At 33.7% G+C, this 70,737-nt stretch overlaps 5 protein-coding genes, 2 long non-coding RNA genes and 1 pseudogene across 8 annotated transcripts; 5 read left to right on the top strand and 3 right to left on the bottom strand.

Annotated features, from left to right (window-relative positions):
- Positions 1-3,090: 3,090 nt before the first annotated feature.
- On the top strand, positions 3,091-11,692 carry LOC107929224 (phosphatidylserine decarboxylase proenzyme 3). The gene is made up of 21 exons (XM_016860604.2): positions 3,091-3,524; positions 3,631-3,710; positions 3,989-4,013; positions 4,276-4,335; positions 4,439-4,507; positions 4,588-4,680; positions 4,764-4,814; positions 5,441-5,524; positions 5,789-5,880; positions 6,853-7,008; positions 7,127-7,211; positions 7,361-7,472; positions 8,655-8,755; positions 8,974-9,021; positions 9,906-10,052; positions 10,354-10,449; positions 10,558-10,632; positions 10,827-10,919; positions 11,070-11,156; positions 11,247-11,297; positions 11,379-11,692. Exons 1-21 carry the CDS (start codon positions 3,330-3,332, stop codon positions 11,526-11,528), a joined length of 1,950 nt encoding a protein of 649 aa, XP_016716093.1. The 5' UTR covers positions 3,091-3,329; the 3' UTR covers positions 11,529-11,692.
- A 2,525-nt stretch (positions 11,693-14,217) lies between these two features.
- Positions 14,218-16,596, top strand: LOC107929236 (putative clathrin assembly protein At1g03050). Its single transcript, XM_016860614.2, has 3 exons — positions 14,218-14,466; positions 14,551-15,216; positions 15,324-16,596. Exons 2-3 carry the CDS (start codon positions 14,571-14,573, stop codon positions 16,415-16,417), a joined length of 1,740 nt encoding a protein of 579 aa, XP_016716103.1. The 5' UTR covers positions 14,218-14,466; positions 14,551-14,570; the 3' UTR covers positions 16,418-16,596.
- Positions 16,597-21,874: 5,278 nt separating this feature from the next.
- Positions 21,875-24,206, top strand: LOC107939263 (uncharacterized). The gene is made up of 4 exons (XR_001695092.2): positions 21,875-22,071; positions 22,542-22,728; positions 22,814-22,918; positions 23,887-24,206. It is a non-coding gene; the product is annotated as an uncharacterized lncRNA (long non-coding RNA).
- A 3,205-nt stretch (positions 24,207-27,411) lies between these two features.
- Positions 27,412-30,466, bottom strand: LOC107929247 (pentatricopeptide repeat-containing protein At2g17210-like; annotated as a pseudogene).
- Positions 30,467-31,734: 1,268 nt separating this feature from the next.
- Positions 31,735-34,370, bottom strand: LOC107929258 (probable serine/threonine-protein kinase PIX13). The gene is made up of 6 exons (XM_016860631.2): positions 34,014-34,370; positions 33,320-33,654; positions 33,084-33,219; positions 32,832-32,974; positions 32,544-32,667; positions 31,735-32,435 (listed from the first exon to the last, which is right to left on the bottom strand). The coding sequence occupies exons 1-6, from the start codon at positions 34,066-34,068 to the stop codon at positions 32,029-32,031; spliced, it is 1,200 nt and encodes a 399-aa protein (XP_016716120.1). The 5' UTR covers positions 34,069-34,370; the 3' UTR covers positions 31,735-32,028.
- A 3,106-nt stretch (positions 34,371-37,476) lies between these two features.
- On the bottom strand, positions 37,477-42,833 carry LOC107929268 (uncharacterized). The gene is made up of 9 exons (XM_016860649.2): positions 42,285-42,833; positions 41,661-41,706; positions 41,480-41,558; positions 41,326-41,371; positions 41,155-41,253; positions 39,964-40,032; positions 39,537-39,885; positions 39,270-39,418; positions 37,477-38,833 (listed from the first exon to the last, which is right to left on the bottom strand). The coding sequence occupies exons 1-9, from the start codon at positions 42,729-42,731 to the stop codon at positions 37,826-37,828; spliced, it is 2,292 nt and encodes a 763-aa protein (XP_016716138.1). The 5' UTR covers positions 42,732-42,833; the 3' UTR covers positions 37,477-37,825.
- A 5,226-nt stretch (positions 42,834-48,059) lies between these two features.
- On the top strand, positions 48,060-49,927 carry LOC107929284 (uncharacterized). The gene is made up of 2 exons (XR_001692774.2): positions 48,060-48,563; positions 49,705-49,927. It is a non-coding gene; the product is annotated as an uncharacterized lncRNA (long non-coding RNA).
- A 1,361-nt stretch (positions 49,928-51,288) lies between these two features.
- On the top strand, positions 51,289-57,005 carry LOC107929289 (alpha-1,3-mannosyl-glycoprotein 2-beta-N-acetylglucosaminyltransferase). 2 transcript variants are annotated; one of them, XM_016860667.2, is made up of 19 exons: positions 51,289-51,615; positions 51,711-51,761; positions 51,892-51,979; positions 52,097-52,159; positions 52,876-52,910; positions 52,991-53,067; positions 53,167-53,212; positions 53,368-53,430; positions 53,584-53,650; positions 53,730-53,798; positions 53,902-53,971; positions 54,098-54,159; positions 54,468-54,558; positions 54,646-54,739; positions 55,259-55,321; positions 55,417-55,455; positions 55,540-55,710; positions 56,392-56,517; positions 56,710-57,005. In XM_016860667.2, the coding sequence occupies exons 1-18, from the start codon at positions 51,547-51,549 to the stop codon at positions 56,506-56,508; spliced, it is 1,335 nt and encodes a 444-aa protein (XP_016716156.1). In that variant the 5' UTR covers positions 51,289-51,546; the 3' UTR covers positions 56,509-56,517; positions 56,710-57,005. The 2 variants fall into 2 exon arrangements, with proteins under 2 accessions (XP_016716156.1, XP_016716166.1); XM_016860677.2 differs by lacking the exon at positions 51,289-51,615 and having other exon boundaries at positions 51,711-51,775.
- Positions 57,006-70,737: the final 13,732 nt, after the last annotated feature.

Genomic DNA, 70,737 nt, shown 5'->3' with positions numbered 1-70,737 from the left:
CTTGAAATTCTTTAGGCTTGGAAACATCCACGTTGGGCTTGAATGTTGTAACAAACCCTCAATTGTCCAAAGCAACTTTGCAGATTTTGAGTTCACCCTTAAACTTCGCAATCTCCTCTTTCAAGGTCATCATCATAGCCTCAATGGCATTATCTCTTCCCGTCTGCTTGTTCTCAACAGAACTAAGAGACTCTCATACATAGTCCCTGAGTTACTCATTCATTGATTGCAACCCATCTGTGAGTCCCTCCTCAACTTCCTTGAGCCTCTCCTTGACGTCCCCCATGGACTCTTCGAGAGTGACTACCCATCCTTCCAAAACCGATAGTATGTCCCTCGATCGACTAGCTTTTCTAGCCCTCTCACGGGTCTCTTTTGACTCACTCCAATCAACAATTTCTTTAGACATCTTTCAATAGTGCCTTCGAAACTTTAGCTCGGTACCAACTGTCACAGAGCTAGAACTTTAGTCTCGCAATTCATGCGGCCTTAAGCAAATTCTTCTCTATAAAAAAGCTTAGGTCAACCTAACTCCCAACAATTGAGGATTCAAATGGAATTCCTCCAAGGCACCAACGAAAAGCAAAGTGGAAGCAAGATAAAAAGTTGAAAGAACTCAAAAGATGAACAAACCCATAGAAAAGCAAGAACACAAGAGAGAATGTTTGAGTGAATGCTCTCAAGAATCCTATTACTCAATGAATGAATTACAATAAAGGGGAGAGACCTCCATTTATAGTTTAGACATGATATTGTAAAGTAAAAAAAAATAGTTAAATGATGTTCAAATTCGCTAATATTATGATATTTAATATAAATATATAAAAATAATTTATTGTAACTCAGTATGAATATTTTCATATATAAAATATAAATTTTAATAGACAAATAATTGTATACCCAATATAAATATTACATAAAACGGATTAGATTATAATTGAAGGTTAGAAACATCATTTGATTCAATTTTTTTTTCCAAAATGCAAAAGTTAGAAATTACAACTTTTGTATTTGGATTTAAAAACACTTTTGACTTTAAAAAACACACATTTTTTTTTTTACTTTAAAAGTCATGTGTTTAACATTACTTATTTGCTTTAAAAGTGCTTTAGAATTTGATTTCTTTCTAAATTTTGGGCTGCAATTGAAATTTTGTGTTGGAGCTATTGAATTTTAAACTGGTTTGGGCCTTATATTTTTTCTGATTCCACTTTATTTGATATTATGTTTCTAATGTTTGGGGACATTTAGTTTGTATTTAAATTTTGGGTAAACACTTTTAAATAGGGTTTGTTTTATTTTGATCACTCTAAATAATTTTTCAATTTATGGTCCGCTTTTTTTACTGCACCTCCTGCTACACCTGAATTCACGCGCTTTTGAAAATTCTAGATGTTTGAACATGATTAATGGAAAACAAAAACCCTCATGCAACAACTTCCCGTAACTTAAATTATTTTAGTATTTTATTTAATTATTTAATTTATGTTTTATCAAATCACCTAAAAATTGATGAAAAAAACTAGATAATTTATGTTTAAATATTAATAAGTATATATTTTTTAAAAAATATTAGTGTGATGCTGATTGAGTTTTAACTCGATTGGTATAGGCATTGTTACCAATGCAGGAAAATATGGTTCGAGTGCGTTAAAACACATTATCCTTATTTATGAATAGATATGATAAAACGATTATTAGAAAAAGTATTGACCTGATTAATGAGAAATTAATTCAATTTGCCACGTAATAAGGAAAAAACCAAGTCAACATAATAGAGGCAAAATTATAAAATTTAAAAAGAAAATCCTAGTTTATGTAGGTTTTTTATTCATCAAGTGTTTTGTATATATAAAACTCTCAAAAGTGTCCTTCTTATTTATTGATTTAAGTAATGTTAATTAAATACAATATTAATGATAATTATGATATAACTAAAATTTACATGTGTTGATTAACATAAATAATGCTTAAATTTTTTCAATAACTTATGTATTTATTGAAGATGTTAATGCTTCATTTTTATGGGAAAATATGTATATGCAGAAGTTGTGAAGAGATTCCTATGTTCAGCAATGCGTAAAAACATATATCATCTAAATAAATTGTTAAATGCATGGTGAAAATTCCCAACACTTGTAGTTGGCATGCGACTTAAATGTTGTACCCAATTTAAGAGAAGGGCACCGGAAAAGGGAAATGCTTTTTGTTGTGGTTTCGTTGTTTGATAGGTTTAATTTGGTTTGCTATTATATATAAAGCAGAATAAATGGAAGATTGGTCTTCAAACTTACGAAGCCAGTTACATGGCTTTCGTCGGTATGAGTAATTTACATGTTCATATATTTCTGCCGGATAAATATTATTTTTCACGTGTACTTCAGTTAATTTTTCTATATTGTTTTTGTGTAGTATCTTAATTTATTTACTGTTTGCATAATTTATTATTTTGATTCATTCCAAAAAATTATTACATATTTTACATAATTTATTTTAGTGATACAATTTATATGTATGAGTTGATTCATCAAACATACAATTTTGAAATGTTTCAATTATATCCCTAAATTATTTGGGATTATATCAATCCGGTTTTTCTATTATTAAAAATAAAAATTTAAAAGCAAAAACTAAGAACAAAGTAAAATTAAAAAAAAAAGAGGGTGAATATTAAAGCTTCTGTAAAACTTCTTAAAATTTTTACAATTTGACGTGTTATTTAACGATTAAGTTAATAATTGTAGGAATGAGAGTTTAAGGGGGTTGGATGCAATTAACTTTATTTGTATTAGTGATGTATATTTTTTATTATAAGATATGCATTTATGTTAGAAAGTAGTTGGAAGAAATGATAATAAATTTAATTTTTAAATATTTGGGTTAAGTTTGAAGGTTGAAATATTCAAGAAAATTGCCATTATAATATTACGCGTTGACGAAAGAACGCAAAAAGCTCTCTTGCTAGGAAAAGATTATTTTTAATGACCTAAAGAGTCGGCTAGACTTACACGTGTTACTTTGTTGTCACGTGCGGTAAGGAAAAGACAAGTAGGTCCCTTCTGTAAAGCACTCACCAAATCCACTAACCCTGTTAAACGACGAAGTTTCCTCCCATAATACATTCCACTTTCATTAACAGCGCAGGAGCAGGGCCCGAGATTGAAACGACACCATGAATATCCTCTCCTTCTGACTTAACTTGTCCACTTTATGTGGACACTGGATATTCGACTTTTCTCTTCAAATTCCCATTAAACCCCCCCCCAAAGAAAAAAAAAAGCTATACGTCCGAGGAAACGAAACGAAAGAGCTGTTAGAGTTGAGAGAGTATGGGGCACGGGAGCTCAAAGGAGGACGGCTCTTCTTGTTCTTCGGATGAGGATGCTAAACCCTCGCGCATCTCTCGGGTGAAGCAGAGATTGCGTCGTCACCGCCTTCGTCGCCGTCGTGGAAGCGATTCTTCTCATAAAAAACTCTTTGCCGCCGAGGATTTCGCTGGCATTGCTCACCTTACTCTCATTAACGTATTCTGAATTCATCGTCTCCTTATTTACTTTTTACTGTTAGTTTCTTCGATTCTAATTTTTTTTCCGTTTAATTCTCTCTCTCTCTCTCTCTCTCTGATCATAGGCGGAGATGAAGTTTAAGGACAAATGGCTGGCATGTGTTTCGTTTGGGGAGCAAACGTTTCGAACAAATGTTTCTAATGAGTTAAGCATTGTAAACTAATTCCTATTACATATTAAAATAGAGTTTTGCTCTGCTTTTTTTTCTTTTAATTACTCAGTCTTTTGGTCCGACATGCAGTTTAGTCCTTACTTTAGTGCTTATGTTTTTCAATTTTGGATTAACTTTGAGCGAAATTAATTTCTTTTCAATCTGTTGCAGATAGCTTAGATTGTACAAGTTCTTACATTTTTAGGGCTTGACTTCCCATTTCCAGTTTTATGCTTGTTGACTTTTTTTTTTTTTTGGTTTGGTGGTGCAGAACAGACAAGCCTGTTTGGAACTCTGTGAGTACTCCGAACTATAGGCTTATGATTTTATACTTCTTGTAATCTTATTTGATTTGAATAGTCGTTGATTTAGTACCGATTTGTAGAATGAGCTACTGATAGTCATTGTTAAAATGAAAATGTCTGGCCTTCAGTTTACATTTGCTGCTAGCAGTTGTTCAAAGCTTCTAATCTGTTTTATGAATGTTATAACATGGAATTTATGTTCCCAGTTATTTACTATCTGCTCGTTTCAGCTAACAACTTCATCTCTTGACAGGAGAGGAAACTTCTTTTGGAAAAAACTGGACCTCGTGTTGCCAGAATCTCAGTATTTGAGGTGCGTGCAACAATCTGAAAGTGAATTTTCATTTATTTGACTAAACTACAGTTTCATTTATCATGTCTTGTGCTCAATTTGTCATTATGTCCATTTGGGGCAGACCAACAGATTATCAAAAAATAACCTCATAGGGTACTGTGAGATCAATCTACTTGACTATCTGACACAGGTGAACAGTCTTTCTCATTGAACATCATTATTGTATATTGCTATTCAGGATAACTTTATTGCATAAAACTCTTATTTCAGGATTCAGATTCTGACTTTGGTACATTCGACCTGATTGATCCTGGATCATCTGACAAGGTTGTTGGCTGTGTCTGTATTTCCTGTAATGTTGAGGTGTGCACTATGCAACAAATAATTCTCTAAGTTGATTGGAACTATTGTATTTATTTCTAACATCTAGTTGGAAAAACTGTCAGGACCCAATTGAAACGGAGAAAAATTTTGCAAGACGAATCTTATCAGTTGTGGTGAGTCATATTTAATGATATGTTTTGTGCCACATTTTATTTGTTTATGCATATTACCACAAAAAGAATTTAGGTCTTGATGTTGTCATTGACCTTTATCACCTAGCTATGGGATTGTGTATATGAGAAGTTGCTATAGCATTTCTATGGTGGACTTAGTTGTGCTTAAGATGTGCTATATATTTTCCATAGGTTTTCCTTTTTTAGATTTATTTTGTTGCAATCAGTAGGTCGGGGTGAGAATGGGAAAAGGAAGATGCTACTAATCATAGGATTTCATTAAAGTGTGGCAATATAATACAATGGTAACACCCTTGCCTCTAGATTTTTCTCATTTCCTTTTTGCCATTTCCTATAGTTCTGCTTGTTCTCATTATGGTACAAGTGTATAGCTAACCATGGCTTTTAAAACAATAAAATAAAATCCCTAATGGTTTCAAGTCAATCTGCTCTGAAGTTCTAATCTAATTCTGGATTCTCTTGAGAATGGTTTTGTTTTCCTGTCATGTGTATGTGTTAAAAATTTTGGAGATATTTCTCTCAGTTCTTATGACAAGATCTTGGACTTTTCATGCAGCTTTCTAGTTCAGTATTAAAGCTTGGCCATTATATGTAATTATTTTCAGGACTACGATGAAGATGGAAAGCTTTCACTCTCTGAGTTTTCTGAGTTAATTAATGCTTTTGGCAATAATCTGGCTGCTAGCAAGGTTTGAGCTCCTGTGGTTTATTAGCATATTGTTTTCTACAAAAAATTCCTCTCCTACCTAAATGCAAGTGATACAGTTCACAATTTGTTCCTCAAGAAATTTGTCTGCTCTCATTGTTTCAAATTCCTCACCTGTGGTTAAGCCTTGCCGAGTTATATATTGAAAATCTTCTGAGTAGGCCATTGAGTCTTAATGATGCAAATTTAGCATTAAGTTCTCATGGAAATTCATTTTCTTGACTTTATCTCTGCACTGGTTTGCTAGAAAGAGGAGCTCTTCAAAGCCGCTGATAAAAATGGGGACGGTGTTGTGAGCTTGGATGAGCTGGCTGAACTACTTGCTCTTCAACAAGAAACGTAATGTCTCTAGTATAAGTGAAATCATGATGATGTTGAGGGATTTTATTTGGCATCATAAACTTTTTTTTTCTTTTATTGTTACATTTATTTATAAAGTGTGTCATTCATTTCTTGCATTCAGTCAGGAGATTTATGATTTTTACATTTTGTACACTGTTTCTGTTAAGAAAACCTTGAGAAGGTTCCCTAAATTAATACTAATATCCTCTGCCTTTTCAATGTTATTTTGCGTCATGCTGAATCCTTGTAGGTTAAGACATAAGGTGTAAACATCACAATCCTTTTTTTCTTTTTATCTATCTCCATTGAATTTCCACATTCCTAGGTGTATTGAATAAGTTTCTTCTTAGTTCGAGGCCCAGGTGTCAGAGTTGGTTACCATTCTAAAGCATTACTCTTCTATCTGAACTTGACTTTTCATAGCTGCTTGGTTATCAAGATTCTCACAAACTTGCATGTTATGATTTTTACTTCGATTATGATATCTTTTCATTGTGGGTGGATTTGTAGTCAGGGTAGTTGGATTTATGAAACATTGTTAATTCAAGTTTCTTAGTTCGAGGTCTGGGTGTAAGAGTTAGTTACCATTCCAAAGCTTTACTCATCTATCTGAACATGGCTTTTCATTGCTGCTTGGTAATCAAGATGCTCACAAACTCACATGTTATGGTTTTACTTTGATTATGATATCCTTTCATTGTGAGTGGATTTGTAGTCAGGGTTGTTGGATTTATGAAACATTGTTAATTCAAGCTCCCACTTTTAAGTAAAATTTTGGACCTCTCCCTTGGTTTGAGTGCTGACCCTAGCTTTCACCTGGCTTCCATGTTATATGATTTATTCGTGGTAGATATAATAGGTTCAGGTTTATACTTCCCAGTAAAACAGTCACAGCTTAGCCAAATTTCTCCAGAAACATGTTATGAAATTTTACCTGTTGTTTTTGTGTATTATATTACTGTATTGCAGAGAGCCGATAATGAACTGTTGCCCTGTCTGTGGCGAGGTAGTTGAAGGCGGTGATCAGCTGAACTCTCTGATTCATTTGTCTTTGTGTTTTGACGAAGGAACTGGTAACCAGGTCATGACAGGAGGCTTCTTGACTGATAAACAGGCCTCATATGGGTGAGAATCTTATCCTCCAACTTTGTGATTTTTGTAATATTGTTGTGAAATTTCTTAGTATAATCATTGAACTTCATTACCATGGCTTAAATGGTAGGTTCAAATTGTAAATTTGTAGGTGGATGTTCAAATTAAGCGAGTGGGCCCATTTTTCATCATATAGTTTTGGTTTGAACTCTGGTTCAAGTGCGTCACATATATTGGTAATTTCATTTTAATTCTCTTTTGAAAAAAAAAATCTCATTCTTGATCTGCTAGTTTTTGTTGGTTTCTTGGTGCTATTGATTCACATCAGTACTTCCAGAAGATGTTTGTCTTCATGATATCTTTCTTTAACAATTTGTTGCTCTAGGTCTTTGATCGAAAGACAAAGAGGCTGGTAGAAGAATTAATCAATACAAAGATTGTTCTGTCAATGAGAACCATTTACCAGTCAAAAATAGGACTTGGCCTTATGGATAAAGGTATACCTTTATGTATTACACATGCATGTATGTTATGCCTGTTAGTGTTGAAATTCAACTAAACAGTTAATAACAAATAATTAGCCAGGATGGGTTTTCATGTGATAGAATGATAGCTTTGAAAACTGTGCTTATTTGGATCACAAATTCAGACAAAGTATAAGCATTAATCTTGTAGCCCTTATACCCATATTCAATTTTATGTGAGGATATTGCAATGCCTCATTTTCTTTTTTGTGATAATACTTCCAATTTTTTTCTAATATTTGAAGTAAAGAGAGGTCATTCATTGTTTTCTTTCATGGCTTGACACTTGTTTTTTTGCACACAATGAAGGGATGCATCGTATATGATGGTTACCTTTATATTCTTGTACTGTCATTCTTACTCCGTTTCATCCCGTGTTGAGTTTTATCCTTGCCAAAAGCAAGAAGGTAACATGCTTTGCCTCTTAGGGATGGTTATATTAGGGTTGGGATAAGGGCAAGAAAAGTTGAACCTGATCTAGTTTAGAGGAGTCATCTGTTTTCCATGTCATAAAACAATTAATTTATCATCTGTTCTCCAAAAGACTTGATATTTTAACTTTGTGCCATTTAGTTATAGATGTATAAGTTGAGCATAATTCATTTTATTATCCTTCCAATCTAAATTAGGTTTAAATTTAAATAATTTTATGAAATGGCTTAGGTCAAATGTCTGAAACCTAAACTGATGTCTCTAGTTTAGAGGAGTCATCTGTTTTCCATGTCATAAAACAATTAATTTATCATCTGTTTTCCAAAAGACTTAATATTTTAACTTTGTGCCATTTAGTTATAGATGTATAAGTTGAGCATAATTCATTTTATTATCCTTCCAATCTAAATTAGATTTAAATTTAAATAATTTTATGAAACGGCTTAGATCAAATGTCTGAAACCAAAACTGATGTCTCTAGTTTAGAGGAGTCATCTGTTTAACATGTCATAAAACAATTAATTTATCATCTGTTTTCCAAAAGACTTAATATTTTAACTTTGTGCCATGTAGTTATAGATGTATAAGTTGAGCATAATTCATTTTATTATCCTTCCAATCTTAATTAGATTTAAATTTAAATAATTTTATGAAATGGCTTAGATCAAATGTTTGAAACCTAAACTGATGTCTCTAATCTATTGGTGGATCATTTGGATTAAGGTGCAAAGGAAATCTTGCAAAGCATCTCGGAGAGGCAAGGAAGACAGATGAATACAGCTGAATCTGCTAAAGAAATTCCTAAATTTGTTGAATTTTTCAAGGTCTGATACTCTGTGCTATAGAAGAAACCATTGTTCTAAGGTTTTGATCAGGAGCATTTATAAGTTGCTTTGATTGATACTGTATGGTTATAGGCTTATTTGGTTTTTGAGTTTTTCCTTTTCTTCTTGAAATGGACTAGCTAAGCATGAACTTTCTAAAAATCCATGACTTAGAAGTTTCTGTTATTAGAAGTTAACTATGGACTATGTTATTGTAGGACCAAATCAATATGGCTGAAGTCAAGTATCCTTTGGAGCACTTTAAGGTAAAGGTCCATATCCCCAAAATCTGGTTTCTCTAGCTTTCTTGTTGAGGTAAGCAGTTAAATTCCTGTAGTATTGTTTCTCCCCTAGGACTCTAAGCATCCCCCCTACTGCTTCCCGTAGTTGAGCCTTTGCTCCTTGTGGACTTAAAGCTCAGTGTTGGATAAGTAAAGAAGGGCCACGGGTACTTATGAGTTTATAGATGTGCCTAATCCATGCCGTAAATTCTATATGGCATTGTATTTAAAATGTTTATGAAGAAGCTCAAGTAGAAAGAATAAAGTTGATTCTTCTTATAAATAATGCAATCTAGTCTCGCATTTATTTTCATTCAGTTACCAGGATTTCTTGCTGTTCCAAATTTAAAATACTGAAAGTTATTTAACGAATAAATTTGTTCTTTTAGGCTCTGAATTTTGTCTTTCCCCCCCCTAATGCACACAAATAATTAAATAATATTACTAAACAAAAGACTAATTACCTAGTAAAACTTATGGGCTTATTAGCATGGAGCTTATAAGTTGAGATATTTTAAGGAGGATGTTTGTTCACTCTCCCCCTTTAAAACCAAGCCATTGCCCAATTCAATTCTATGATTGATGAAATTCATACTTGTTCCTTTCTTCAAAGTGATCATAGGTAAAATTGAACACTGCTTGTTCTGTGATAATTGATTATTATCATGCTAGGAATATCTTTACACTGGATGATCCTTTAGCTAGACTGAAAGAATTGGCACATAACTTGCAAATTTGCTCTTAATTCTAGTTAATTTAGGTTCTATGATCAGTGGCAGCATGGTTTATGATTGCTGGAACTTCTGTCTTTTTTCTTTTTGGCATTTTCTGGTTCAAGGCAACCCCAAACTTACATTTTATTGTGTCAGACATTTAATGAATTTTTCGTGAGAGAGCTAAAACCTGGAGCAAGAACAATAGCTTCCATTGAGCGTGATGATGTTGCAGTATGTGCTGCTGATTGTCGGTTGATGGCTTTTAAGTCAGTAGAAGATAGTCTGCGGTTTTGGGTCAAGGTATGATTTGCACTTCTTCTGCTTCGAATATCTACCATGTTACAATTTTCTTGGTTCTATATAAATATTTCTTGAAAGAGGTTGAGACCCTCGCATAAAACAATCTTATCTCTGCCTTTCTTCCAATGCAACTAAGCCAACTATCAATTCGTCTTGCACTACCCTACCAAGTGTTCTTTAGCTTTTATTCTTGTTCTTCTTCCCTCTCTCTCCCTCTCTCACTATCTAATTTTCCTCCTTTCTCTCTTCGGAAATGCACTTTCCTAGGAACATGCTTTAATTTTGTATGGGCAATTTTTAGGGTCGAAAGTTTTCAATTCAAGGTCTTCTGGGGAAAGAAGTCTGTTCAAATGCTTTTATTGATGGAAGTTTGGTGATATTCAGGTTGGCCCCACAGGTAGGTGGTGCAAGCTCTTACACTATTTCCATTGTAACATGAAGTTAGCTAAATTTTTTTATCTGATTTTATGAATGTTAAACTTGGACTCCTTTACCCTTGGAACAGGACTATCATAGGTTTCATCTTCCAGTTTCTGGCACCATTGTGAAATTTGTAAATATTCCTGGATGCTTATACACAGTAAGTGCGTCCTTTAAGACATCTTGGATTTGGGGATGCTAGGCTTTGTACTCAAGCTCTAATGCCACAAAAGCTTCTTTTCTTGAACCCAAGATGTTATTGGCATCTTCCCTTACAATTCTATGCATCTTCTTTTTAAAACTATTGACATTTGCATTATTCTTGATTGTTCACATCTTATTTCCATTTCCTAGGTTAATCCCATTGCTGTCAATAGCAAATATTGTAATGTTTTCACCGAGAATAAACGAGTGGTGACCATTATTTCTACTGCAAAGTTTGGAAAGGTTGGACTCTGCTTTAATTGACTGTGGATCTTTTACTGATATTTTCTTGAAATTCTGGTACAACCCTCAATGCTCTGCATGGCATTGAGGCTTAGATCCATCAACGCTCTCATAACTTCTATCAATAAGGAAATTCTTTCCATGCCGCAGGTGGCATTTGTTGCAATTGGAGCTACTATGGTTGGTAGCATTACTTTTGTGAAGAAGGAAGGTGACTTTGTCAAAAAGGGAGAGGAGGTTAGCACCCCATACATATATATTATTGATGTTTGTCGTTTCGCATAATGCCGTCCCTTTTAATAAGCAATTCACTCATTTGATCTGCAGCTTGGATATTTCTCATTCGGGGGGAGCACAGTGATTTGTGTCTTCGAAAAGGTTGGCATCATACTCTTCATATTCATCTATATTGCTTTAACTTTTCATTTTCATCGACGTATATCGTGTGATTGGGTGCAGGGTGCAATAGATATAGATGATGACCTCTTAGCTAACAGTGGAAGATCACTAGAGACGCTAGTCTCTGTTGGAATGACGCTGGGAGTTTCCAAAAAGAAACCTGGGAGCGAAGGGTTGCCAAACTTGGAAAACTGTGTTTTGAGGAATTGAGTTTCGCTTGCCTGATCAGTTGCAAACTATCTTTACTACTTTCATAACTCACTCCGGCTACATTGTTAGTATTGTCTTATTAGTGTTTGACATGATAATTTTAAAGTTTTAGTATATATTTATAGTAAATAGGAATTGTTAATAAATTACTGGTTTAATGGTAATTAACTTGTTTAGGGCCCTGGTACACTTTAACATGAGGTTTTTTTTTTCTTTCCCCAACTTAAAATATAATAATGTGAGCTTAATCCTATAAAAAAATTAGGAAATGTTTTTAGTAAAAAATATTAAAAAAGTATATTGTTATTTTAAAATGTTAATTTTAGTAAAAAAACATTAAGAATAGTAAGAGATACCATTACAATATAAGAAATGTTTATTATGAAAATATTAATAAAAATTCTCGTTAAACTATAAATAATAATATTTTGTTTTGGGTGTGTTTCCTTTTGACGTTATAAAATAACGACGGAATTTTAGTTTTGGTCTTATTTTAGGCTAAAATTTGAAATTTAATTGATGTAATTTAATTTTTAACGTCTCTTTATTATTATAAGATCATTAGTATAAATAATTAATATAGTTAATTATTTTAATTAAAATAATAATATCAATTTTTCCTAAAAATACTTCCAACAATTTTCTAAACATAAAGTGTTTGAATGACTGTTTTAAAACCTCATATTCATATTTTCAATTTTACTTTTTTTACATGGCTATAATGTAAAATTTTTTAAGAGGATAACAAAAATGAACCTAAATTTTTAAATAAAAAACAAATCAACCAAGTCGGGCCGCCCCATCTCTCCTCTGTTTTTGGTAGATGACTTGGTATTTTTCTCGAGTGGATTTACAGCAAGGGAGTGTGGTGGAGGATATTCTGGCTCGTTTCAGTTGATGTTCTGGGCACAGGGTTACTAGTCAAAAGACTCAGACGGCATTTTCAAGCAATGTCGAGGACAGGGTGACGAATTAGATTAGCAGGCTGCTTGGTGTTAGTAGGTATCTTGGGGTTCCACTGTTTCACACGAGCGTGACTATAGATACTTGTAAGTTTGTTGTGGAGAAGGTTAAAAATCGACTAAATGGTTATGAAGTAAGCCTCCTTTCCTTAGCTGGTCGTGTCACTTTGGCTAAGTCGGTTCTTCTGGTCGTACCAAGTTACTGTATGCAATCGACCCTTCTGCTTGTGGGGGTGTGTAGGGAGATTGAACGATTGGTTAGAAGGTTTATTTGGGGTTCCACAACTGCTAAGTAGAAAGTTCAGCTTGTTAACTGGGACAGTTGCTGCCAGCCGTTGGACCGTGGTGGGCTTGGCGTGCGATCAGTTCATTATCAGAATTGGGCATTTATCATGAAACTTGGGTACACTTTGGTTGCCCGCCCGGAGGGATTTTTGGTTCGGGTCCTCCGATCAAAGTATAAATTGGTTGAGCGGTGCCCCCATGGCCATTGACCAGCGGTGTTGTAGCTTTGTTTAAAGATCCCTTTCTAGAGAATGGAGGGACTTGCGGGAGAACACGATTTGCAACTTAGTGATGGTAAAACCCCGATGTTTTGGAATGACGTTTGGATTAAATTGGGTTCCTTGGTTGGCTACTGCTTGCTGTCCGAACCTAGTTTTCCATTGGCCTCAGTTTTTACGATGGTAACGATTGATGGTGAATGGAATCGGTCAATGTTTGCTGGTGAGCTGCACCATTCCGTGTTGACGATCATTGCTGGGATTCACTCTCCTAGAGCAGATGCAAGGGTTGACCGGTGGGTGTATGAAAGGTTCGAGACGGATTGTTTCACGGTGGCTAGTAGCTATTGAATCCTGAGGCAACCATGTTGGGAGCCAATCAGTTCAAATTGGAAGCTGGTTTGGTAGCTCCGACTGCCACAGAGAATACGACAATTCTTGTGGTTGTTGGTGCATGATCGCTTGCTTACGAACTCTGAGCGACAACGACGACAAATGACCGATTATGGCTCTTGCTTTATCTGTGGGCAGCATGAGGAAACTGTAGTCCATGTTATTCGAGATTGCCCAGTCCGCGGTCAATTTGGAAACAACATGAGTTTTATACGTCATCAGTGGGCAGCTGGTTATTGGAAAATCTTTGGAATAGTGATGATGTGGTGGTTAATGGTGTCGGCTGGGAGATATGTTTGGTGCTTTTGCAGGGAACATATGGAAGAACCGCAACCGGGTTATTTTTCAACACCTGCATCACTGTGTAGTAGACATAGTGGCCGCTAGCCTGTCTTGGGCTAAGGTTATTGACGAATCCCTTGAAGCTGAGTGACGACTGAGGCAAGTACAGTGAAATGCGCCCCGAAGCGGATGATATAAGCTGAATACATATGGGGGCGTTAGCAGTGTCACAGGTGCAACGGTTGGTGGTGGGTTGATACGAGATTCATCAGGAGGATGGGTGGTCAGTTTCAGTTGCTACATTGGGTTATGCTCGGTCTCACAATTTTTACATTTCAAAATCAGAAAATGTAATTTTTAGAATTTTAGGAAAAAAAACCTTAATTTTGGTCTCACAATTGGCTCGTTTTCTATAAAAGAAACAAAAATATAGTTCGCACTAGCCAATTAGGAATGAACATGTGGCTTAATATCTCCCATCGAAAGCTTTTCTAATAATAGAGGAAATAAATGGCAATGCTGGTTTGACAGATATGACTTTTAACGTTTGATTTAAACCTAAAAACAAATAAGAAAAAAAGGAAAGGGAAAGATATAGTGAAAGAAGGGAGAGGAAAGTTTCCCAGGAGAAAAAGGAGACCCTATTCTTCAAAGACATATTCCTCGTTTCTCTTACTTCCTTTCTTCTCTGTAATAATCTTTATTCTCCCTTCAACGATCGTTTTGTAATAAAAACGATTGTTGTTGGGGGATTTATTTGACCCTTCATTCATATTCTTACGTCCGACAGCCAACGAGGTGGGATTTCATTCCATGATTCTCTCTCTATCTCAGCATTCATTTCATATAATTCATTGTTTAATGCCAGAATTGTTGTAGCAGGAAGGAATACGAAATTCCCCATGGCCCCAAGCAAGATCAGAAGAGCCATCGGACATGTGAAAGACCAAACCAGCATAAGCCTGGCCAAAGTGGGCAGCAGCAGCTCAGTTTCCGACCTCGAAGTGGCCATTGTCAAGGCAACAAGGCACGAAGAATACCCAGCAGAGGAAAGACACATTCAAGAAATCCTGAGTTTAACCTCCTACTCGCGTGCCCACATCAGCGCCTGTGTCAAAACCCTCTCCAAACGCCTCAACAAGACCCGCAACTGGACCGTCGCCCTCAAAACCCTCATGCTTATCCAACGCCTCCTCTCCGAAGGCGATCCTGCCTATGAACAAGAGATTTTCTTCTCCACTCGCCGCGGGACTCGCATCCTCAACATGTCGGATTTCCGCGATACTTCCCAATCCAATTCCTGGGATTTCTCTGCCTTCGTGCGTACTTACGCGTTGTACCTGGATGAAAGACTTGAATACATGATGGAAGGCAGGTATGGTGGAAGACGAAGCATGTATGGTTACAATGATGAAGATCATGAAGATAACGAGGACCCCTCCGTTGTCCGATCCATACCTATTGCTGAGTTGAAGAACGAGCATTTGTTTTCAAAGTTGTTGCATTTGCAACAGCTTCTCGACCGCTTCTTAGGCTGTCGTCCAATAGGTTTGCCTATATATATACACATCATAATCGAGGAGGCAACCATTATCATTTCTTAAAAAGTAATGATATGTACGTAGTGGTAACTTTTGTTTTTTGAATTGAAACAGGTTCAGCAAAGGGCAACAGGGTGGTCATCGTGGCTCTTCACGCAATAGTTAAAGAAAGTTTCCAAATATATTATGACATAACGGAAATATTAGGGGTTTTAATCGATCGTTTCATGGAGCTTGATATCTCTGATTCCATAAAAATCTACAATATATTCTGCCGCGAAAGAAAACAGTTCGATGACCTCGAAAATTTCTACTCATGGTGCAAGAGCATCGGCATTGCACGATCTTATGATTATCCCGAAATCGAGAAAATCACCCAGAAAAAGCTCGACCTTATCGATGAATTTATCCGCGATAAATCTGCATTGGAACAAGGGAAGAAAGTTAGCGATGAATCGGGATTCGTTAAAGAAACAGACTCATGTGAAGAAGAAGAAGATATGAACGCCGTTAAATCGTTGCCAGAACCCGAGCCTGTTGAAAAGGAAGAACCAGAACCTGAGAAAGAAGAGGAAGTAGATAATTCGAAAGCTTTAGTTGTTGAACCAAAGGGTGATCTATTGGACCTCGCAGAGGACGCAATGTCCAGTCAAGATTACGGAGACAAATTGGCGTTGGCGTTGTTTGATGGTTATGCACCAGCCGCCGTTGGTACTCCGTCATCGGGTCCAGGATGGGAAGCTTTCATGGATGATGCTGATTGGGAATCAGCTTTGGTTCAATCAGCGAGCAACTTAACCAAACAAAGAGCGACACTCGGTGGTGGGTTCGACATATTATTGCTTGACAGCATGTACCAACAGGGCAACACCATGGCGGCCATGGCTTCATCGGGTTATGCCGCCAGTGGAAGTACTAGCAGCTTTGCGTTTGGTTCATCAGGAAGACCGGCGATGCTTGCCTTACCGGCACCACCGTCATCTAAAAACATAGGAAACACCGTCGTTGATCCGTTCTCGGCGTCTCTGACGGTGGAGCCGCCTTCGTATGTGCAAATGTCAGACATAGAGAAGAAGCAGAGGTTTTTGGTGGAGGAGCAAGCGATGTGGGATCAATACAGGAGGGATGGATTGCGAGGGTATAGTTCGATGTCGAAAGTACACAGTTACCCTTACAGCCCAGGGTACACGCCATGGCATGGTTATTGAAGCTTTGGTTAAATCGACCCATTTAGATTAGTTACCATAGCGGTTATTTAGTGATCTATATTCGGATAACAAAGCAACAATAGCGAAGATGTGAAAATTAAGAGAAAAAAAAAAAAGTCTTTGAAGACGTAAAAGTGTACCCTATTCACTCCTTATTTGAATGACATTTTACTTTTATACTTGATGGGCAAAATTTTTAAATACCAATAAAATAATAAGATATCAAATATACTCCAATGTGTTGGGAAAGTGCCTTGATTTCTTCTTTTGCCTCTTTTTGTTTGATAGCTTTTTCCTATATATTATGGCTCGTAAAATGGGGGTGTTGATGTTGGAATGCATCACTGGAGAAGAAGAGGTGGTGGCAATGTTATCCCCTCTAGAGTGATGTGATGGGGGAAGGAGGTTTCTTTTGGCCTCTTCATCTTCCTTTTACATCCTTAGTTTGTTATTTTTTTGAGAGAGAATAGAAGCACATCAGATCAATCGACATAGATTTCTTGGTGCATCTTGATTGTTTTTTCCTTTGATTGTAAGAGGAATAAGGCTACAAATCTTGATTGTTCAGAATCTTGTATTTACTGCGTTATTCAAGCACTGGTGTTGTATATATTATATATTATATATTATTAAAGTTTTATATTATTTTCACACCAAATTTTTTTTAATATTATTTATAGGATTAAATATAAAATTGATACCCAAATTTGTCCACTTCTTCCAGATTAATACTTATGATTTTTTTTTGTCTCAGATTAGTACCCAAACTTTTTTTCTGTCCATTATATTGGTACTTGAGAATAGCGATGTTAATTTTTTGCTGATGTGGTAGCACTGACCAATCGCACGCCGCCACATGCCATCCTATTATGCCTCATTTTTTTCTTTTTATTTTCCTTCCTCTTTCCTTTTTCTTATTTTTCTATTTCTTTTTCTTTTTCTGGGCCTGCTTCTACACTTCATCTTTCTTCGTCCATCAAAAACTTCCTCCCATCGAAATGCTCATCTCTGCCCACGTGGAACCAGATTACCCAATGCCCCATCTCCATCTGATCTCTGAGAAAACGAAATCAACGACAACTCGGAACCTGATGTAAAGAAGAGCTACAACCAAAAGAGGTGCGAGGCTCGTCATGTCGTCTGTTGGGGCATAGACCTCGCTTCCTTCTCAGCTCCTCAAATCAAACGTATCCTTAAGTGTAGTGCTTCCTACAAACATATATTCATTAAAAAACATTTTTAAACTTTTCAAGTCCAATGGTATAATATTGAAAGCTAACATCTTTGTTTATTTTAATTTATTTTGCGGCGTGGATGATTAGAGCTTCATCTCTCGAACAAGATGTTTTCGATGCTTTAATGTTGGTTAAGGTACTTAAGGAAGTTTTATAATTCTGAAGCTTTAATGTTTTCGGCGTGGATGATTAGTGCAAGTTTTATAATTCTGAAGCTTCTTAGTTTCGTTGGAAAATATGTTATTGTAGACAAGGTATTTATTTTTTGGTTGCAGAGACTAGGGCTTGATATGTAACGACCCGGTTTCCAGTGGTATCAGAAATTATGGTTCTGAAATGACATTTTCGTAAATTGTGTTAATAGATATTAATATTTAATATTTATGAGACTATTATGAAAATATATTAAAGTTTGGTTTAGTAAGTTTACTTAATTGATAGTAAATTAAGGTACAAGTGTAATGATTCTAAAGTTAGTGGAGTTGGAAATTACGATTTTGAGACCCCGTTTCCATAAATAATATTTACGAAGTTAGTAAAAAGATTAATTAAAGTTTGGTCCATTAATTTTGTCATTTGAATAGCTAATTAAGATACAAGGACTAAATCGTAAAAAGAACGCAAAAGTTGATTGCTATTGATTTTTTTATTAACTAAAAGGCTTATATAATAATGGTTCAAGGCTTAAAGTGGCAATTAGCCATCTTTTTATAATAGTGGAGGGTTGGTATGAGATTTTAGGGGCTTTTTTACCCAACTAACCTAAAATAAATAAATAATTACAAAATTACCCTATTCGAAAAACTATGATGGAAATAACCTAAAATCTACAGTGCCAGATGGTGTTGGCCATCTCACCGCCGGCACCACCCTCCACAGTCCCCTAATCATGCCTTAACAATTGCCCCATTCAATAAAAGATGATTTTTTTGTGTCGACACTGTAATAATCGGCACATGTATGTATTTTTTTGAAATACCTTTAAAAATATATGTATTCTACGATTTAAAAAGAAAAAATAATATTTTAATAAGTGCCGACGTTGAAGTGGCCAATATCGGTTCAAAATTAAAAAAAATAATTTTTTATTTTTTGGTGTCAATGTTGAAGTGACCGACACCGATTCAAAATAATAATAAAAAGGTGGATTGAGAAGGAAGAGAGCTACACTTTAATTGTGTCAATTGACCTGAGGGACGTGGCGATGACTGACTACATAGTAGAGTGAAGGCGACTAGGATAAATAGAGAAGAAAAAATAGGAGTAAAGAATGAAAAATAAAAATGAAACCAAAACCCAACTGTGACCATTATTGAGGAGAGAGAAGATATGAGATGAAAGTTCAAGAAAAGATAAAATCTCTTACAGTTATCAATGAAATTAAAATAATTAAAAATTAAAATTAATGATATCATACCTACAAGCATCCTTTTAAATATGAGATATTAATTAAAATAAATAAATTTGGAATTAGAGAGGTAAAGGTGCTCATGGGCTAGGCCCATAAAAAATTTCGGCCCGGGCCCGGCCCGAAATATGGGCCTAAAATTTTACTCAGGCCCAGCCCGAGAAAAAATCATAAGTCCGGGCCTGGCCCGGCCCATTTTTTAATAAATACCAAAAATTTATTTTAAAAATTAAAAAAGTATTTTAAAAATATTTTAAAATTAAAAAATAATAAAAAAAAGTATTTTAAAAATATTTTAAAATTAAAAAAATTAAAAAATAAATATATTTATTATATCAGGCCGGGCCGGGCCAGGCCCGGGCCAAAAAAGTGGTGCCCAGGCCCAGCCTGTTTTCTAAACGGGCCTCATTTTTTTGCCCAAGCCCATATTTCAGGCCTATATTTTTACCCAAATCCTCCTATATTTCGGGCGGGCCGTCGGGCTGGGCCGGGCCGCCCGGCCCTTGAGTACATCTAGAAGGGAGCTAACATTTAGGTTTAAATGCTAAGGGGTTTAAAAGGTATTGAATGATTTTTTTATTTTTAAAAAATATTTAATTGAATGTTAAATATGAATTATTTAATAAAGAATACCGAGTTCTAATAAAAAAAATTTAAAAAAATTACTTAAATATAAAATTTGTTTGGTGGGTCATTAATGTTAAAACTTGTTATTTCATTGGTAATTGTAAGAGATTTTCTCTTTTTTTAAACTTTCATCTCATGTCTTCTCTCCCCTCAATAACGGCCACAGATGAGTTTTGGTTTTATTTTTATTTTCTATTAGGTAAATTACAGCAACAGTCATTTAATTTTTAGGTAGCTGATAAAACAATCATTCAGGTTTCACTTTAGTTAGTTAACTTTTAAAAATTAACACATCAGTTCTTTTAATCATTTTTCGTGACAGACTTAACGAAAACGTGATATGGTATTTAATAGTGGGCTAGCTGTCATTTAAACAATCCCATTTAAGAGCACTGGGCAGTAGAAAAAGAAGTGAAAAAAATGGAGAAGAAGAAGAAGAGAAAATGGAAGGATCTTCGTACCAGCGATTCCTAGGGGTTGAAATTCGGGAAGTCAAAGACGACGACTGCGCTTCCACGACACCGACATCTTCATGGCCAACACCCTCCACCGCATCATGATTGTCGAGGTTCCCACCATAGCCATTGACCTCGTCGAAATTGAAGTTAACTCTTCTGTCCTCAACGACAAGTTCATCGCCTATCGACTCGATCTAATCCCTCTCACTAGCCAACGTGCCATGTCTGGTCTATATTAACCTTCTTCTTGGAAAAAGGTTAATTGCATTCATGGGTTGTTTTTGCTTGAAGAAAGTTAGAAACAAATCTGGGTGTAAAGATTCATTTTCTTTGCACCATTTTCTTTGAATTTAGCATATATTTCTTAGAAGTTTTTATTTTTTTTGTTTAAACAGAAGAAATTCCAGCATGCAATTTTTACAAACTGCAACAAGCAAAATCTTTTTGCAGATAAAGGGAGTAAGAAAATGCTAACGTTATGGAAAAACTTGTGTTGATTAATCATTGAAACCTTTTATGCTACCACAATTTTTCCTGCTATTATATGTGCTTGAAATGTCAATTTTCTCATTCAGTTGAAGCATAAGGAAAGTGAAACATAAGGAGGAAAAATAGTGGAGAAGGAAAAGCCGAAGCATAAGGAGGATAAGGGAGAGAAACAAAAGAGAAGGTTAAGGAAAAACAGAGGATATTGAAATTGGAGAAATGAAGAATAAAGAAGAGAAAATGAGAAGACGCACAAAGATGAAGAAGATGATGAGAACACAGAGAAAAAAAAGAAGAAAAAAGACAAGGAGGTGGAGATAAAGAGAGAAGGAAAACACGAGGATACAGAGGTGGTAAAAGAAGATAAAGAGAAGAAGAAGAAGAAGAAAAAGAAAAGAAGCATAAGGAGAAAGAGGTTGAAGGAGAAGAAGATGAAGAGAAAGATGAGAAGAAAAAGAAGAAAAACACAAGGAAGAAAAAAAGTAAAAGCCAATCATCCATTAAGCTTGTGACAGAAAATGTTAATGGGTGACTGATTTGTTAATTTTAAAAAGTTGAGTCACTGAATTAAAATTTGGGTGGTTGTTTAGTCATCTACCCTAAAGTTGAGTGATTGCTAGTGTAATTTATCCTTTTTTTATATTTTATTATTTACTTCTCTTTTTCCTTCTCCAATTGACCTAGCCGCCGCCTTCACTCCATTATGTAGTTAGCCATCGCCGACTTCTCTCAAGCCAACTGACACAATTGAAGTGAAGCTCTTTTCCTCCTGAATCCATTTTTATTATTATTTTGAACCGATGTCGGCCACTTCAACACCGGCACTAAAAAATTAATTTTTTTTAAGATTTTGAATTGGTGTCGGCCACCAGCACCTATTAAAAAATATATATTTGAAAATCATAAAATACTCATATTTTTCAAAGGTAATTCAATAAAATACATATATGGGTGCTGGCCATTACAGTGTTAACACAAAAAAAATATTTTTTAGTGAACGGGGCAATCATTAAGGCATGATTAGGGATTATGGAGGGTAGTGCCAGCGGTGAGATGGTCGGCGTCGCCCGAAACTATAGATTTTAGTTTATTTCCATTATAATTTTTCAAATAGAATCATTTTTGTAAATTTTTTTTTTGAGGTTAGTTGGATAAAAAAAAAGCTGATTTTAGTTGAAAAAGATATTGAAATTTTAATTAATTAATTAATTTATATTATATATTAAAACATAATAAAAGTTACAACTTCCACTTTCTTTCTTTTTCTCTCCGCCGTTTGGAAAGGAAAAAAAAATTGCAGGAAAGAACCCTTGGTTGTTTTCGTTGTTTTTGGGAAGAACCTTTCATGAAGGATAGTTACGAATAGGAGAGGAGAAGAGGAGACAGATTGTGAGGGAAAGGAGCTTGCTTGAAGATGGGTATGATTTGGAGAGAATTCGGGTAAGCCCTTAAGGTCTATATTTTCTACTTGATATCTCATTGGTTGCGAGTTTACATGAATGTTTAGTTGTTCCATCCTTAATTATGTTGGCATGTACTTAGTAGATTGGATTCCACGTTATTAAATAATTTTACGATCAGACTTTGATCTTTATAGTCTAGTTGGTTGATAGTTTGTATGTTCTTAGATGCATGTAAATGAAACTCCTAATTATATAAGTATAATTGAGGAATATATATTCGTTTGATTTAGTTAAATTAATTGTATAATTTAGTGGTGAATTATTCACAATCGCTTCAACAACGATTGTAATACACTGTAGTTCAGGCTCAACAATCGGATCGAGTTTAGCGTGTTACATTATGTACAGTGTAACTCAAGTTTTGATTTGAAGAATTATTTTAGGCTTAAATTAATTACACGTACATGTATATTCTCTTACTATTTGTGCTATTTCTTTTACATGCAGCAGTCACAGGAGTTTGTTAACACTGCAAATAGATGGTTTGATGGGTCGATCAGCAATGACGTATTTTCAGTTAGCAGTGTTTTAACATACTCTCGCGAAGCCGTCTGACCCAGGGGAAATTAAAACACCAAATTGTTACCAACATCATTTATATATATGTATACGAACGCATATTGGCATATGAAAGGTCTGGCAAGCACAGTGCAGATAATTTTTTCGCTGTTAAAAAAAAGAAAAGATTTTCATTACTTTGTTTTTTGTTGTATCCCTAGATTTTTCAAGGTTTTCAGTGTTCCACGGCGGTGTTTTTGCGACGACGGTGATCTGTTTTCAAGCTTCCTACCAAAGTTTCCACTATGAATCTTCGTCTTTATAAGGTATTCTATACGTGTGTATGTGTGTTTACTCTGTTTGGCTTTAACGAGGAAATGAAGGAAAAGGAAGATGTCGATACATGATATATATGTGCTTACTCTGTTTGGCTTCAATGAGAAAGTGAAGGAAAACGAAATGGAAAACGTCAATGGATGATATGTGTGTGTTTCTTGCTCTGTTTGGCTTTGACGTAAGGGAAGGCAAATGTTAAATGTATACCTGCATCATTATTATTTTTATTTTTATGAACACTGACGTTTCTGTTTAATATTTCTATTATATTAATGGACAATCGAAAACCACATATTCACTGAATGAAAGCTTTTTATATCAAACCAATAATTAGACATTTTTAATTTATTTAAAATTCTACATGCGTAATCCACTTTAATAACATGAAGTATGACACTAATGTAAGTTTATCCTCTCTGTTCATTGAAAAGTCCTCTAGTTCACTTAATTTGGCTGTTCAATGCTTGTTAATGAAAAGACAATTGAATTTAAGTTTGTAGCTGCTTCATATGTTTCAATTTCTGCATTTTCTTTACCATGCTCAGCTTGTATATGATTTATTTGCTGAAGATGTGTTTCTAAGAAGCTGAGGCCTAGAAATGGTTTCAAAAGTTTCTTTTATGCTTTGCTTTTATTATAATAAAACACTTCACTTTCTTTAGAAGAGTGACCTTCTGATTAATGCTTTAATTTTTAATATAGGGTTTTACTTGCTAAAGGTTCCCATGGAATTATTAGACTTTGAGTTAGGTACTTGTGTTGTAAGTAAGGACTATCTTTAGTGAGTGGTCATGGATTCGTGCACTTATGGGTGGCAAATTTTGAGATGCTACGGAATCCATTTGGCGCATTTAGTCATTGTACTGCATCATAGCTGCACATACTTTCTAGTTGTTTACAAACTTAAAGATGTGTCTTTGTTTATTTCTTGATGTGCATGTTTGTTCGTCCATGGAAGGGTATCTTTGCCAATATTCCAACAACATTGCAAGATGGAAAACATGTAGGGGAAAGTGGAAGGAAATTGAGGGAGGATTTGGCAAAAAGTTATGTAACGACTCGAAAGTCAGTGGAGTCGGAAACGGTGGTTTTGGAATGCTGTTTTCTGCTGATAGAATTAGTGAATATTATTTATTAATATTTACAAAAGTATTACAGTATTATTGAGATTTGGTTTAATAAAATTAATTATTTGTAAAGTTATATAAGGTACAACTGTATCGGTTCTAAAGTCGATAGTTTTGAAAATTGAGGTATCGGAACCTTGTTTTCCATAAATCGAACTTATAAATATTTTTATTAAATATTTACGAATTTATATTAGATGCGAATCAAACTTTGGTTAAGAAATTTTATCGAATTAGTGCTAAAATTTAAGTATAAGGACTAAGTCGTGCAAGAGTCAAAAGTTGAACTATAATTAAATCGTAAAGTAAATCATAGTTAAGGGACTTATTAGGCAATTAAATCGTTAGTTAAATGGAAGTGGACGGCAATTGAGAAATTTTATTAGGAAAATGTTATAAAAATTATTTATTAAAACATAAGTTAAAAATTAAAATTTAAAAGTATAATATATGTAAAGTGGAAAGAAAGAGAAATGAAATTTTCTTCATTTCTTTCTTTTGGCCGATCCATTAGAGAAGGAGAAGAAGAAGCTAACGGCATGGGGATTCATTTTTCAAGCTTAAAATTGGTTAGTGCAATTTAGTCATTTTTTATAATTTTTATGTTTTTGAAATTTCGGTACCTCGAACTAACTAAAATATGTTCTATTTTTCAGTGCTGCTTAAGATTGAAGATGTTATCATTGTTGATTAGTTAAAGTTTTAAGGACTAATTTGATAGATTTTTAGTTTAGAAGTGAAAAATAACTAAATTGTAAAGTTAATAGTTGGTTTTGAGCAATAAGGATTAAATTACGAAAATTTTGAAATTTAGAGGTAGAAATGAAAAATAGGAAGTTAAATTTAGCTTAGAGTGAAATTGGTATAAAAATTCAGGATTAAATGTGGAAGTTACGTTAGTTTCGGTTTTAGGGACTAAATTGATTAAAATATAACAGTTACATTAATTAGGAATGGAATGTGAAATTGTATGTATATTGATGAAATATGTTGTTTATTTTATTCCGTAGCTAACGACGACCCAAATTCCTCAAAAAAGAAGGGAAAAGACAAGGTCGTTGACAAATAGCTCGAAATTTACAGTTTATATTTCTATAACCTGAACAACTTCAACTGCTACACTTATGAACTGTATTGCATGAGAAGTTCATAAGGTAAGTTATAAATGATAAAAAGAGTTGAATTGGTCCAATTCAAATTTATTATTTGCGATGAGGATTAAAGTGAATAGTTTTAGAAATATTGTATAGTAATATAAATATGAAATTGAATCTATTTTGAGATGTGATAATTGCGTATATGTATATAAGTATGATGGATGAAATAATGAAATGGAATTGGGACATTGATTATAAATGAAATTGAATAGAGGATACTAGAGTTAAGTCCGGAAATGTGTATATAATATTGATGTGATAAAATTATTTTGATTGTTATAAGTAAAAATGTATATGTATTACAATTATGTTAGATAGATTTATTATAGTAAATCGAATTGTAATATTAAATGGTGCATTATGATATGTAGCTTTCCAATATTAATTTGCATTAGATCTTGTTGTTAAGTCATGTATTACATAATTTATATTATAATTTAATATTGAATTTAGAAATACCACTAAGTTATACTCAGCGTACGTTTGTTTCTCTCATGCGCAGGTTAGATACCTAGTAGTTCTATCATCGATTCAACATCTAACGACGATCCCAAACTTAAATATGGTGAACAGTCTTTTTGTTTGGTTTTGGCATGTACCTAAATTGTGTTATTCTAGTTTTGGTCATTTTGTATCTTGATGGTCTTTAATGGTATGTAATTAAATACATGTGTATTGGAAATGGTCAATTTGTTGATAGCTTGGAAGTGTTTTACTTTGGGTTAATTGCTTAATATTGTCATGAATCAGTTGGTTACATATTTGGTTTTATGCTTGATGATTGTTTGGAACTAGTTAATACATGATATGCCTAGTGATGTTAGTATGGAACTGGTACAAGTCAAGTTATAACTATGTTTTACCTTATTAGCTTTGATAGTATTTGTATCTAAGTTATAATGTTAGAATGAACATCAAATATGAGATGGTTAAATGGCCTAATGTGCTTAAGATTAGTATGTTTGATCAATTCCATTCTGAGTTGCTTTGAATTATTGAAATGTGGTGCTAATGAAGGTACACTAGTTAAGCACTTAGGTTGAATGTTTTAACATGTTTTAAGCTTGTTTGAATAAGTTTTTAAGTTATGTAAATGATTGATTTTGGTTTGGCTTGATACCCAGGTGATGTGTGAATAATTGTCTTGTTTTAGAAGCCATTTTAGGTGCACACGGCCGTGTGTCTTATTAATTTTAGGTGCAGGATTTTTCACATGGTCTACGACATGACTGTGTGACCATATTTCGAATACACACATAGTTCAGCACACGGTCTACGACACAGCCGTGTGACCCATATTTCGATTTGTACACGATTTGACTATACAGTCATGTTTCTGAGCCACACAGTCTGGGCTCTGTCACACAGCTTGGCCACACAGCCGTGTGACCATTATTTTAAAATTTTCTCAACTTTTTGTTTTTAATTCAAATTTATCCATGTTCAATCCTGAATTGTTTTTAAGCTTCCATATAGTCATTATTTACCTGAAATTGATTAATTAGTGTGATTATACATGCACGTATGTGATAATTTAATAATTATTTGTGATTTTGGATTATAAATTGCTTGTCATTGTGTGGTATTTGTTTGTAGCATTCTATTGCTCGGGTTTGGTAACCGGACCTAGTAAGGATTGTCATAGGTTAATACTCTTTGGAACAAGCACAGTCACTCAGGATAGGCCATAATAGAGTTCAATAAAGACTGGGATGGTTTGAACAATGCCATCATGTTTGAAAAGAGTTTTGAAATTGATCATTGGAGAAAGAAGGATAGCATTATTACAAGGACGGGATGCTATGTGCGTAGTTGTAGATTTAGTTCACATTCTCCAATTAGAGCATTCTAAGCCCCAATGTTTTTGAATTTTAAAATTTTAATCTTGACACGAACGATAATTGTTAATCCATTAATTAGATTTGTAGTGAGTAATATGTGGAAATAATAATCTAACATGATATTACCCATATAATAATATATTCGCTGCATTAGATTTTAGAAATAGCAAGATTTAATGAATCTAATAATTACCGTTTAGTGAGGCTGAAATTTTAAAATTCAAAAAGCACAGGGACTGATAGCAGAATTTAACCATTTAAGTTTAAATAAAAAGATTTGTTTATTTCTAATAGTAATTTGGGTTGGGTATGGTAGACCGGAATGCACAACACTTTTCCATGGATTGATTTGTAGGAGTCAAATTTACCAGGTGGTGCAGATTGCCAGTCCTTGAACAAGTGGCCAACTGCATTTGTCAATTGGATTAAAGTTTTATTATTTTACTACATTACAAATTGGAAGAGATTATGGATTAATCTGTGATGCCAACTTACCACTATTGTTCCCGCTACAACTACAATTTTATCAGCAGTTGGATAAAATTTAGATTAGTAGTGGATTTGATGGTATTTGTGTCTAAAATTTCATTTTCTTTTGAATTTACACTCTCCTTGACCAGATATTGAATTTGAACATTAAACCTTGCTCCTTGGAAGATCCAAAATATACTTCAGCATTCAGTCACACCCGACTGAATCCCTTCCTCGATATTCATGCAACTATGCAACTGCTGGACCATGATGTTAATCTCTTGAGCCCGAGGGTTTGAGCAATCCCCTGCAACAAAGCTACATGCCCTGTTTCCGACTTGAACCATACTGTAACCAGCAGAGAACCTCACCCCTTGTTCTTCTGCCAACTGCTTCATTATTGCTGCCTGGTCCCATGAGCCTTCAGCAGCATACATGCTTGATCCCAGCAAATATCCAGCAGAGTTCATCGGCTCCAGCTCAAGAATATGAGAGAGTGCTCCTGCACCAACTTCCTTGTTTCCATGGCTTCTACAGGCACTTAAAAGAGCTCCCCAAGCTCTTGCACTAATCTTAACACCACTAGGGATCTGGTTGATCAACTCCATTGCAAGGTCCACCTTTCCTGCCCGACCCAACATGTCGATCACACATGAATAATGTTCCATCCCAGGTACTATCCCATATTCATGGACCATAGATTTAAAAAAGGTAAGCCCTTCTTCGACTAACCCTCCATGGCTACATGCAGATAGTGCTGAGAGAGTAGTCACAGAGTTCGGCTTCAGACCTTGCGATTTCATTTCTGAGAGCAATGCCAATGCCTCTCTAGGGAGACCATTCATACCGTATGCTGCTACCATCGCACTCCATGAGACCTCATTTTTCCACTGCATTTGATCAAAGATCCTTCTGGACGTATCAATGGCACCACATTTTGCGTACATATCAACAATTGCAGTTGCAACAGCTACATTGGCCACCATGTCCCTTCTGATTGCAACTCCATGGGCCCATTTTGACCTTCCCAGTTCGGCTGAAAATGAACATGCTTCAAGAAGGTTTACAATGGTAATAGCAGTGGGCTTCTCCTGCATTTTGGTCATCTCACGGAAGACCCTGACGGCCTCATCAGGCTTGCCACAGTGAGCAAACCCAGCTATCATAGTGCTCCATGTCACCACATCCCTGCCCTCCAAGCCATCAAAAAGTTTCCATGCAAGATCAACGAGATTACACTTAGCATAATCATCAATCAAAGAATTTATAACCAATTCATTCAATTCGTACCCCCGTCGTATTACTAGACAGTGAACGGACTTGCATGGAGATGCGAGCACAAAATGTTTGCAGATTTGAAGAAAATTCGATAAAGTTACCTGATTTACCTCGACCCCTTCCTCCCCCATCAAATTAAACAACAATAAAGCTTCTGAGTACTTATCATTGAGGACAAATCCATATAACATAGAATTCCATGAAACACTGTTCTTTTGGGACATGTCCCTGTAAACTTTAAAGGCAGAAACAACATCATTACATTTCGAATACATATCAATTAAGTAGTTCCCTACAAACAAATCCTCATAGCCTCCTCTTCTGATCACTACTCCGTGGACCAACTTCCCCATATGAATGTCTCTTAATCTCCCGCAGGCCTTTATGACAATTGCAGCAGTTATTGCATCTGGTTGGATCCCATCCTCAGACACCATTTTCCGAAACAACTTCAAGGCAATATCCGCTTCCTCGCTTTGCAAATAACCCTCAATCATTGCACTCCAGGAGATCACATCTTTGTCAGACATTTCATCGAAAAGCTTTCGTGCACTCACCAAGTCTATATGTACATACATACTTAACAGGGAGCTTTGAATGGAACCCATGGCGCACAATCCCCTCCTAATTATGTACCCATGAATTTCCAGTCCTTCAAGGTAAGCTCCTACATTGCGACATGCCTGAGTTACAAGAATCAATGTGGCAGTATTTGGTGCAAAGCTAGCTACCCTAGCTTTATTAAACCACTGTAGACCTTCTTCTATATCCCCCGATTAAGGTGCTCATAAATAATGATATTCCAAGAAACTGAATCCCTGTTTTTCATACAATCAAACGCACGCAATGCTGATTCCAAGTCTCCACGTTTCATGTAAAAGTCCAAAATGGAATTCCCAATGGAAGTAAATGATTCATAACCTTGTTTGATGAAACGCGCATGCATTGTTTTCCCATAACATGTGGGGGAAAGGTTTAGACATGCTTTGAGAATGGAGGAGAAGAATGAAGGATCTGATGGTTGAACTCCGCATCTCAGCATCTCCCGATAGTTAGATAACACCTCAACCCATTTCCCAAAACGTGATGACTCTTGGATCCTCAAACTCCAGCCTGGGAGCTTCGAAACCCAAAGGTTTGTTGGAAAGCGCATTGCGAATCAAAACACATAAGTGAAACTAAAAAACGGTAATGGCATCAAAGCAACAAAGAACCATAAAGAAATGAAGGTAATGGTTACTAAACTTCACATATTTAGACCAGTATGAATTGCGTACTGGACGACCAACCAGGCTTATGGTTTCCATTGTAAAGGATGAAAAGCTGCACACTGTCTATCCTAATTTGGTTGAGGAGTGGGTCATACCTAAAGTCCCAAAACATGCCATTTTTGCTCCAGTTGTAGGAAGGGATCAGTCCCGACGGACGGTAATGTGCCAAGCTTCCAACCAGTTCTATCCGAGTTTCTGCAAATTAATTTTTCTTCTTCGGTCGCAATCCAAATCACGACAGGATCGATATAAATGCATAGATTCATGCCTCCCTCGATAGAAAGAGAATCAAATTAGCTTAACCGAAAATAGGACTAGTGAAGTCGTAACAATCCGAAATGCGGCTGAATCACCAATCAAATTTCTCAAAAATTATTTTCAGCTCAATGGTAAATTATTTTTGTTTTTGAGTTTTCTATAACTTTTAACTTTTATATATATATATATATATAAATTTCTAATATATTTTTTAATTTTTATTACGTAAATACCAACTTTAGTATAATTACCTTCAATGTCACATGAATTGATATTTAAGTAATTTGTTAAGTATTATATTTTTAATTATTAATGTAAAATTAATTGAATTATTAAATATAATTAAAAAGTATTAATTTATCAATTTAAATAATAGTTAGGGTAAGTTACACTATTATCACTCTAAAATTAATGTAAAATTAATTGAATTATTAAATATAATTAAAAAGTATTAATTTATCGATTTAAATAATAATTAAGGTAAGTTACACTATTATCACTCAAAAATAAGATTTTTTTTATTTTAATCACTCTAATTTTTTCTCAATTTAATTACTTAAATTAAGATAATTGTTCAAATTAATCACTCAAATAAAAAAAAAAGAGGACTAATTTCCTATAATCTAAAATGTAGCTTAAATTTCTAAATAAATTCTTTTATTAGGTATATAATTAAAAAATAAAAACGAAGTCCTACTACACCTTGTGTGTGACCTTTATACTTATGTTCAAGGTGTGACCTGTATATTTATGTTCAAGGTGTAACCTTTATACGTATGTTGCAGTTAAATAAATTGCATAAAGTCACTATACAAGTGATCACCCGAAGTGATGAAATGCATTAGACATTGCGTAACTTAATATTATCAGTCAGATTGTAATTGAATTTGATTATGGGTCGGGTTGATTTCGGGCCAAAGTCAATATAAAATTTTAATTCCATTTTCTAGGTTTAGTTCGATTCGGAAAATAAGTTTAAAAATTTGTCTAAGGTCAATCCATATTAAAAAAACTAAACTCGAGACAAACTCGGCTCGACTATCATAATTCATTTTAGATTATTATTATTTGTATATAAAAATAAATTTTAAAAATATAATGCATCAAATATATTAAAAATATTAAAATAAATATTTCTCAACAAATTGAAAATATAAAAAAAGAAAGTATAAGCATGAGATTTGGGTTGGGGCAGGTCGGGCCTGGACCAAAAAGTTTTATCCGAGGCTCGGTCCGTTTAAAAAACGGGTCTTGTTTTTTGTCCAAATTCATTTTTCGGGCTTATATTTTTACCGAAATCCTCTCACTTTTCTAGCAGACCTTCGAGTCTACACAAATAGCTTAATCCTTGATCAGGTCTACTAGTTATCGGATTTCATTTGGAATGGAAGATGCACAGCGTAAAAATGTAATATTCTAGGCTGGACTTATCATCGGGATCACATTACAACATTTGGTTTTTATCTCTACTGTTTGTGATCAATAAATATAGGGATTTGTGGTGTCAAACAGCGCAGTACTGTAGGTAAAACTATTCTAACCAAGTTATCAAGCACAACTTGCTATACTTACTGAAACAAGTGCTATTTAAATAAACTCCTAGACTCTTGAACAAAATAAGGAAATGGGAGATGTTTGAGAAACAATCGGCACCTTAATATTGAGACCTGCAACCAATTTTGCATAGATGAAGTAAGTTATCTCACCCCATGCTTTGGAGCAAGTGGAGAACGATGGCGCAATGACTGCTTGCCGTGTCTGCGAGCAGAACGATTTCTTGGCTCTTTTGGGTTTTCGTTGATTGACTTAATCTGTTCCAAAGTCTCTACAACTTCTTTCATTGATGGGCGGTTCTTAGGTTCAGGTACAAGGCATTTTAAAGCAAGCTGGGCTATTTGAAATGCAGCTTTGGGAGGATATTTTCCATCCAGTCCTTGGTCCATTATGTTGTTTAACTTTCTTCTATCAGATAAATATGGTTTTGCCCAGTCCACCAGATTACATTGTCCACTTGGACGGTTCGGGTCAAGCGCTCGCAAGCCTGTTAATATCTCAACTAAAACAACACCAAAACCGTACACATCGCTCTTTACGTATAAATGTCCTGTTTAATCAGCAAGGTAAGCAAATCATGAGAAGAGCAAAGTAGGCTTTCTTAAATTGGCTCAGAAAGGCAACTTATGAAAGCACCCAAAAATTGAATGAAGATTACCTGTAGCCACATATTCTGGAGCTGCATAACCACATGTACCCATGATCCTTGTTGTTACATGTGATTGGCTAGCTGATGGACCAAATTTGGCCAACCCAAAATCCGATATCTTGGCAGTGTAGGACTGTAATGTGTAACAACAGTAAAACTATATATATTAGTTTTATGTACTTGATATGTTTTGAAGGAGAATGATGCAAGTCATCAGCATTTAATCCCAAAAATAAAGGCTATCCTGCTAGTGTACATCTGTTATTACCAAATATTGAGGCTTGTACAGAAACTTACGCCATCAAGTAGTATATTGGAGGCTTTGAAATCTCTGTAAATTACTTGGTTGTTTGCAGTGTGCAAGAAACATAAGCCCTTTGCTGCTCCTATCACTATCTTAAGCCGTATATTCCAATCAAGCGATTGAACGGTACAACCCCCTGGAGAATGAAAACAGTAAAGAATGAAGTTAACTCATTGGATATAAGAGATGGAAAGTGTGCACACATAAATAGAAGCTCAAACGAAAAGTCAGATGCATAAACTTACTTCCGAATAGATGGTTTTCCAAGCTACCCTTCTGCATAAACTCATACACCAGAAGAAGCTCTTTATCCTCCCAACAGTATCCCAGCAGCCTTACAAGATGTGGATGTGACAATTTTTCTAAGAAATTCACCTCACACTGCACCAATAAGTAGAAGTCAAAAGCACGTATTAAGATGACATGGTACAACAAATTTTCTCAATAGGTTAATTCGTTCTCAAGACGGATGAAAAATGACCTGCCATTCCTCGAATCCTTGCAAGCTCTCTGGGTTCAACTTTTTAACAGCAACAAGGGTTCCACTTCCACTCTTCCCTGATGCTTTCTCATCAAGCCAACCTTTGAAGACTTTACCGAAACCTCCTTCACCAAGTACCATGTCAGGCCTAAAACTCTTAGTTGCAGACTTCAGTTCTGCAAAACTGAAGATCCTTAGGTTAGGAGTGGGCAAGATGTGGTCATTTGGAGAAGACTCATCGCCACTGGAAGCCGAGAACACGCTGTCCCCAGACATGTTACTGCCCCTAGATGTTGCAGTAGAGGATGCTGTGTTGCTGGTTGTTTGAGATATCACTATTGCAATCACAGATTTTAAATGTACTTAATAAATGTTAATTGTAAATTTTTCAAACATATGAGGACTTATAACAATACAGCAAATAGAACACAGCACAATACAACAGTCTGTAATGATCACAAAGACACAAACACAAGTCAACGGTCAAAATACCATACAAAGCCAGCAGCGAGAACTGGGTTTTTGGCGATGATTACAGAAAAGAACATGGATTGTTGGTCAACTAAAATTGAAAACTAAACTGAACCCACTTAACAAAATCAGGCAATCTAATTATAAAACTATACAACAATCTTTGGGTTTTTTTTTTTTTTCAAAAATAAAGTTTGGGAATCAATATGTTCTGAAGGGTCACCTGAACTGAGATGAGCAGTGGTGCTTGGTGTTGGACAACCCCAGCAAATCCCCATCTTCAAAGTACGTCTTTTCCTTTCCTTTTTCACTTCACTTTGTCTTCTTGTTGGAGCATAACCAGACACATAAATCAGCTGTTTTTTTCCTTCTGCAGATGCCAGAGAATATATATATATATATCAACAAGTTGTTGATTAAAAATTTCAACTTTCTTGAACCTTTGTTCTCAATTCAAATAGCAATGGAAAAGGGTTACTACGTTATCTTTTTCTTTGACTATATTTTTAGAAAATTCGGCTTCAATTCTCTGTTTCCGTATTCCACTATCTGAGCATGTAAAGTTATGCACTAATGATGGGTGCAATATGATTTGATAATGTAGTATTGTTTCATAATAATAAGATTTGTGCATGCGTTAGGCTAATTACCAAATAAGACAAGACTAAGTCGAACATCGTTGGTATGTTAGCTGGTAATAAGTAGACAACGTTTTATATCATGGGTCAACTGCCGTGTCTTGGAAAAGAAGTCAGTCAAGATAATATATATATATATCATTATTCAAGGACTTCAATTTTCCAAAGACAAATTCAAAGACTTCACATTTATTGACTTGATTAGTAGTAGTTTGGTACATCAACTAAAAAACCTTAATCATTGCTTTTATGCTACTATTTGGAAGTCCTTTTCTTCAACAACCTAGTAATTAAAATTTAACTAAAAATACATTTTCAGCGATGGTTCAAATAATGTATATGTGTAGTACAGCTCATCATGCCGGGTTCGACTAAACTAAAAATTTAATCTGCTTTTTTAAGTTCGGGTTTAGTCTAAAAAATGAGTTTAAAATTTTATTTAAGCTCAGTCCGAATAAAAATATTAAAATATGAACTCAGTCCACCCATATTAAATTTTTTATATAAAAATAAATTTAAAAAATATAACACATCAAATAAAATAAAAACATTAAAATAATTGTTTTCCAAGAAATGGAAAAAAATTTTAAAAAAATTATACTTAAATAACACTAAGATAGGTGCAACTTAGCAAGTAAATACCTCTAAAATAGTAGCAAAATTAATAATGAGTAATAGTTATACAATATTCAAATAATAACAACAATATAATAATAATAATATAATAGCAAAATGATAGCAAAACAATGAAAAATTTTGGGGCAAAACAGTAAAAAACAATAACATATTTTCTTTTTGCAAATTCGGGTCGAGCCAAGCCGGGCCTAGGCAAAAAAAAGGGTTACTCAAGGCTCGACCTGTTTAGAAAACGGGTCTTACTTTTGTCCAATCCCATTTTTCAGGCCTATATTTTTACCCAAATCATCTCACTTTTCGAGCGAGCTTTCAACTCAACCAATGATTAGGTCTAACATGTAGAGAAAGCAACTACGTAATTAACGCATTAACCAACATAGCACGATCATGAGACTTGGATTCGTAGTTAAGCTTATTAGCTTGTAGAAGGGTGAAGGAAGTTTGAGTAAAAAAAAGGTATTCATGAATTGGGTCGGGTCAAGTTCGAATTAAACTTAAGCATAATATTAACATATTTTATACTTGTTCAGATGTGGTTGGACCTAAAATTCTGTTCAAGCATACTCATATTAGTAAATTGCTAACCCAAGGATATTTTAAGATTTAATTTTTAATTTTTAAAAAATCATATTATTTTAAATTTTAAATTTAATATTTTTTTCATTTATTAAAATAGTTAAACGTTAAAGACGAAATTTGCAATTAAACCAAAAAAAGAAATTTGTAGTTTCGATTAAGCCAAAACTTTCATTGATTGAAACAGCTAATGTACCCCTCGAGTTATGATAATCTACAAAATTTGTGTATAAAATGTATTTTTATAAATCCTTTTCTTTCTCGAAAGTTATCCATGTTTAAAATTTTAATTAAAAAATTATATAAAATTATAATTAAAATAATATTTTTTTTCATATTAAAATAACTTATTTAAAAATATTTTATTAATTATATTATTAAAATATTAATCATATAAAAATATAAACAGTGTTGGGTGTTTTTCTGTATGTCTTCTTAGATGTGACATAGTAAGTAGGTTTCCATGCATTATAACATGTATCATATCTTAGGGTTAAGATGTGTATACTTGAAGTGGTTTCGCATACACAGGGTTCACACCATGTATAGGCAAACTCATATTACGTATTACGCGTCCTCATATTGAACTCACGAATGTGCGAACACTACATATGTGCAAACCCATACAAAATACATATATGATATTATGGTCAAAGTTTTGCATCAACATCTCAAGTTTAAACCTTATTAATATAATTTTACTGGCAATCCACTTTGTATTAAATAGTTTAGATTTGAATCTCGAAAAGTTGGATCCCACTTTTTTTCTTTGACATCATTTTTTGGTCAACCTTGAAGTACCATTCCTTTTCATACTACCAAGAAAGTAGGTTATAAAGTTAATTTTATTTTATTTCTAAATTTTAAATGTTTAAATTATATTTTTAAACCATCTATGTTATATTAATTAAATTATTCTATTATTAAAATTATTAATTTAATCGTTAAATAGTATGTCAATAAAAAAATAAAATATTATTGCATAACTTATAAAATTGAAACTAAAATTAAAGGGAAAAAAAAGAGTGAATGATAAAATTTATAAAAATTTTGAAAATCTTAAAAACAAGATTTTTATAATATTCATTTTCCTCTAAAATTTTCATTTTAAATTATGTCATATAAGAAGTGACTCTCATATAACGATTTTAGTAATGGAATTACCTTAAATTTAACAAGGACAAAAGTTGTAATTTGATAATAGCAAACACAATTAGCACAACTCAAACCCAAGCCACAGCTGAGGCAATGAACACCCTTAACCATCAAGTCATCACATGAGATTCATAAAAATTTCAATTTTAATCCTTATGCTACACTTAAATTTTAAATTATATAATAAGGAGCTCAAATTTTAATCCGCGTGACTCTTATTTTATTTCTTTCTCTTTTTTAGATATATCAAAAAGCGAATGATAGTATATCTAAGCAACCAAAGGTTAATAGGAGAACATGAAACAAGTCAAGTACTTAAAATCATAGTCTATGCAAGCCACAGCAATTCAATATGCATTTACATAAGCAAGGAAATAAATTTCAATGAAATTAGTATGATGATGAAATTCAATTTAATGGTAACTTTATGCATTTATCAAGTTTCATACATAAAGTATGATGTTTTAGCTACCCAGTGAAAGTAAATACTTAGTTCTTGAATGGTAATGCATTGATTTTGTAGCATAAGACTTAATTTTATATTATTGAAATTCTGTAAATGTGTAATTCATCCTGGCATGAATGGATACAATAATAGACGCAACATGGAAAAGAAAATCAAGACACAGTACAAGACATGTCATGATGAAACAATACGAACAGGACAAATATTTCAAAATGTATAAAATATAAATTGTTAACATATCATAAATCATCTTAAACATCATTATAACACGATACAATACACAAATTGTTGAGTCTAATATATTGTTCTATGCTGTCCATGGCATTCATGTTCATTGTCAAATACAGCCTGTTCATCTTCATCTAGGAATGAATTAAAGACTACAATCATGGCTTCCAATGAAACCACTTTTGCTTATGTGCCTAGGAATTAGAATACACTGATCTGTACAACAATAATCTATAAGCTTCAGCAGATCCCATTCAACTGGACCTGCTTTGCACCTCACCATTCTAAGGTTAACTTAATTGAAAGAGAAAAAATAGTTAATGATATCGATTATGCTCAGAGCTGCAAAGCTAAATCTGGGTGAGCTGGATCGGCTCGACTTGAACTTGGTGACCCGGGTGACTGAAATCTGATATTAAGATCTGGGGGAACTGAATCTGGTTTCTGTTTTGGTGACAAGCTTGAATCTGGTTTTTGTTGTGGTGAAAACATGGACTCCAGTTTCTGATGCGGAGATAATTCTTCCCACAATGGTGGTGGATGAATCCTTGATCTCGGGGTTGCCACTGTCTCGCACCTGGAATTTGGTGATGGAGAGCTGGGATTCATTGTGCATGAATTTTCTGATAATTTAGGGTCGTTTGGGTTCGAGTTTGCGGTTGCTGGATGCGCGAAGTTAGTTGCATTCCTCGAGACAGTGTCAAGCCTCTGAGATGACTGGAAACTGAACCCAGGAGGCCTGGCAGTCCCAATTAGTTTCGCCATGTGAGCTGGGAGGTTAAAGCCATAAGCACCATTATTATATCCATTCATGCCAGGATGAATAGGGAAGGGAGGCCTCGGTTGGCCTGCTCCTGCACTGCTGTTTGTCATGTTAAAACCAGTATTGGAAAATCCCTCACTGGCTTCAGTCTTTTGATTCCATGATTCCGGAGATCTTTTAGCAGCTAAAAGGGATGATGTAGTAGTGGCAGAAGCAGGTATAGGTTTACTTGAATGACCACCTGAGACGGATTGGACGGAAGGAACATGCTTCTCAGACAAATTATCTGCTTCAGGCTTGTCAGATTGCTTATCTTCTCGGGTTTCCGGGGCATAAGGTTCAGTGGAAGAGTATGAATTTTGACCAAATGTCTTCTGGCCTGGTGGAAGCGAGAGAGAAGGTAGCTGTAAAGGTCTGGGTACCGGAATATCATTTTCCCCAACCCATCCAGGACCAAAATTTACTGCAGCTGGCAAACACTTTTCTATCCTTTTAGAAGCAATTTTCCAGGCAACTGGACCAAGGTTTGCAGCAAATCGAGCTAGACTTCGTGTGTAACCATGCTCGTAGTATACCCCCACCTGCTTCAAATGGAAAAGAAGATATTAAACAAACACAGGCCAAACCTGGGATCCCCCCCCCCTCCTTCTGCTCCACCAGAAAGGATAGAGCAGCAAATCATATGGGCAGTTGTAAACAGTGTAAATGCAGTTTCCCAATCCGCATTCAGAAAACTGATGTAATTGGAAATTGTGAATCATACAGTTCACTACTTTTCTCTTTCTTTTTTATCGTTTATGATATCCTCAGATCCCAACAAACACGCAAAAACACACACTTCCACCGCCTAGGGAAGAAAATAAGTAGCATAGCCATGTTACCATTCTGAAATTATATGGCCTAGACATATTCTGAAGTTTCATTTCATCATTAATGTTTCAAACTTATAGCACCGAGGAGCTTCAGTATTCTACTCGATAAATTTAAATGATTATCATACATATATAGGATACGTACAGTCAGTAGCTGCTTCCTCTCTCCATTAAAAGTATTCAGAACGGATGCCTCTCGTGCAGCAGATGATGGATTATAAGTGTTACGTCTATTCTCATCCAGCACAAAATGCTTTTTTCCATGCTTCATCATATAACCTACTAAAACAGAACCTGCAAGAAAAGACGAATGCTTCAACAACATGGGATATATAACAAGGGTGAGAACTAATGAGAACAATAAGAGAAGCAACCCAAAAAGGAGAAAGTTCTAAGACTGTTTTACCTATACCTTCATCATTTCTGTCAGATTTGTTTTCAGTGAATGAGCCTGAATAAACATCATTGTGAGAACCATAAAATTTTCCAGACGAATCTGCAAAATTAGACTTGTCAGAAGCAAGAGGTCCTCTCCTCATATCATGATTGGACCATAGGGCATTCTCTTGACCAGTAGCAGGGGTGGCATCTGAGGCAAATTCTGAAGCAGCACGCTCCAAGGAAGGTCTGCCTGGCGGCTTTTTGAAATGTTTGGTTGGAGGTCTACCTCTCCTAATCACCTTTGGCTCTGCTTCATTATCATCACTATCTTGCCGTAAATTATCAAAGTTCTTTTTTGCTAGCTCTTGTATAGATCGTGCCTGATAACAAAATAAAATCTTCAGAAATAACATAAAGTTAACCTCAAATATAAATTAGAAGTAGGTTCCTGACCATACCTGTCGAAAATATATAGTATCAGGAGCATTATACTGCATCGCATTTGAACATATGAGGAAAACGTCGTTCTGCAAGATAACAAAAGGAAACATCTATTCACAATATGCCAAAGTTTTAGCTTCTAATCGAGAAAAAACCAAAGCATCAATCACGGATGGCTGATTAGCCAGCTTACGCCTTTAAAAAAATAGAAGCATCATCTCTTAAATTTCAAATGAAGTATTAAAATTGCTTCAGCAAAAGTTTATTTGAAGTAACAAAACAAAGTGAATATCTGAAAGACATTTTTCCTTTCTTTTGTTTTTATCAGCTCGGCAAGCTTTGTACGTAAACTATAGAAATCACCAAAAACACTGCCATCAATGGATGGCCAAAAAAAGAAGAAAACTAAATAAAAACATGTTCAGCTTTCATCCTTTTCCTTTTTCACACTCCATATGTCGCATCTATTATGAGAACAAAGAAATGATACCTAAAGTGAAGCAGGCAAGTTTAAGAAAATGACTAATAACAACAACATAACACCCACGAGTTTCTTGCATTCGCATAAGCATGCCTTTTTATAACCAAAAGACGGTGAACATTATAGCATATGCATTAAATGCAACCCGATACTATCAAGTAATTTAAAAACATGGCAATAACAGAATTTTGTTTGTTTGCCCTGCATTCAGGTTAAAAATGAAAATCTTCCAGCATGCTGAATTGCTTCTATCACCTTAAAGGAGTTCACCATCAATGAAGGCAACGAACCATACAATAAACATGACGCAGAAAGACAAAGAAACACATCCCAAACCACATATGTGCAAAACAGGATTCACATTAAGCCCACTTGTTATGCTAATTGCCTTAAATTTATCTCTGAGAAGAGAGAAAATATTAGTGTATTTACACTTACTAGTTTAGATTACCATCCATCACCTAGCAAATTAATAAGATCTCAAAGTTTTTGGAATAACTACTATTACGGAATCATGAAACATATAGGAAGCACAATATCGATACAAATACAACACCGTCTTTTCCAACTGCCCTGTCTACCAAGTCCAAACTCGGAAAGCCAGTGCAGGATTGAACAAGAAAAAGGAATCCAGCTAAGAAGACAACAAAATCAGCAAGGTGCTAAGATAATAAAAAACTGTAGAAGATAGGAGGCAAAAGAACAAATGACGAATATGTTAACCAACCTCAAACTGTTCTAAGTTGGCATAAGCACCACTAGCAAGTTTTTTCCTAATAGTTCCAAAATCCATAGGATGCTCGATGACTTCATGATAGTCTGGCAGCTGCATAAGTGAAACATAAACCAAATAAGAAAAAGAAAGCTTAACAACAACAAAGATATTTGCAGATCATACCTCTTCAGGATCCACGGGCTCCGAAAACACGCCATAAGTGTCCTTCCTGCAAGTATTCAGTTTCAAAAGCAGCACAATTGAGACAAGTGGTCATCAAAAAGCTACATGTAATGTAAGAAATCAAACCAAATATCATAGGAGCTTATTGAAATACTTCTGAAGCCTGTCTAGAATGAACAATAACAGCTTTTTGTCCGGAAAAGCCGTTGAGGGTCCAGAATCCAACTGACCACCTACACATATTGACATTGACAATGGTTCATAATAAATAACCTAAAAGCTTAAAATTTCCTACAAAAAGAATTAAGCAAATGGGTATCGGATCATAAGCAAACCTTGGCTATTACTTGCGGGGTTTGCACCAGAAACAGACTTATCTTCCTGAAAGTAAATCACAAATATAAAAAAGAGTACTACAATTAGTATATGAACAATTAACTGGCTTTATTTCCTTAAGTGGCTGAGGAACCACCAGGCAAAGTAGCTATGAAAAAGCAAAGTAGCATAGCATTCAAACTTCAATGTCCCAAAAAAGGCAAAATACAGTTACAATAACTGAAAAAGAAAGGACAAAATCAAACTTTTAATAAACTATCACAGTCAAAATAATTATTATTTTTTCTCTGTGAGTACAGACCCCAATTAACAAAATAAATATATTTTATTTTATTTTTTGTAAAAAACAAAAATAAGAAAAAGGGAATCACAAAAATTCAAGGTAGAAATTAAAAAGAAGAAAAAAATAAAAGTCAAAACCCACAAATTTACTCAAAATTGTAGAAAACCCCACCAACTCTCCGGCCCGAAATTCAAGGAATCTTAATTCCGTCAAAAAAAATAATTGGCGCTTTTTTTTCAAAAATCCGTTAAAATAGCCAAAACTAAAATGAAAAATACCTAAAGTTATAAGCTTTTTTTCGTTTTAATTTTTCCATAGAAAACTTAAAACTTTTGCAAACCTTTTTGGAATCAGCAATTCCGGATCCGTCCCCGATTGAATTGATTTTCCTCTTCTTGTGACTCGAACCCACGTTACTGTCCTCGCGATTCGAATCGGAGCCGCGGGATTCGGAATTAACCGGCGATTTTTGCTGCGAGGAAGGCAACTTGAGAACGAGCTTCATCTTCTTCTCCCGTCGTTTTTTTCGGGCCAATTCATGCTCCCCCTGCTCTTGTTCTTCTTCTTCGTCGGCGTCGTCGTCATCGTCATTCCGATGCCGGCGGGTTGATCGACGGAGAGAAGTGGCAGTGGCAGAGTCGTAATTAAGAGTAATTTGAGGGGTAGAATCATTAATTTTGGTGTTGTGTTGATTTTGCTGTTGTTCTTTAAGGTTCCGTTTTTGGAGATCTAAAAGAGAAGGTCTCCCTTTCTTCTTCTTCTGCTTCTTCTCCACTATCTTACTCATAGTTTTTTTTTTTTTTTGGTTCTTGGGCCTTTTCTTTTCTTTTTCCCCCCTCGCTCTTTCTCTCTTTTTTTTCCTACATAGAAATAAACCCAAAAGAATACAAAAATGGTGCACAATGCATTGTCTTTGGTCTTTTACCCATTTCTTTTCCCACGACCTTTCGGGATTGGCACGTGAAGTTCACGCGAGACAGATTTGGGTGAACACGTGTCGAGACAGGATAGGTAGATGAGCCCCTTTGAGTTGAGAGTGGAGCTCAACGACAAGTCAACAAAAACAACACCGAAAGATGGTGCTTTTTGTAAAAAAGTAAATATTTTCTCCTTGCAATTTTGTTACGCCTTGTTTGTTTTGTTCTGATTGGGGTCCTAAGAAAATAGTGGGTCTGTTGATTCAACAATGCTTGATTTGTATTTCATCAACTGTGATCTGTTTTCTATACTTGGTTCCGAGTTGTGACTGCAGTTTCCTGTCGATTGCCTTGTCCATTCTATTGAAACAAGCAGTAATTATTGGAGATTTATGGCCTCTCCAATTTCATCCTTCCGTGCAATTCAGGGGAGTTGGTATTTAAGATCATTTTCTTTTTTATTTTCACTACGTGAGGGAAAAAGGCTGAAATTAATTTTTTTACTCCACTTCGCCTTGTTTTTATTATTATTACTGGGTTTAGGTTGATTTGGATGGATAATGAGTTTAATTTCAATGAGATTAAAAATAGTTGTAATGTTGAAATATTGTATGTTCAAATAGAAAATTACATCAAATAATATATTTTTTTCTTATATAGTTATTTATTTTATGTAATAATTGAATTGATTTATTTTTCCTTTATATTATACAAATAATATGTATTAATTGATTAATTATATAATAAACTTGATTTATTATGTTAGATTAAAAACTATTTTAAACCTTTTAAATAGAAAGATAGTGGAAAGTAAACATGGGTCACGCTATCCATCTAGATCTAAAAGCCCACTTGAAATTTGAAAGGTTTTAGGTAAAAATATTAGGTCTATAAATGGATTTGTACCAAAAATATTAAGTCCATTTAAAATATGGGTTAATCTCAAGCTTGAACATTCAATGCCTGAGCTCGACTCGGCCCATTTTTAAGTTTATAATATTTTATATATTATGTAATTTATAACATATAAAAAAATAAGTTTATACTAAATATATAATACTACTATAATATAAACATTAAAATAATATTAAGATGACAATTTTAAATTAATATAATATAAATATTTTTACAAAAATAATATGTGCAAGCCTAAAATGGGTTTAGGTAGCCTTGGACAAAATTTTAAGCCTATATTTCGGGCTGGGTCGAGCTTCAATAAGTATAAAATATGTTAATATCGTGCTTAGACCTAATCTAACCTATGAACATCTCTAGTGAGAAGTAGGAGTGAGTACTCAATCGAATCGGGTGACAAAATTTTGAGTTAATCAAGTTGACGAGTCTTATTTTATCATCTTAACTCGATTTGAAATTGTTTCGAATCAAGTCAAATCAAATTGAGAGAAATTGTTCGAGTTAAATTTAAAAATTAAACATATCAAATTAAAATCTTATTACAGTATAATTAATTTCATGTTAGAACACATAAAATTGAAACCATATGTATTTGAAATTTTTTTTAAAGCAAAATAATAATAATAATAATAAATATTTTAGTATGAAAAACTTGAATCATTAATTAACTTATTTAGGTCCCAAAATTATTATTCTAGAAAATTTTAAATTTTTTATATATTTTTTAGAAATTTTTTATATATTTTTTAGAAATTTTTATATATTTTTTTGAAATTATAAATTTTGGAGTTTTTATAAATATTTTGAATTTTTTGTAACTTTTGTTGTGAGAAAGATCAATTTGGTCATTTTCAAAACTTCATAGGGAGCAAAAAGATATTTACATCAATATGTTATTCGAATTGTAAAATTCAACTTTATTCTAATTCGAAATTCGAATTATTTATTCGAATTGACTTGAATAATTTGAATAACTCAATTCAATTAACTTAAAATTTAAAAAAAATTTAATTTTTTTAATTTAAATCGAATTTTACACACTCTAATCAACAATGATGAAATGAGATTTTTAATCTTGATGGGATGTAAAAGCTCCACTCGCCAACGGATGCTGTGGCACGGTAAGAGGAGTTCTAGCGTGGCACCATTTTCAGCGTGATTGAGTTCAAAAGTGCATCAATGCTCTCTGATTCAAGCATCAAACGTTACGATACTCTAACGTTGATTAAAACCTCGATAAGGTTAGGCTGGATGGTATGACTAGAAGGCACACTAACCTATTACAAGATTCCAATTATTCATAACGAAAGAAATGAAATGAAATAAATTAGAAAACATCTCAAACATAATTTTTACCCCACACTCAATATCTAAGTAATTTAAAAGTATGATTGAATTATTTTAAAAACGAAAAATTAAAATATGTCACATTCAGTATCGAGGCATGATAGACGTCGCACACTTGTGAGATTGAATCTCACAAATGTGCAAGGCTATCACTAATTAACTAAAATTTTAAGTAAATTAAAATATTTAATATAAAAAATTATAGATTCGTAATCTCACAAAAATTCATAAACTTCTTTAAAAATAACATTAAAAATTACAATTTAAACTTGATTAACAAATTTGAAAGTTAAAAAAAATAATTGGAAATTTTTTGAATTTTCTAAAAAAAACATCATGTTTAAAATTGTCACTCTCGAAACTTCTCACATTCGCGAGTAAGGTTAGAACCTGCAAAAATATTAAAAGAGGGAGTGAGTTTAACTACTCAGTAAGCAATCCGTAATAAATAGTTCAAAGCATATTCCATGTCAAAACTATATTAAAGACAAATTAATAATTTCCAATATACCCATAGACAAAAAAATAACTCCTTTTCTTATTGTTATGGCCACCATTAATCTCGGTGTCAAATGTCAAAAACTATAATTAATCTCAGTGTCAATGGGTCAAAAACAAAAACCACAATTAACCCAGTGACACTGGGTTGGAACAAAAACCAAAATTCACCCCAATAGCAATTGGTCAAAAACCGTTATTCTAAATAGGTGGCACAATTGAAACTAGTTTTTAAGCACAAAGTACATGTCGACATAACTAATATTTAAACCCCATTAGCAGGGTTGGAACATAGATCAGGAACAAATTTAGAATAAAGAATAAAAATTACCCATAATTAGACTTGATCATGGACCAGCCGGACCCAGAGGCTCGTACAAAAAGTTGGAAGGTTTGGACATGGGCTTGGGCAAAAAATGAGGCCCGTTTTTTAAATAGAAAAGGCATTAGGTAAGCTTTTTTTTTGCCCGGCCCAACTCAAATTTACAAAAAAAAAACCTACTACTATTTCCACTATTTTGGTGTTGCTTTGCCATTGTTTTGCTGCCATTTTACTATTATATTGCTATTATATTGTTGTTATTGTTTGAATTTTGTATAGTTCATTTTTTATTATTATTTTAGAGACATTTGCGTGCTAAGTTGCAGCATAAATATTAGATATTTTTAATTTATTTTTAATTGTTGGGAAACATTTATTTTAATATTTTTAATTATTTAATATATTATATTTTTAAATTTATTTTTTATAAAAATAATAATATAAAAAAAATTAATACGAACGGACCAGACTCAAATTTTAGCATTTTTATTTAGGATAGACTTAAGCAAAATTTTAGACCTATTTTGTGGGCTAGACTCGAGTCTAAAATTATGTTTAGGCCTGACCCAGCTCATGATCACCTCTAGGCCCACAATGTCTCAAATATATATACTAAACATGCATCATATACAAGTACATATTTCGATATTATACCATCTCAAAACATATTATATATGTTCCAAAACGATATTCGAAAGGCACAAGAATACCAAAACACAGTTTGATAACATAATTCTCAAAAATATCATACTAGCATGCTTAACTTGATTTTCATAAAACATGTACTAAAATGTAACATATCACTGATATAATATAAAACATTAAAGGCTAAATTTTGGCAAATTAAACACGAAAGGGATGTCAAGCTACTTACATGTCTACTAAACCAACACATGAGCAATGATTTTCACAAAATTCCAAGTAGCCTAAAATTTAAGAATGTAACTTGAAAATTAGAGTTGATCAACAAATCAAAGGATAAGGTCTTACCGAGAAACTATTGACTTCGCAAAAAAAAAAGTTTAATTTACTTTTTTTAATTTTTAATATATTTTTATTATTTTGATTTTCAAAATTTTCACTACTTTTTAAATTTTTTTTGATAATTTTTCAAGTTTTCATAATGCTTAATATTATTTACAGTTTTTTCATAAATTTTATTTTTTAAATACTTTTACAATTTTGTATTGTATTTTTTTGAACTTTTATAAATTTCTATAATCTTTTAAATAAGTTTCACATTTTTTTTTTACTTTTAATGATTTTTTTTACATTGGCCAGTCAACAACCCATCAACGATCAACAACCATATTATTAGTGTTGATGATTATGGGTCAAAACTTTTATCGAAACAAAAATTCGAGTACTAAAATGAGAAAAAAAAGAAGTTTAGATACTAATATGAAAAAATGAATGTAACTCAAGAGTGAAATAGTAAATAAAGCCTTTAAAGGAAGCCAAACTAGTACACAATGAGTCAGTTCTTCATTACTTAAAAAAAATACTTCTGACTCCAAAAGCACTTTTGAAAGAAAAGTTGTGAAGAACAAGCGGCTTTTGGCTGAAATTTTGAAAAGCACTTCTGAAAATGAATTAAAAATGAGAAGCTAAAAATTTTAGCTTTTCCTCTTCCAAAAGTACTTTTGGTGCTTAATTACTTTTTCACCCTCCAATAACATAATATTTTTCCTTTTTTTTCTTGGTGTTTAATTACAATTGTGTTAAAATCATTAATTAAAAATAAAAAATATTTTTTAAAATACTAATTACAAATATTTAATGGTTATATTTAAATATTTAAAATATAGTTTATATATTCTAATTAAATTTTATAAATAATTATTATTTATTGCTTAAAAATATTTACAATTTATATTTTATATATTAAAATATTAACAACAAGTTATAATAATTTTTTTATATTATTACTAAAATATAATAATATTAACTAATTTAAATATTATTTAAATGCATATTTGTTACTTGATAATAACATATCTAAAATAAATATTTTATTTTTTAAAAATACTTTTTGACAATAATACTAGACACTCAAATTTTAAATCAAATTTTTTAAAAACATTTCTTAAAAAGTATTTTTCCACAAAGCATTTTCAAAAGTGAAGAACTGCAAAAGTATAGCCTAAATCGACGAGTCCACCACCAAACTTATGTTTGGTTGCTTGTAATGACCTATTACAGCCTGCATTGAATCAGGGTTTATTCCAAGAAGAGGTTGCATAACCATTCCCTTCCCCCATCACTGAATATCCATTCAACCCGGTGGAATAGGGAGATTTTTTTTCTCATTTTCATTTTTTTCCCTCACCTTTACCCAAAAGATGAAGACGATGTAACTAGAACCATCATCGTTCTCCCTTGATCTCACTAGTAACTTTCTTTCCTTTCAATCTCTACGCTTCCCTTTTTTTTCCTTTGGTTGCGGAGGGAACCTAGGTGAATTGATTGAAGGCATCATCCTCCATTCTTTCTTCTTTTTCTTCACGTTTTCCTTTTATTCCTAGATTCTCTCATCAATCTCTCACCTCTCCAAACTCCATTCAGATCAAACCCAACAAGAAAACCAACTTTTTAGGGATTGCTCTGTCACTTTATGATGGTATTTTCCTCTCTTTGTTCTTGGATTTGATTAATGAGTTTCTTATTATTAATTTTCATCAGATTTCATAACTTGGTTTGGGACTTGAACTCTCTCCAAAATTTGATTCTTTTCCATTGTGTTATGTTTTCAAGGAAAGTTCTCACTGCCTTTGTTTTCTTCAAGTTAATAATTTAAACTAATACTGGTTGTATTAGAACCATGGAACTGTCTGGTATCTTGAACAAATCAGGTAATAATCGGATAATGCTCCAAAAAGAGGGTGATCTGCTATAGGTTTTGATATGATATGAAGCTAATCTAAAAGTTTTGTTATGGAAGTGGATAAAAGTGGATCCACCTTCCATTTTTTATGTTGGAAGGTCTCAATTTCCCCATTTTTATACATCATTATCATTATTAGCTGGGTTATTCACAAGAAGGTTTCTGGTTTTTTTTTTTAAATTGAATCCTGCAAATGTTACAATGAAGTTATTATCAAGGAATTGCTATGATTTATCTTGTATTTTTGTTTTCATTGTTAGAACCTTACACCATGTTTAATAATTTAAACCAACTGGTTGTATTAATCGAATTATTGAACCACAATATTAGAAGCTTACACCATGTTTAATGTTTCCTGTACTATCAACTATTGTCAAATTTTAGCTCAAATCAGTTCTTTGCTCTCTTTCTGAAGCCAAAATGATTTATGCATGAAGTTTCAAGACTAATTGCATTTTTAAGCAAAACATATAAAAAAAAGTTCATTGTTCAATTGCATAAACTTATGGGTTAATTTCCTAGTGTAAGTTGTTGAGTAGTTGCTAATTGTTCATTTGCTCTTATCTCCATTTCACTTAAAAAAGTTCATGTACTACTACTGTTTCGATCTACCTCCTTTGGACCCTTGTTATAGAGTAACTTGATGCATACTAATGTGAAGGAATTTTGAACAATTTGAGATTTGTTATTGACTGGTGGGCTCCTTTTTAGCTGAGTGAAACTATTATTTGCAAGTGTTTTATTAAGGTTGGATATAAGGTTATCTTTTTGTATTGGAGGTGAATTTCGTTTTTGTTGATTGTTTATTTGTATGGTTGGTTATTTTTTGTTTGTGTTCAATGGATGTTTGTATTGATTCTTCAACTTGTGTGTGTAGGGGAACGTACCAGTCGTATTGCAGGTCTCTTCCCGAGGATCCTTTGCTGGAATGCTTTGAGCTCTCGAAATTATACATTTTTAGTGGAATCTTTCTCTTTGTTTTATAATTTGACACTGGTCATGACTCAAATGCATTAAATTGGCTTTGGATAAGTTATTTTGTATCGCATGAGTTATTGAATTACTTCATTAAAGAATAGAAATGTGCTTTTTTGGGTCTATTTGTTTCACTGAAAATGATTTCTGTAAAATAACTTACTTTTTGAAAAAATTAATATTTTCTGGTGTTTGGATGAATTTGTGTAAAATATTTTCTGCTGTTTAACAAATTTCTTTAAAAAGATTTCATAAGAGTTGTTTTCAATGAAACAAACCTACATTTGAGGTTTTCTTATCTTTTCATTGTTTAATTGAGTTTATTTTTATATCTATAAATTTATATTTTACATTGTTTTTGTATATATTAAAAATATTTTGTTAAATTTAAATTTATTACGACGTCATTTTTAATTATATGACTACTAAGTGTGTATTTTTTATTTAAAATGTGGCATCAACAAAATTGAACAAAAAAATTAATAATGTAAACAATTGGATTTGATTTTTAAATTTGAAAAGTAAAGGGGCTAAAGTCTTGAAAATAAAAGTATAGAGATTAAATTGCTAATTTGTAAATAGTACATAGACTTATGACATATTTTAATCTTTATACTACAAAAATATTTATTATTAATATATTTATAATTGTAATAAATATTTATTATTGAAGTATTAATATTGAATATTTTCAATAATATGTGAAGAATATTATTTAAAATTATTATTTTAAAATTTATTATTAAAATAAAATTGAAATATTAAATAATTTTAATAAATTATATTTATTATATTAATAATTTATTATATGACTAAATATAAATAATTAAATATGTATGTTTAATAATATTGAAAAATATAATATTTTAAATTTTTTAAAAAATAAAATTTATTATCAATATAATAATATTAAACTTGATTTAAGTTAATTTTTATATAAAAATAAAATTACCTATAGATGAGCTATTTTCTGGAAAATGACTTACGATTTTCAAAATGGTAAGTCATTTTACAAGAAAATAGACTTATTTTGCGTTGACTTGTAAGTTATTTTTTGTTGACCAAGTTATTTTTTGCTAAACAAATATAGAAAAATGTAGAAAATATTTCCCGTAAAGCCTTTTACATGTAATCAAAGAGACCTTTTGTTTCATGTTGTTTTCTATATATGTTAAGACATTGATTCGCCAACTTTTACCTGCAATATGTGCTAATAATGTGTGGGAATTTTCTTAGTATTTTATGAATTATTTTAATTAGGTTAGATTTGGATAGACGGTGGAGTGTGATACAGTACAATACGGTATGTTTGACTTAATTCTTGTCTCATGTTACAATATTGTTACAATATTTAATTTCACCGTCACATCTATTTTTACACTAACTACAAATAAATACGCCGCCCATCCAAATTCACTCTTAAACAAATATGATAATATTATTGCCCATTTATTTCAATCTCACCAAGGAAATTATTTTATTGGTGAACCAAATTGGTAGTAAATTTTGTTGAAGGAAAAGTAGAAGGCTCATGTTAGCCAAGTCTGCGTAAATTGGATTCAACCCCCTAGTCAAGGAAAACACAGATTTCTAAATAAAAACAGAAAGGGCTTCCCAAGTCTAATATTTCTATTCACTGCACACCTTCTTCTACAATTCAATAAATGAATTGAAGATTTAATTACAATAAAAAATCAGATCGAAATCTGAAAATCTTCATCTCAGACAGAGGAGATTTATAAAAATGGCTAAGCTAAGCTGCGATTTCCGGTACCTTCTCATCCCCGCTGCATTCGTATTCATATACATCCAGGTAAATTTACTATATTTCTTCTTTATATCTTCGAAATTCAAAATATTTCTAATTTACTTATATGAATTTATATGCTTCTTTCGAACCTTTTGTAGATGCGGCTTTTCACCACGCAATCTGAATATGCAGATCGAATGGCAGAAGCGGTTAGTAAGCTTAGGTTAATTGCTCCTTTTAGCTCTCTAAACTTCAGCTTTTTTTTTTTTTAACTTTGTAAAACCTAAGGAATTTGAACAATATAAGTCTTGAATATGGTGTCTTTTTCAATTTTGGCAGGTCGATGCAGAGCACCATTGTACGAGTCAAATGCGACTACTAATTGATCAAATTAGTATGCAACAAGAGCAAATCGTGGCCCTGGAAGGTGTGAATTTCCATAATTTAATCCTTTATACATGCTTCTTTTCAGTTGACAAGGTCGAATTTGATATTGTTTTTCATGGTATTCAACCCATTCACTATGATCTTGTTACAATTTCAGAGGGGAAGAAGCGAAAGGATCAGGAGTGCGCACAATTGAAGACTCTTGTTAATGATCTTGAAAGTACTTCTTATCATAATAAACTGTTTATTTCTTGTTGCTTCCTACTTGATGCATAGCGATTACTATTTTATTTTGCTTGATTGCAAACATATATTACTTTAGAAGATCTTCTGTGGTTTCTAGGCTTATATAGAGGCTTTTCTTTATAGGAAGAATAGAAAGGGATAAGGATGGGAAAACAGCTTTTAATCTATTGGTTAGGTTTTGTAAACTATTTTTCTACTTCGTAGCTTAACCATTGGAGTTCAAACTTTACCATCCTGACCCATTTCTATCCTTCTTACCAAGCAAAGCCTATGTGATGTTCAGGTCATATGATCTTCAACGGTTGTGATCAATGTAATTATTGAAGTTAAATTATGCGATTGATTTGCTGTTTATAAAGATGTTTAATTCCGAATAAACTTCATTACCATTTATAAGGTTATTATCCATGTTATCCCACTGAGTGTGGCTCTCTAACTGGGTCTTGATGAAGCCTGTTCTGCTCCTTTGTCAGTGCAGTTTGGCATTTATTTCCTTGTTCTCTAATATTTTTTGCCAAGCAGCTTCAAAATTGTTCTAAACTGTGTAGTGATCTAATTATTTATTGGGTTTTCATGTCTGTATCTACCCATCTTTCTTTAGTATTTTCCCTTCAACAAAGGTTTTTCCTTTTATTTGGTGCTTGGAATGTTTATAGACACTTAGCATTCTTTCTTTTTTGGTTGTTTCAGAGAAAGCTCTTCAAAGAGTAATTGACAAAACACAGGTTCGTGACATGGGGAGCATTCTTATACATTATCTCTACAAATTACCACATGTAATAATTGAAACAATCTTCGGGTTTAGGTACCTGTGGCAGCTGTAGTAATCATGGCGTGCAATCGTGCTGATTATCTGGAAAGGACAGTTGCGTCTGTCTTAAAGTATGTTCATGTTGACCCTTGTTTTCTTTTTTATAGCTTCTTCTGTTTGACCTGACAGTAGCTAATTTTAAGCTGTCTTACTTTGGCTTAAATCTGCAGGTATCAGAGCTCTGTTGCTTCGAAGTATCCACTTTTTGTATCTCAGGTATTAAAATTTTTAATCATATTTTATATTTGCAATAAAAGGTTTGTCCATTTGACTTGATTGTCACTTTATATATCATGCATGATAGACACTATTATTATTTTGTTGTAACTAAAAAAAAAGCAATGCTTCTAATTGTGATAGTTTCTTATCAGGATGGATCAGATCCAAGGGTTAAAACTAAGGCTTTGAGTTATAAGGAGCTAACTTATATGCAGGTATATTGTGTTTTGTCTGTCCCCCTTTTTGTCTCCATTGGAGAAGTTTCTTTGGATGAGTCCTTTTCCTTTTTCCCTGCCCTATTCATATGATTTGCCTTATCCTTATTTATCAAAATCAATCCAATGAATGCTTACTTCAGCTTCTTTCAGCACATAGATTATGATCCGGTGCATACAGACCGGCCTGGGGAATTGATCGCATACTACAAGATTGCCCGTAAGGATTGTTTCTCTTTTTTCCTCAGTATTCACATGGCTTCTTCTAGTTTCTGCTCTTATACATTTGGTTTCTTAAGGTCACTACAAATGGGCATTGGATGAGCTGTTCTACAAGCACAATTTTGACCGAGTAATCATACTTGAAGGTGAAGTTGTCTTCTTTTGGATTATTGCTTCAAATTTCTTCTTTTTAAAATTTCATACAAGAAAATGAATATCGTGCTGACTGAGAATCACTTTTGAAGACAGATGATATGGAAATTGCCCCTGATTTTTTTGATTACTTTGAGGCAGCTGCTGCACTTCTCGACAAGGACAAGTGTGTTTCAAGAATGAAATCTGGCTCTCTCTCTTCTTCTTCTTCTTCTTTTTTTTTAAAATTTTATTTGAGAGTTTGCGTTCTTTTTCCCTCCCTTTTCACCGCCCTATTATTAAACCATTGTAGGTCAATTATGGCTGTTTCCTCATGGAATGACAATGGGCAAAAGCAGTTTGTGTATGACCCATGTAAGTTTTTTCTCTCAATGGAATTTCTTTTTGAGGAAAACAATCAAGCTGAATGCATTTTTATGTTAGAGATTTGATTGGTTTGCTAGAAAAGTTGTTTGTTCTAGTTTCCATGACTTTTGATGTTCTATGCCATCTCTTAATCCTTCCATGTGATGCTTACCTTAAAATTTGGGCTGCTGTGACTATGAGACACGGATTTTTAGTTTATCCTGGCCTCATTTGGATGTTTGCTTATTACCAGGCATCCATCTCCCTCCCTCCCTCCCCTTTCTATTTCCTAATTTGCTTGTAATTGTTCCATGCAGATGCACTTTATCGCTCAGATTTCTTTCCTGGTCTTGGCTGGATGCTTACTAGATCTGTATGGAATGAGCTATCACCAAAATGGCCAAAAGCATATCCTTCTTATTGTTATTTCATTTTGCATTACACTAATGCACATTGATGTAGTTTTTCTATGAATTTTCCTTGACAAAAGTTCACTTACTGGGATGACTGGTTGAGATTAAAAGAGAATCACAAAGGTCGACAATTCCTTCGTCCTGAAGTGTGCAGAACATATAATTTCGGCGAGCATGTATGTATCACCTTGTCATTTAGAAGATTTCTTGTTTGAAATTGTTGTGATGACAACTTTTATGAATGTTGTTAGCTTTGACGAGAATCTTTGCTTGGTAGACCATCTGCCTATGTGTGTGTCTTCCTTGGGGATAGGAATTAGGTAGTACATGAATGAGGCACACAGTCCATATGTTTTCTGTGCGGAATTTTATGTGCTATGATTCTATTTCATTGCTTCTGAAAGAATGTACAGTGAACTTGGACGAATATAATGCCTCTATGGCTTCAGTGTTTTTAGTTGAAGAGTTTCCTTCTTCAACTTTTGGAATGGCTTGTTTTCATGCTTAAACAAAATTGAGATTCCCCAAATTAGGTGTGTTTTCATCTCTCTTTAACACTGCATAGGCGCAACTTCAGTAAATTTAAAGTTCCTCAAGGCTGTTAACATTTTCTGGCTCTTCAGGTGGATCTTTTTACCTCTATCTTTTATGACTTTGGGCTCATTTTGTGTTTTTCAACCTTTGATTTCAATCAGGGTTCAAGCATGGGGCAGTTTTTCGAAAAATACCTTGCACCTATTAAGATGAATGACGTCAAGGTTGACATCAACATTTTCTATAATTTTTTATGTAAATGTTCTGTATATTGTTGTCATCACCATCATCTCAATGGTGTTGCTTTTTTGTGTGAAAGGTGGACTGGAAGTCACAGGATTTGAGCTACCTAACTGAGGTAAAATCAGTAGAACTGGAAACTGCTTTTTTCTAGGTTCCAACTTTACAATTGTCTTGTATAATTGTGTGTTCTCCTTTCTAGGACAAATATGCACAATACTTTGCAGACATTTTGAAAATGGCAAAACCTATCCCTGGAACAGACCCTGCTCTTATGGCATCTAATATAGAAGGAGATATACGTATTCAGTATAGGGACCAATCAGACTTTGAATACATTGCACAGCAATTTGGAGTTTTTGAAGAATGGAAGGTAAATTATTCATCTGATAATTTGGGTATCTTTCTTTTCTTTATTTGCGAAAATGCTGAAGAGTTTCTGATGATAATAGCTGAGAAATGCCTGCATTATGGTATCTGTCACTGCAGCTGATACTATATTTTTGGAAAGTCATGTTTGGTAACACTTCAAAAGTTTGTTTTTTTTATGAGTTTTATTTTCTGAATACAATTTTAGCCTATTTAGTGGCATCTGGCAATTGCATATAGTCTTTGCCATGAAGTTGTATTGTTAGTTTTACCTGATCATTTCAAAGTAACAAGAGATATCTATGGTTGTTCATACTGTCAAAATGACCTCTCTGCTCACTCTCATTTCTCGTGCCCTACAAGCATATAGTCTTTGCCATGAAGTTGTATTGTTAGTTTTACCTGATCATTTCAAAGTAACAAGAGATATCTATGGTTGTTCATACTGTCAAAATGACCTCTCTGCTCACTCTCATTTCTCGTGCCCTACAAGCATGTAGAATATAATAATCTTACTTACACTTTCATCTGATGCATGTTAGGGGAAAAAAGGCCTCTACTTAAACATCACACTTCTACTTCTGTTGTTGCAGTACAAATAAACTGCTAGAAATTCTCACATATCTAAGATTGATTGTATCCATTCTTTCCGATTCTCTAAAACTTTTATTGCTTTGTTATCCAGGACGGTGTACCAAGGACAGCGTATAAAGGAGTAGTGGTTTTCAGATACCACCCACCAAGACGTGTATTTCTGGTTGGTCCTGACTCTCTACAGCAGCTTGGGATTGAAAATGCTTGAACTGAAAAGGTTAGCGACCATGTTGGGTTTTGATTGTTTCCATTTATTTTATGATCACAGCAGTAACTGAATTTGGTATAATAGCAAATTTAGGAGGAATTAGTGACATACAGAGTTTCATCATGTTTTAGTTTTTGAAGTTGAAAGTTTGTAGTGATAAAGGTTTGTGTCGTAATCTTTGGTTTTGTAATGTGTGGTCAGTGATCCTGATGAAGTATTTCCAAATGTTGGATGGCAAAGAGGTTCCTGCCGACTAAATATTAAACAGTCCAAATTTTCTCCCGTAGGGAAATTGATGTGAATACATTCGCACTTGCGCAAGCATTCAAGATTCTTACATATGGTAGGCGCAAAAAAGGCCTTTGGTTTTTTGTAGGTTAAATGTTTTGATACGATGATTTTATCTTATTTTCATCCGGGTAGAAGTATGATAATATCCCAAAAGGTTATTTTCTGGTGAAACCTTTAATTTGAATAAAAAGAACATTAAGAATGAATCATATTATTTATTTTGAAGTTCCAAGTTATAATCTAAAATATTGTTTAAAAGGTAGTTCTTTCCGAGTAAAATTAACCATTTTCTGAACTTTTTCCTTGATATAAAAATAATAAGAAAAACTGGTTAAAGGAACAGCCAAGTGCTTACTCTCCATTCTGTAACAACTGTGATTGGTTGAGCAAAATTACCGGCCTTTTGATATCTGTAAACCATAAGGAATTCCATTATAGCCATGCAATACCCCCCCCTACTGCGGCACCAATCATGTTATACCCTACCGAGCTGTTTGATTTTTTTTTTAATCCTCCAAGACTTGGTTAGAACTCCCCTCCCCAATTTGTAGGCGAGGGGCAACCCTTGTTTGGTATATTGGATTCAAAGTATGATGGTAGGATTTCTCAGCAAGGTTTCCAATCCAAGCCATAGCCACAATAATTATATACCTGCTATTGCTATGCTCTGATTGTTGAAGATATGCTCTTTCTTGTTTTGCCACAAAACCCAGCAAGAAATAGCAAACGAGATACTCCATTTTCCCTCTTATATACTATTATCACTAATATTCTGGATATTCCAAATAATCGAATCCTAAATCAACCCCAGCTCCACATAACACAGCTTCATTTGACATTCCCTTTTTACTCTCTCCATTCGTTAGTAGCCGAAGAAATGCTTAACTCTATGGGGACTTTTGCATCTCCAAATTATTTGTCAATTCCTGTCTTTTTGTCTTCAGTTACCATTCGCTATATTCTTATAAGTTTCTGCCGCCGAAAATCGATCATTAACGGTAAAATTCCACTTAATATTGTCCACTCCAGCAGTATCTGATGGCGGCTTGATCCCTGCTATGCGCATAAGTGTACATTGTGGCAGATTCGTCCTAAACTTACGCCAAACCCAACTACCATCCGCATCAACCATGCCTTGCACCATAGTGTTCTACTTAACTGGTTCTCTGCCAATAAAGTGATTCTTCAGTGGTTCTACATCGAGAATCTAATTGTTCTTCCAAAAGTTCTCAAGTCTCCTAGTTCCACTCCGGCAATTACATTGGCCAAACACTAGATAATGATATCCAAATATATGAACATTTGTGTTGTGCAATATTCAATGAAAAATTCTCAATGACATTGTGTTTATTTCGCAGACACGAGCTCATAGAGCTTCACCATTATTTAGAGTACAAGCCAAGTTTGAGAATAAAACTTTATTTTGTTCCTTTAATTTCCCAGAGGCCCCCATTTTCAAGTGGCATCAAACAATTCTCCCATTTCACCAAGGTCAACTTCCTGTTGTCCTTCGAGGATCCCCAAATGAAACATCGTGCTAGCTTATCAATCTCATTACAAACACCAATGGCTGTGTTCATAAAATAGTTCAGAATAGCTACCAAGACTACTTTAGCAAGCGTTACTCTACCTGTCATAGAGAGTTTTTTAGCATCCCACCCATTCAATTTCTTCCGAACCAGATCACCTATAAATTGCTCGGTAGTTGAGGGGATCCTTTTATGAAGTAAAGGAACTCCCAAGTACATGCCCTGGTCATCAACTCGAGAAAACTTCAGTTTTCAGCTAATTGCCTGGCTAAAGAATCTTCCCTGTTGTTGGAAAAATACACCTAAGTCTTACTAGCACTCACTTTATGTCATGAATATGAATATCGGCAAAATAACTCCAAAGTTTGATTTAGAACCTCAACTAGGCTTTGATCTTCTTTACAAAATAAAATTAAAACGTCTGCAAAGAATAAGTCTGATATTAACGAACTCCTCCTGGAGAAGCTACTAGGCTACCAGTGGTTGCCAATCTCTCCATCCCCAACACGAATAAGTATGAGGATAAAGGATCTTCTTGTCAAATGCCTCTCGTAGATTTAAACTCTGCAATTACCTCACCCTATTCCAGGGGATTCTCATTGTAAAAGTCAAGATGCATTGCATTATCACTCTACTCTGAATGTTCAGCAAACTCACATCAACCATCAAGTCTTCAATAAAATCTCATCAGATTCAGTTGTATGCCTTCTCCAAATCAACTTTAACTTCCATCCATTTACTTTGACCTTTGTAAGTTCGCATGGTGTGGATTACCTCTTAAGCAATCAACATAGTATCAGTACTGTTCCTCCCAGCAATAAAGCTAACTTGACCATTGATCTAAGCTGATTAACAATCATCTTGGTAATAACTTTATAGAGCACTGAACATAAACTGATTGAACGATACTGGGTTAATAATTTCGCACCTACAATTTTTAAATCAACAATAATATTCAGTCCAATTTTTCCCCAAAGAAGATTCTCTATACTAAATCGCATTCACTTGGTCCAATAATACTCTATTGAGACTAAAAAGAACTTTGCATGAAATCCGCCAACACTAGGGGCTTTAAGAGGGGCCATGACAATCTGACATCCTCATCCATGGCATCGGAAGTTAATGCACCCAATTATGAATCTATCAAAGTTGGAAAAAGACTTGGAATAGGATACAAGTCAGAGACATTACCTTTTGCAGTCTATAGTTTTTGGAAGAAATCAATTGCATGTGTTTTAAGGGTGTCACTATTAAAACACCATTCATCATTATCAAGACAGATAGCTTCAGTATGGTTAAACCTCCTCCTAGCTACAGTGTGGTAATGTTTCAATCTTCATTAATCAACAGCATATTTCTCGATTTTTGCTTCCAAATTAGTTCCTCCTGATATAGAATCTCTTCAAGTTCAGCTCTAACAATAATTTCCTGCTGACAAAGGTTCTCAGAATCATAAATTTCCATTGCTTTTTGAAGCCCTTTTAGACGATTCGTGGTTTTTTTTTCTTCTGGACAAAATATTACTGTAAATGTTCTTATACCAGTCCATAGTTGATTTTGTGAATTTTAAAAGGTTTGCCATGATTTCCTCTTTAGGATCCTAGCTAGGAGCTAGCTAGCAAGAAACTGGAAGGGTTTTTCATCTTTTTGCCGCCTACTAGAAGCCAAAAAGATGAGCAAAGGTCAATGATCATATTTTAGTTTGTAGAGAAGCTTCACAGTAGGGTCTGGCGCAGAAATCATTACAAATAGCTCTATTGCGTCTTTCATAAAGATTTCCTCTATTAGGTTGCGCACAAAAAATGATTTCTTGGACTATCTTGCAACTCATAGCACTGACTCTAGCTCCCCATTCTTTTGCGAGCCATTAAGGATAGAGTTAAAGTCTCTACAACTAATCCATGCTTCTTTCATACTGAGAACAATTAAATTTAGGCATTCCCATAGCATTTTCCTTCGCACCTTTTAAGGGCTCGCGTAGACAATGGTAGCAAAGAAACTATACTGTCCAACACATTTTGTAATATGCAGATGGACAAATTGGGGGTGATTGATGACAACCTATACCTGTACAAAATCCTTCCAAATATCACCTACAACTTCAACGCCATGACATCTACTAACAACATCTTCAGCTCTTTTTCCACTAGGCAAAAGTCTTGAACATGACCATAACTACCACAATCAAGTAGAGACTCGTATTCCACCATTTGCAATTTATCATTTATTTTAATTTTCGAAACCCAAGGAGATCTTAGATCAATGCTTATGGCCATCCTCTCAATTTGTTGCCAATACTACGATCAATTTTGATGACTTGACCGATAATATTGCTAGTAACCGCCTTGTACTGGCTTCTAATAATCCTTGCAATCAATCCATACCATTACCTTATGGGGATACTCTTGAGTTGTTGAGAAAGAAGAAGACCATGGCTGCACTATTAAATATTGTCCCTAACCCACACATAGACCATCCTTTAAGACTTTCTTATAATCATCAATATCTTAGAATTTCACCAGGTCATTCTCTAAGTTCATTAGCTGAATCAATATTTTAGGCTTTCACAGGGCCTAAATTTTATTTTTCAGAACATTGAAGCTTACTCTTCTTCCTGATCGCCACAGGTCAAGCTCTTTTCCATCGACACAAATATATATTGAAGGAATTTCTTCTATCATATCTGTTTTCACATCTCCTACTTTTAGATCAAAATCCTTATTTTCTTGAGGAACATTGATAAGCTATAAAAGTAATATATTTTAATCTCATTCTTAATGCGTTTTTAGATATTAATGATGTAAATTAGTGAATTTAATGCTCTTAATCATTTAAATTCATGTTTCTATACTCAGGAGAGTATTTGGGAGCGAAAGGAGCGAAAAATGAGCCAAAATCGGACGAATAGAGCTATTTCTAGGATCCACACGGCCTGGCCACACGCCCATGTGCCAGCCCATGTCGATATCGCACCCTGTTTCTCAAACACGTGAAAAAAACCCAATTTTTAGGCTTTCTGAGCATTCTAAAGTCTATAAATATCAATTAGAAGAAGATCTAATGGGGCATTCAGAGAAGATTGAAGAAAAGACTCGAAAAACGCCATCAGAATCAACTCAGAAGTGGATCTCTTTCAAGATTGAAGATCTCTATTTAATTTCCTTAAAGTTTTATTGAGTTTCTTTATGTCTTGTTGTTATCCTAACTTTAAGATGTTTCTATTTAGGATTATGAACTAAATTCCCTAGATACCTAGGGAAGATGAAACCTAGGATGGATCTTATTATTTGATTTCTGATTTATATGATAAATACTTGATTCTTATTCTCAATTATGTATGCATATTTCGTGTTTTAATATTTTCAGGATATTAATTCATATTTAATGTGCTTATTTCAGTGGAGTTGTATAATTTAGTAGGTCTAGCATAATTGAGTAGAGTTGCATGCAATCCTAGAGATAGGACAATAATAGGGTTTTAATTAGGAAAAGATTTCAATTAATCAACCTAGAGTCAGTTGTTCTTACTCTCGAAAGAGATGTTAACATAATTTAGGAATTTCTACGGATCAAGGCACAAGTGAATAAATCATTTAAATTTAGATTCATAATAATAAGTGAAGTCTAGGTGAATTTTTTCCTGGGTATTGTCTATCTCATTGGTATCTTCGATAATTTTTCTATTTTATTCTCTGCTGCTTTCTTAGTAAATTAGTTTAATAATTTTAGATTAAAAACAATCACTCCAATTTGACGGTTAAATAATAGAAAAATGGTAATTACTAGTACTTTTAGTCCACGTGGATACGATATTCCCTACTCACCATAACTATACTATTGTTCGATAGCTGCGCTTGCCTTAGTCGTATTTATAGTCAGCTTAGTGATCATCAAACATCCTTACTCTTGGAGTTACCCATAAGTTTGTCTTTAAATGATACAAGACTGGCTTTAGCTTGATCTAATCGCAGCATCCTCTAAATCTGGCAGCTCCTCCTTATTGGAACGTTCTTTAAAATATCTATATCCTTGATAGCTTTCTTTTTGTGAAAAAATGGGTAAACTGTAATTATGAGAGTTTTGGTTTTGTGAATTTTCAAAACATAACATAGCTATGTTGAAAATGTGGAAATTTAGGGGATAAGGTACAAGTTCATAATATTTTATTTGTCCGGGATGGAAATTTGACTCAATACTTAGTATTACGTCAAGTTTTGAGTTTAATAAGACAAAGTATATAATTAATATGCGACTCTTAACACTATAAAATAATAAATAGTACACGTAAAAAGTGTTAGGTAACTGTAATAATAAGGGGAATGATGAATATTATATTATTATTGAGTGTGAAGTATAACTACTTCTAGAAGCTCAAGGGTTTGACTTTAACATTCTCATGAAAAGAGGTTATAGACACACATGATCATCGATGCTATACACTGATTCGTGTTGAAATCATTATGTAAGATGTATTCGGTTAATCAAATAGAATAACTAGTTCAAAGCATAGCCTACCATGCAATTTTAATTAACTTTAACATATTTTCACTAAGTAAAACTTTAATTGCAAGACACATTCATTTATGCAATTGATTTTCAATATTATCAAAATCTAGAATATTTTTAGAACATTTTAAAAATATTCATTGTGATTTCATAATTATAATTGAAAGGTTGGCAGTGATTCAAAAGTTATGCCACTATTCGAAAGTGATGAGTTAAGTCTCTTGTTATTAAAACTTATGTTGTTTGATTATTAGCAAAAGTTTTAAGTATTCAAGTAATATCTAATGAATAATCGTATTCATTGTTATTATTAATAAATGACAATCGTTCAAATTGAGACCTAATCTTTTAGGGTTGCTCATATAAGAGTCTAACATTTATAAAAGTGCTCAAATGAAGGTTAAAATTTTCAAAATGGTCAATTAAGGACCAAACCATTTTGAAAGTTCTCAAATAAGGGTCGAGCCTTTTTGAAAATGCTCAAATAAGAACTTCTCAAATATCACATATCATGTTTCAAATTATGTTTTTTTTATTAATCAATTATGCATTTTACTTTTGGATAAATATCAAAACTATACATAAACTTTGATCCAATGTGTAATGTCATTCGTTGAACTTTTATTTTGTGCGATTTTATACATGAAATTTTAATTTGACTCAATTTTCATAAATCATTAAGGACATTCTTGAATTAGTACCATTTTACATTGATACGTTGCATACACAAATAATTATATTAATCCAATATGAAAATAAATGTATGTATTTATTTATTTCTTTAAATGTGTACAACTGAATCAAAATAAAAGTTTCATGGATATATATGAACCACAATTTAAGTTTCATATATATAGTTGCCTCAAATCAAAATTCATATATCAAATTACACATTGGACCAAAATTTATGTATAAATTTAATATTAAACCCTAATTTTAGTTTTCTTTTTTTGAAAAATCTAATTTTAGCATTTAACCCTCATAAATTAGTGATATCATCTGTGGCGGAGCTAGGGGCTGATAGGGGCTCTGATCCTCCCTAAAATAAAATTTTTTTCACTTAGACGATTTATAATTTATAAAATTTTAAATTAATACTAGTAAAATTATATTTTGACCTCCCGAAAATGATAAAAATTTGATTTAATCTAATCCTTTAAAAATTATAAAAATATAGGCTATTAAAATGATAAAATTATATTTTGACTATCATAAAAATATATAATTTGATTTCAATCCCTAGAAAAGAATTTCTGACTCTGGATATCAGAAAGGACTAAATTGGAAGTTAAATTTGCACATGTTTATGGTGAAGCTGATTTGGGTATGAATGCTGGTCCTGCTCTGCCTAATTTTGCACATCCCCTTACTGGGAATTTGGGACAACCTGCTTGTGATGTTTTAGCTCTAATGTTTTAACTACCTCCTACTTTTACCAGAAAAATCCTTACTTTTCCTTTCCTTTTTTTTAAAAAAACCACGTCACTTAACAGACTGGAAAAGGCGGAATCCCTGCTTAAATAAGGCGGAATCAAAAAAAGGTTAAATAAAAATAAATTTTAAATTACATTTACTTTTTTTAATTAATGTGTGAGAAAAAATATATATATTATTTTGATAAAATAAGATACCAAACACTTTCCAAATAAAAAATATATTATTTTAATGATAATAACAAAATATTTTTATTTGAATAATCTCGATTCTAATCATATCTATTCTTTTTTATAGAGAGTTTAAAATTATTTATAGACTCTCATCAACCTATAAATAAGAGAATAATGCACTTCTACGTACTCGAACGGTAATGCCCAAACTAATTGTATTAAATTGAGGTCAACATTGTACTGCATATAAAAATTTGAGGGTGGTAGTGGAGGTTCTACAAACTTGCCTTCCATGGGGGGAACTTCAAGCATCACCATTTCAGTGGACCACCAGCCCACGTTCACAACGTCTATTCTTACTTTTGGTTTTTTGTTTTCTCTTTTAGCGTTACCCATGATAATGATATTTGTTTTATATATACTAGATTTTACCATTTGAGAGAAAGGAAAAAATAATATCTAAATTATATTTATATAAAAATTAATAAAAAATAGATTTATATAAATATATATCTATCATTATTAAGACAAATAAATGATAAATTTAATTATTAAAAGTGAGCCATATAAATGCTTTTTAAAATTTTAAAGTTGACAAAATTGTATTATTTAAATATGTAATTTTATTATTTTATTTATTTTTAAATTATTATTTTATTTAAATTTATTAATATTTAAAAATAAAATTCCCATTGTATTAATCAACTTCAAAATTAATAAGATTTAAATACTAAATTTTAATTTATTTATTTAAATTGATAATTGATAATTTTTTTATTTAAATATGTTAATATATATTTCATTAACCTAAAATTAAGCCCTTAGATCTTAAGCAGATCTTTTTGATAAAATTAGTCAATGATTAAATGCTAAAGTTACATATTTTATGTAATTAAATTGGTTAATTTATGAGAATGCACCACTAATTTTGCCATATTTATTGAATTTTGTGCAGGAATGCAAATTGGGGCTAAATAGAACAAAAAGGAAACAATTGGGCTAGATTGAAGAAAGAAGTAAAGAAGGAGGGCCAAAGAAGAATTTTTCCAAGATTAATTAGCTGAAATTTTTGACTTAGTGGGAGATTGTTTTGAGATTTATTTTATTATGGGATATTTTTCCTTAATTTCCTATGACTAGTTGGCTCCTAATTTAGTAAATCCACTAGTATAAATAGAGCTTGTATTGTTCACCAATTCATGAATCAAAAAAATATTAAGCTTTTATCTTTCAATTCTTTCCTTTCTCACGTAGCATTTGTTGTTTCTTTAGTTTCCTTTCCTTCAACTATTTCCAGTAGCCAACCACCATTTACCTTTACTTTCAACTATTCACAATTTATTATTTGTCTTTAGTTTCCTTACTTTCAATTCCTAAAAATTCCAATTTATAATTTCTTTTTCAAATTCTCTTTTCATTCCCAATAGTTAACCACCCCACTTTAATATATTTTTCCAACCCCCATAATCAATCACATCACCCACCTTTTCACCCAGTTACCTTAATTAATTTATCAAATACCAACATGTCCCAAACCTTAGCCAACTAAACCCATTTTCAGCTTTAGGCCGAAATTAGCCTCGTCAAAACCCGTGAGTTACGAACCCGAGCCATTTAACTCCTAAAATTCTAGTACTTATTACTTCTCCGGAATAAGAGTATGATTTTGTCAGCTCATAAAGTCAGATCAACACTAAGTCAAAAAAGACGTCGTTTGATTTAGTGTGGTTAGACGTACAGTTGGAATTCCGAAAGGAACGTCTCCAATCGGTTTTCTTTGAACACATTGGCGTGCCAAGTGGAGATTGCTGTTTGGTTCCGTCAAGGGAAGTAGTAACCGGATTTAAATGTCCCACACGGTTGAGGGCATTGGTTCGAGCTAGGCTCTTCTAGAACGCAAAGCTGCCGGAGTTCTAAATCACGAACGTTTCGTGGTTGTTCGATCGGTAAGAATTAGTTATTGGACGTTCCATAACTAATTTACACAAGGAAGAGTTTGTGTCCGAGGCGTCATTAGTAGCTATAACTAGCTTATTGGAAAAGAGGAGTTCATCCAATTTCGAGGATCGATTCAAAGACGAGGAAAATTCATGCCTAAAGCTGAGCTCATTCTAATTAATTTTTCTTAATATTTATACAGTTTTTATTATTCTGTTTTCAACTTTTACTTTTACGTTATTTTTCTGTTTCTTTCAGGTTTTCAAATTTTTATCCCCCCGAACGTCTTGGGCACGACAGCTGCCCCGACATAAATCTGGTCAAGTGAGCGACAATTTACAGTAAACCAGTCTCTGAGGGATCGACCCTACTCCCTATACTGCATAATTTGCAAACTAAGGCGTAGGTTTATATTGGTGGATTCGACACCCATCAGTTTTGGCGCCGTTGCCGGGGACTGGCAACACTTATAATTGTTTAGATTATCTTCATGACCATATCTTCATCTGGATATCTCGAATACGACCCAGAGATCGAAAAATTAGCACGAGCACGACGTAAAGAGATGAAAGTTCTTAAACGTGTAGAAGCAATTGAACGTGGAAAACAAGTCGAAATAGTTGATCCTGAGACCGAACCACTTCCTAAAACAAAAGAAGTAGAAAACAACCTCGGCGAACCAGAAAGGATGACGAACCGAACCATTCGTCAACTAGTCGCTGCTCCCAACGAGCAAACACCGTTATGCATCAACTATCTAAGCAGAGAAACCCCGTTTGAGTTGAAGTCAGGCCTGATCCACCTGTTGCCCACTTTTCAAGGCTTGAAGAATGAAAATCCACACACTCACTTGAGAGAATTCCACATGGTTTGCTCAAGCATGAAACCACAGGGAGTAACCGAAGATGAAATCAAACTTCGGGCCTTTCCTTTTTCTTTAGTTGATACAGCAAGAGAATGGTTATTTTACTTACCCTCTGGTTCTATTACAACATGGGATGACTTATCTCGTGTTTTTCTTGACAGATTTTTCCCAGCATCGCGAGCAGCTGAACTTAGGAAAGACATAGTGGGAATTCGCCAAACGGAGAGTGAATCACTCTATGACTATTGGGAGCGATACAAAAAACTGTGTACAAGTTGTCCTCAACACGATTTGACCGAGCAATCACTTATTCAGTATTTCTACGAGGGTTTACTCCCTATGGAAATGAAAATGATTGACGCTACTAGTGGAGGGGCGCTTGTCAATATGACTCCTCAAAGGGTAAGAGAACTGATATCCACCATGGCGGTAAATTCTCAACAGTATCGGCCAAATTCAGAACCCACAAGACGGGTTAATGGGGTAAACGTTTCATCCTTAGAAGATAAATTGGATAAGCTCACTAATATTGTTCAATCTATGCTTACAGAAAAGAAGAATCTGACCCAACTGTGTGGAATTTGTACTACATCTGAACATCCGACGAATTTGTGCCCAATCCTTAACGAAAATTCAACGGCACATGTTGACGTTATTAGAGGCTTTCAGGGACCTCCACAAAGATGTTATGATCCTTTCTCTAAGACCTACAATCCCGGGTGGAAGGATCATCCCTACTTGGATTACAGAGCTAATCCCCGATATAATCTGTCATACCAACCGAGACCTTTGCAACCACAGCAACTGCCACCCAAGCCGAGCACATCTCTAGAAGCTATTGTGGAAAGACTTGCCGTCGATACTGTAAAATATCAACAGAGGACAGATGCATCAATACAGGAGTTAACTAATCAAGTTAGTAAACTCTCGATGGCAGTTAATCGTTTAGAGTCTCAAGGTAAATTACCTTTCCAGACAGAGCTGAATCCTAGGCAGAATGTAAGTGCAATAACTCTTCGTAGCGGAAAAATTCTGGAATCAGTTCCCGATAAAAGTCATAGGCAAGACAAGGAACGGGAAAAGCAGATCTTTGATCCAAAAGTCAGAATGGAATTAGAAATCCAGAAATCGTTGGATGCTGAAATGATATACCCGATCTCCGACAGTGATTGGGTTAGCCCGGTTCATGTCGTGCCCAAGAAAACTGGCGTGACAGTGGTGAAAAATTCGTCAGGAGAGTTAGTTCCTACCCGAGTCCAGAATGGATGGAGGGTCTGCATCGATTACAGGAAGTTGAATGCAGCTACCCGAAAAGACCATTTTCCACTTCCCTTCATCAATCAAATGCTCGAGCGATTAGCTGGTAAGACTCATTATTGTTATCTCGATAGATATTCAGGATTTTTCCAAATTCCGGTGGCGCCTAAGGATCAAGACAAAACAACTTTCACGTGCCCTTTCAGAACATTTGCGTATAGACGAATGCCGTCTGGACTCTATAATGCTCCGACCACTTTCCAGAGATGCATGTCGAGCAAATTCTCCAATTATGTTAAGAAAATCATTGAAGTCTTCATGAATGACTTCACGATGTATGGATCTTATAGACGATTCATAAAAGACTTCTTGAAGATCATGCAACCGCTTTGCAGTCTATTACAAAAGGATAAAAAAACTTGAATAACACAGGTCGTCGAGCTAAACGACGTTAAACAAAGCGCTGTTGGGAGGCAACCCAAATTTTCTTTTCCTTTATGCAAATAAAATTTTTGGTAAAATGGAAAATGAAAATGCATGTCGAGGATTAGTTCTGTCTAAGGAAAGACTTGGTACTTAAGTATGTCCATTGTGACTCACCTCTCTTTCCTGGGAACTTACTTGACGCATTTATCACGACTATTTTACCAAATCTCGTAATCTTAGTTTTTAATAATTTATTTCTTGAGTTTATAGCTTAACTAATAAATTTGAAAAGAAAACATTTTTTAATTTTCCTATTATTATTATTATTATTATTATTATTTAATTTTACTATTTTATTTTATTTTCATTTTTATTTTTGCAGGAAAATATTCCAAGACAAAATTAAATTCCACATGTCAACCCGCAAAATTCTTTTTATTTCAGCCAAGGCCCACTCTATCTACGAGACCACCCTCCACGACATTGAAATACATGGGGAGTTTTTTTCTCTCTCTTTCTCCTACTTATCTTTACTTTTATTCTTTGAATTACATTGGGACAATGTAAAATAAGTAGGGGGGAGGGAAACATAAATTGGTTCTAATTTGCTTATCTGTCATCGCTATTTTTGCATGTTTTTGGTAAAAGGTAAAATTTTTCTTTTAAATTGGGATGGTACACTTATGGTTTGACCCATTTAGCTATTTAATTCTTTACATATGAAACTTTTCAATAACCTAGACTTAGTGGGTAAGAAATTTTTTGGAATTATAAGTTTGCTTGACTGTCTATTTTTTATCATATGTCAAATTTTTGAATGCAAAAAAAAAAAAAAACTCCTCTGATACGAATGTTAAGAGTGAAAAATTGGGGCTGTACATCGGGCTGAGTAACCAGAACGTGGTGCTTGGGTTGTCATTACATCTCGCGTAAAAAGGTTCGTGTGGCTGCTCAATTTCTTTGCACTCACTCCGCTAACAAATTATCATGAGTAGGGCGAAATAACCCGCTTAGAGACGTCCGAATTGAGTAACCGGAACATGGTACTTGGGTTGTCATCATGTCTCGCGTCAAAAAATTCAAAAATGTCCTAAGTACAAAAATAAATAAATAAAATAATAAATTAAGGGTAGGCCTATCAAGCTTTAATAAATTCCAAAATATATTTACTTACTTCTTAGGCTAGGCTATTTGAGATGTTAATGTGCTAGGATTAAATTGTTGAATTGTGTAAACCACGGGGGTCAAGTCCTATTTTGGAGAAAATTTTTCCTTTTGCAGATACATACAAAATGCTCGAGGACTAGCATAAGCTAAGTAGGGGGATTTGATTAAATGCTAAAGTTACATATTTTATGTAATTAAATTAATTAATTTATGAGAATGCACCACTAATTTTGCCATATTTATTGAATTTTGTGCAGGAATGCAAATTGGGGCTAAATAGAACAAAAAGGAAACAATTGGGCTAGATTGAAGAAAGAAGCAAAGAAGGAGGGCCAAAGAAGAATTTTTCCAAGATTAATTAGCTGAAATTTTTGACTTAGTGGGAGATTATTTTGGGATTTATTTTATTATGGGATATTTTTCCTTAATTTCCTATGACTAGTTGGCTTCTAATTTAGTAAATCCACTAGTATAAATAGAGCTTGTATTGTTCATCAATTCATGAATTAAAAAAATATTAAGCTTTATCTTTCAATTCTCTCTTTTCTCACGTAGCATTTGTTGTTTCTTTAGTTTCCTTTCCTTCAACTATTTCCAGTAGCCAACCACCATTTACCTTTACTTTCAACTATTCACAATTTAT

This window comes from Gossypium hirsutum, chromosome D12 (assembly GCF_007990345.1).
Source record: "Gossypium hirsutum isolate 1008001.06 chromosome D12, Gossypium_hirsutum_v2.1, whole genome shotgun sequence".
Lineage (NCBI taxonomy): Eukaryota > Viridiplantae > Streptophyta > Magnoliopsida > Malvales > Malvaceae > Gossypium > Gossypium hirsutum.
The sequence above is the reverse complement of the archived record's forward strand: the minus strand, read 5'-3'. Positions and strand labels throughout refer to the sequence as shown.

What these genes read in the sequence shown, in the direction of transcription:
- LOC107929236 (XM_016860614.2), top strand. Translation starts at nt 14,571, where the DNA reads ATGGCCCCAAGCAAGATCAGAAGAGCCATCGGACATGTGAAAGACCAA. An exon ending in CTTAGGCTGTCGTCCAATAG is followed by an intron (nt 15,217 to 15,323) that starts GTTTGCCTATAT and finishes GAATTGAAACAG; the next exon opens with GTTCAGCAAAGGGCAACAGG.
- LOC107929289 (XM_016860667.2), top strand. Translation starts at nt 51,547, where the DNA reads ATGGCTAAGCTAAGCTGCGATTTCCGGTACCTTCTCATCCCCGCTGCA. An exon ending in CATATAATTTCGGCGAGCAT is followed by an intron (nt 54,740 to 55,258) that starts GTATGTATCACC and finishes GATTTCAATCAG; the next exon opens with GGTTCAAGCATGGGGCAGTT. An exon ending in TTAAGATGAATGACGTCAAG is followed by an intron (nt 55,322 to 55,416) that starts GTTGACATCAAC and finishes TTTGTGTGAAAG; the next exon opens with GTGGACTGGAAGTCACAGGA.
- LOC107929268 (XM_016860649.2), bottom strand. Translation starts at nt 42,731, where the DNA reads ATGAGTAAGATAGTGGAGAAGAAGCAGAAGAAGAAGAAAGGGAGACCT. An exon ending in CCCCGCAAGTAATAGCCAAG is followed by an intron (nt 41,559 to 41,660) that starts GTTTGCTTATGA and finishes CAATATGTGTAG; the next exon opens with GTGGTCAGTTGGATTCTGGA. An exon ending in AGAGGAAGCAGCTACTGACT is followed by an intron (nt 38,834 to 39,269) that starts GTACGTATCCTA and finishes CATTTGAAGCAG; the next exon opens with GTGGGGGTATACTACGAGCA.
- LOC107929258 (XM_016860631.2), bottom strand. Translation starts at nt 34,068, where the DNA reads ATGGGGATTTGCTGGGGTTGTCCAACACCAAGCACCACTGCTCATCTC. An exon ending in GGAAAACCATCTATTCGGAA is followed by an intron (nt 32,975 to 33,083) that starts GTAAGTTTATGC and finishes TTCATTCTCCAG; the next exon opens with GGGGTTGTACCGTTCAATCG. An exon ending in TCCAGAATATGTGGCTACAG is followed by an intron (nt 32,436 to 32,543) that starts GTAATCTTCATT and finishes CTGATTAAACAG; the next exon opens with GACATTTATACGTAAAGAGC.
- LOC107929224 (XM_016860604.2), top strand. Translation starts at nt 3,330, where the DNA reads ATGGGGCACGGGAGCTCAAAGGAGGACGGCTCTTCTTGTTCTTCGGAT. An exon ending in GACGAATCTTATCAGTTGTG is followed by an intron (nt 4,815 to 5,440) that starts GTGAGTCATATT and finishes AATTATTTTCAG; the next exon opens with GACTACGATGAAGATGGAAA. An exon ending in CTACTGCAAAGTTTGGAAAG is followed by an intron (nt 10,920 to 11,069) that starts GTTGGACTCTGC and finishes TCCATGCCGCAG; the next exon opens with GTGGCATTTGTTGCAATTGG.